A 68055-nucleotide genomic window follows, 5' to 3' on the forward strand; every position below is an offset into this window, starting at 1 on the left:
ACTATCTGACGAAGATGGCTGCACGTTCATGTGGTGATGACGTAGGGACGAGGGAGGGGACTGCTAACTGAAGTCACCAACAGGAAGTTAGTTAATGGCGCTTTTCCACTGCGTGATATCAGCTCAACTCGACTCGACTCAACATTTTTGGCGTTTCCACCGCAAAAACATGGTAGGGGAGAACGGGGTAATTTGTCACACGGGTAGGTTGTCACAATCGTTATATCTCAGAACCAGAAGGCGCTGTCTGTGAAATTTTGGTATGTAAATATCCAGAATTGGGATCAGAGGTCACCTACATAGTCTTCCTTGGAGTTAGACTGCTGAATTTGAGGAGATACGACTGTTTGTGTTTTTCATGTAAAATTGAAAATATTTAGCTCCTCAGTATTTTTCTTCTAGACTTTTACACAATGGGTTTATAACAAAACACTTGTTACCCATACAAAGTGTGAAGGGTAAAGTATAGTTTAGATTGTGGTTAGCAAGTTAATTAGTTTTCAGATGGTTGTTGGCCTTGATGCTAGCAAGAAATTCAAGTTGGGGTAGGTCGTCACATTTTTTGGGGGGTTGGTTGTCACGTTATCCAAAGGCTGCAGCCAGAAAAGGAACCCAATAACGAAAGAAATTGTCAAGCTGTATCCTCACTGACACCCCAGAGAAGGAAAGAATAGAGCAGGAAAAGGCAGCTAGCATGCAAAAGAAAAAAGGAGAGGCACCTATTTGGAGACGCATGGGGAAAGTGGAGTTCCACCGGAAGTGGATTTCATTGGTCAGAATTGTAACCTATTTGTTTTCTTCTTTTTGTTTTACTGCCGGAGTTCACCTAGCGGTGAATAATAATACACGGTTTCCACCGGTTATGATGCTAGTACACAGTAAAATACGTCAGTTTGTTAAGGGTCCCAAGTGGCCAGGACGGTGGTAAAAAGTACATGTTGAGGTAGAAGATGAATGAAGCAACGAAGCTTTGTGTACATCTTCTGAAATCCGTCTGTTTAATTCACAATCATCACGAGTAGGTCAATCACATACAAATATCAACTCTTATAAATGAAACACAAAAAGTGCCACCACATTAAAATAAATAACTCATTTTAAAAAGTGCAAACACATCAAAACACACAACTCATTTTAAAAAGTGCAAACACATCAAAATACATTTTTTTATAAGAGTTTATATTTTTATGTGATGTGTGGGCATTTTTTGTGTCTTTCAGTGACCCCCACATTATTATTTAGTGTGTGTGTGTGTGTGTGTGTGTGTGTGTGTGTGTGTGTGTGTGTGTGTGTGTGTGTGTGTTGGAGAGGAAGGTGGGCCGTGAGCATGTGCCTTTTGGAGTCGTCCTCTAGCAGAGTCCAATGGCATCTGTAGACCAAACATGCAACATGTTATTGCGTCATCATGTTTAATATAGGCTACAAAGGTTTACCACTTGAAGAAATGATCCAGGTTGGATTCAGAATGACACAGTACCAAACTAAACATACTGCATGAGCAATAAAGATACATGATGTACCTAGCACTGACCACTTAGCTGCTTGAAAGCCTCCTTTTTCGTTTGGTCCTGAAGACAGGTGGTGTGTTGCCTCTGAGGGTTGCTTTTCCCTCCTCAGTAAAATGGGCAAACTTCCTCCCATACCTGCATTTAAAACACCAGAACATTACATTTATTACCAAGCCCTTCCCCAAATTCCTCTTGGTAATACATAAATAAATACATACATATTATGTTTTTAGAACAGCAGCATACCCTTCCAGCTCAAGGTTTTCAACCAGGACAACACACCACCACCGTCTCAGCAAAGACATGTCATGCTAAAGTAAGATTGCAGTTACTCAAAATGCAATAATTTCCTTATAATATATTATTTGATTTTATATTCATTAAAAATGACATGAGTTAATACTTACGATGCTGAAGTCAAAAGTAGCCTCTGTGGCAAAATACCAGGCATACTGTAATAAGAGACACATGTAAGACATATAACATGAGAGCTTTCTCATTACAGAGAAAGTTGTCACACAATGAATGTGAAATGGTGATGCCAAAAGAAAGTTATATGACACTTCCTATGCACACTTGAATTTCAGTAACTTTTAATGTGCGAACTCTTAGACAGACATGAAAACGGTGAGGGTTCAACACCCATTTTATGATATACCTTAAAATCAGTTTTAATAGGAGAAATTATAGAATTTTCTTCATATGAGAAGAAAATAAGTAACAAAAGCAATGTGCAAAGCATACTGTCAATACAGAAAAGTAATACAATAATCCATGTTCTCTTTTACAGTGCTAGTGTGCCTTATGGCATAGTGTTGTTGAGAATGTAGGTTTAGCAACTCACCATGACCATGAAAACCCCACAGTCAACACCAAAATGTTGTTGAGGTAGGTCCTGTTACAAGGAAAGACATGCATATGGATAATTTTAGTCAATATGTTGTTCCTATATGCTCTTATTCTTAACTATGATTACCTCAATGTCGAACAAAAAAAGATTGCTCATGTTAAAAAAATAAATACAACAACATCAAGTCAGAGTTCATTTCAGGGAAAAACTTTAGGCTGCAAACATACCTTTGAAGCGTGGAAGAAATAGTTTCTGAAAAAGAAAGTAGCATTTTCGTGAATGCTGCATTAATGCTATACATAGTTATTTTATCTGAAACAATAGCTCAAACATTAGGCTAACGTTTGTGTAACTAATGTTAAGGTTGCTTGTGACCATAGTACTGCCTATCTGTCTAACAAACAATTAGGCCTATTTCTATTACAGTCCTATCTGTCTAACAAACAATTAGGCCTATTTCTATTACAGTCCTATCTGTCTAACAAACAATTAGGCCTATTTCTATTACAGTCCTATCAGTCTAACAAACAATTAGGCCTATTTCTAGTATAGTCCTATCTGTCTAACAAACAATTAGGCCTATTTCTAGTATTTCTAGCCATTCTCAATACTTTTATTTTAACAGTTGACAATTAGGCATATCTGTGTAACAAATATATAATTATCCTGACTTCCAAAAGCTGCTTGTCTTTTCCAGCCATTCTGATATGTCATTTATAGCTGTCAATCATTGAATGAAGCTGTTAAACGTACCTGCACTTACAGCTGTCAAATTTTGAAATCGTCTTCTAAACCAATGAAATCGAGAGTTCATGGTTTTCGACCAATGAAATGACGTTCGGGGAGGGACAACGCTTTTGACCAATGAACGAATGAACTGAGTTTGGGGCGTACAATTCTGACCAATGGAATTAGTTTGGGGCGTGGCCCCATCTTGCTTCCGGTGTAGTGGAGGTCCGTTTTCTCCATGCGTCTCCAAATAGGTACTCTTGGAAAAAAGGGCAACAAAATCAAAACAAACCCAGTGCATCCCAAACTAGACCAGCTGCCAAGGCTACATTAAGTTATGTAGGCCTATTTGTCAACTTGACAATGCAATTAAACTTTCAAATTTTGTTTTACTTTCTTGCCTTCTTTTTAACATTATTCCCATTATGATAACATTGTGACAAACAACCCCATAGTGTTTGACAACCGACCCCTTGATGGGGTTGGTTGTCACAATGTGTAAGGGTGTCTTTGATGATTCATTTCTTCTTTATTACAATAAGATAGAAAAAGTTAGGGGTACACATTTCAAGCCAACACCTTAAGCTTCAATTTAATGTAGGAATGATTATTGAAAGATGTTTAGGCGATGAGCAATTCTCACTGGAGTAAAAAGTGTGCCTACTTACCCCGTTCTCCCCTACCTGGTACCTAGTAGCGGCTGCTTTTTTAGTATCGCCTCGCTCTAGGTTAGAAGCGAGCTGAGCCGATGCTAAGAGGTGACGTCGGCAGACTGCTGGCCACTGATTGGCTAGAGACTACCGGCTTCATTCTGTTATAGGTCCATGTATATAGGCCTAAGTAATCCAAAACACTTTTTCTCAAAATCGGCAAGTATCTACTCACCATCCGCTACCTGTCCGTAATGTGTGTGTGTGTGTTCGCTGAAAAGAATTCCGGTGTTTATTCATAGTCGAAGCTCCAAAAATCTAAATACAGTGGCTCGGTGGGTGTTGTCCAAAACCATACAATGATATTACCAAAACTTTCATACTGCAAAGGCCCAAAATACCTTTGTTATGAGCAATGCTCTCTGGCCAAATGTTGTTCTTGATACTGTGTTATTACTCATCTATAAACCAGAAATGATTCAACCAAACACCAACCATGAACAAAGCCTTTACAAAAAAATCATAATTTTAATGCTTTCATGACTTTTTTAAATTTATGACCTCAGTGACGGCTGACCATTTCCTGAGTCTTTCCGCGCGCTTGGAGGCACAGCCTGTTCTTGTTTGTGTCAGAGGGTGAGGACGATGGTAAGCAGAGCATGACGGTTATACATCTCTGTCAGACCACTGACTCATTCGACCAGTCTACCCTTTTCAGCCAAAATACAGATTATTTTAGGGATAATAGATGGCATTGATAGATACGAGGCGTCGATATAGTGAGACAGCGTTACACCCACACAACAACCAAACCCACAGCAACAACATAAACCCAAACAGAGACATCCTGATCATAAATCCCTTGTCTAAATGCACCGTTGCGAGTGTGTGTCTCTTTTTTTCCTAGGCCCATGCTTGCAACATAAACGGTTCCGTTTCTGTGGAGGTGTTGAGTGGACCATAGATTTAGGCGAGCGGAGGGGCGGCTGTGATTCAGTGTCAGGACAGGCCACTGTGCCGGTGCAGCCTGTAACACGTTTATGACACTCAAGAGGAGGAGAAAAAAAACATATGGTACACATGTTAGGTAGGTTTTTCAGAGCACGGCTAAACCAGCGGTGATCTGTCTTTTTCCACGCTTTGATGGTTGAGTGGCTGTTAACCACGTCCCACCTTTGGGATAAATGACATTATCAGCTACTTATCTGATACTTTTTTGGGGTACAATCTGCTTTCCATCACTTTATGACAGGAACGCAGAGTTTATGTTTCCAGGCTCGGTTCACTCCCCAATCTTTTTCTACTGACATCTGATGACGGCAGCAACATAGTTTGGGCTTTTTTTAATTGCTCGATGTTTAATTACTGCGCACAAGAGACGGTCATGAAACATCAGCTGTCACTAGTCATTTTGCTGGAAGCGGAGCACCTCGTGAATTCCTGAAAAATCACGTCGTTGGCCTAAGCATCATGTGCGCTAAACAAACAAACATTGTCCTCCTTTCATTTCACAAACAATTAACTGCTTCTTATGATTCGTCCCTCTCTCACGTCTGTGACAACACCACGTTGCCAAATATCCTCCTCGACTCTTGCTCATCTTTGTGCCCATCTCTTCTCCAATTTAAAGTCCCCTCGAAGCGAAAGCTCCAAAGACAATGAAATACTGTGCAGATCTGATTGGAAACAGCTTTCATAATGGGAAACCAGCAGTCTCTCTCTTCGAATTATGTCATATCAGCGTCAAAATAGACTGTTAGAAAGATCACAGTAATTTGATTATAATGGATCGACAGCCCGGTGAGTTACTGTCAGTGCACCAGTGGGAAAAGAGTGTTTTTGATTTCTCCTGAGGAGGATCCTTCACCTCCCCGTCAGTCCTTTTAGTACAAGGGCAGCTCCTTTCATCTGCTCCTCCAAGCAAAGGCTCCTAATGCGTTGCAGATTCTTTCTCCTCTCTGACAATATTTTACCATCATCTTTTTTAGTGGCTCTCTGGATTGTGTTTCAATTAATCTAGCGTACTAGCAAACTCGCTTCGCTTTAGTTTTTGAGGGAGAGTCAGCCTCACGTTTGATCATTGATGACTCATACCCATGCATGTTTGAAACTTGTTGTCGTTAATTGATAAAGAAACTGCAGAATTTCAGATGTCTATAGGTTAAGGACTGATCCCACACACAAACAGACCCACACACACACACACACACACACACGCAGTCACACACACACACACACACACAATTTGAATCCCCCAAAATTGCATTTTACCACCCCAAAAGTGTATTTTTCAGTAATCATGGAGACACAACATTCACCAGTGAACCGTGTTTTTTTTGCTCTTTGGTTATTTGTAGGGATTATTAAAGTGCTGGAAGGAACCAGGTTTGCTGTTTGTCTCTTTTCTCAGTATATGTCTTTATTTAGCTGTACAGAGCGGTGGTGATCCTGTCAGCTAATTCTGCATCAAAGCAAATAGTTGCATTTTCCCAAATGGTAAAACTGTACCTTTAATCAAAGGACAGTGTTTTTTTTCTTTTCCGCAATGTTTCAGTGCTCACACTCTTCATTCATCTCCTTGCTGTGTTTCTATAAAGTCCTCAATGGTTTTCTTATGTTCAAACTCAAACAAGCATCTTGCTGCAGGGCACGGCACTCTGATCCTTGATTAACTCCACCGGTAGGACCAAATCAAGAACAGGAAGCCCCAATATGTAAAGATAACACAAAAAGCAAACATTATATTAACTAACCACTGTAGTGGTTGTTGCAAAATCCCTCTAGTAGATCCTCTGGCCCTCACTGCTCGATCTGTCTTTCATAGAAGACCAGTGCCGGCTGCCAAGAATAGCACTCGGGCTGATGTGTCTGGCTCTAGTTAGTGGAGGATAGGTTTGTGTCAAAGCACAGCTTCTCTGCAGGCAGAGCCATGTCGTTGTTGTGGTTAACAAAGATCACTGGACTGTTGTACGGTTCACAATCGCTCGCTGACAGAGACGTCTACGCTGCAAAATGACACACCTCTGATCCACTGATCCTCTGCCAGCGTGAGTCATGCTCCTCTCATGGCACAGGCCTGAGAGATTTGTCCTTGAGCAGGTGTCCAAAGCCGTTGTTTTTCTTTCTCATCATTCTTCTTTACCCGGTATTCTTTTTACATTAGTGTTTGTTTATCCGATCTTGTTCCACCCCGGCCCACTCACTCACTCACTCTCTCTCACACACACACACCCACACACAGCCGCTCTCTGCTGCTGCTGCTTTCTCTCGCTCGTTTCATACAAAAGACATAGTGTTAGCCTCTGGCATTTATCAAGGATGAAATGTGTTCAGAAGACAGAAAGTGCCTTTGAATTTGAGCCTTTTCAACATGCTTTATGAGAAAATATTGAATTAAGTTTAAACTCTCATTCGTGGTACATATATTCTTAAGAAAAGAGGATTATATTTCTTTGCTGCCACTTTTTTTTCTTCTGCTGTATTCTGATCCTCTTTCAATTGAGTAAAAACTTCTTATGAATTTCATCCAAGGGCAGTGTCCCTGAATAAATATCCAGTGACTTTCCTCTCTTGAAGGTCTGCCAGCTTTTGAATGGCTGCTTTTAATTGACTCATTGCCCACATGGTTGGTGTATTCAACGGGCATTGCCACGGGCAGACTTTCGTCCCATCAAAAGCTGCTGTTGGTCGAGCATCTCAGATCTGAGGGCCACTAATTGAATAGATAGGGTTTTGATTGATGTTTAGAGGAAGTCCCTTTCCGATTTAAATATTCATGGGTCTGTAGCCTGCAGGGGTGAGACAGGAATCCAGAGCAAACCTGTGCACAACAATAGCAGCTCAGAGTTCCTCCTGTCTGCTTCTCATTACAGTAAATACACACTCTCTCCGAGCTACCATCCCTCCTGCATTCCTGCTATCTGCGCTCCACTGGGCTCCACCTAACAGAGGGGATTTTGGCCTCTAAAAGAAAAGCTTGAATGCATGGAATGAAAAGACAATTTTCCTTTCTGTTTTAGTAAATACACATTAGCAGAAAACTTGAGTGACATAGTGGCAAGGCATGGAAAAGCCTAACTGGATTTACATTTCTCTGCATTTAAATGGCTGGCCCCTATGCTTTCAACTGTCTTGCAGATCTAAAGTGACTGTAATGCTACTTTGTTTGAAACACCCAACTCATATTACAGGTGTTGCCTTTGGCGCCGTGTATCCACTCCTAATGCACTCATGGTCTTTCAATCCCACCAAATCCCACTCGAAAGGTGTCAATCACGAAAGGCCTGTCGCTGCTACATCGCAGGACTGTCGTGGGCTCCCTAGTCTGCCTTGCCAAAAAAATAAAAATCCGAACCGTGAAACGTGTGCAATAAAGCAGCATTATACGTGATTTAGTCTGTGGCTTTTTTCCCCGTTCTTGGGCAAGTGCTCAGTATGATAATACAGAAGGGAGTGTCTTTTTACATCAAGTGGCTTCATGCAATAATTTTACCAAGCATTTGCATGTGCTGACATCCAAAACATTAGCAGCCGCTTGAAAGCTAAATGTGAAGCGAGACTGATAAAGTGGCCTCCTAGTGAGAAGAGATGGGTCATTATGATAAAGATCAGACAGTAATGTGCAGCAGGTGTGCTAGAAAATGAAGCGTTGGTTCATTAGCGAACTCCGTATCTTTACAATTACAAACGTAAATGTAGCTCTCAAAAGCAGATGTTGAGGACATGAATCCTTCAGGGCGAGGGCTGCTAGCAAGCCAGGAGTGCTAACTTGTTCATCGAATCACCCCTAGATCGGAATTTAGTAGGATACCTCATTAGTGTCATAATATAACACAACAATGTCAGGTAAAGAATCCTGGATGCCTTGAGTAATTGCTCATGTGACCCGTATCCCTGTTTGCCTGTCAGCTTACAGCAGTGTTAAATCCACCGCAGCCTCACAAGAGACTGAAGAGAAGAAAGAAAAAAAGAAGCCTGTTCGAAATAAATTCACCCACTTATAAGCCAACAAACACAGACACAATCTGGGTTGGAGTGAGTGCAGCCCTCCTTGGGAAAACAAAGGGCCATGTTTTTTTTTTGTTTTGTTTTGCAAAAGTGTTTTCTGCACGGAATATCTCCTTTCTTTCCACAAAGACATTTTCAATCGAGGATTTAATTAAGCGAGTGCGAGAGTTTGTTTGAGGAGTGCCGGGAAGCAGCACAATAATAAAAGCTCTGTTATAGTGCCAGAGAGTTGAAACAGCGCGCTGCTAAATACACAGCTCGCATTTCTGTCGTCTAATTTTCTTTCTTTTCTTTTAATTTTAAATTTTTTTTTGGCCATCATGTGTAATTTGTCTACACATTTTAATTCATGAGGTCTGTAGGTATATGAAGCCAGCACATTCCTCCCTTGTATTGATGCTGAGGGATAATGTATGGCCATGGGAAATAAAAGAGCCTGAAGTAGAATCAGAAATGTAGTTTTTATTAGTTGTGCGGATTATTCATTTGAATAAAGGAGGTTTTATTTGAAAATTACCCTGTGACACCCTGACAAATGTGTTACATAACATTTTCTTTTCTGTTTCAAGTAGTTGTTCACAGGACGAGCAAGCTCAGTGAAATATGAAAGTTGATTCCCAGCAGTGCCTTTGATGTGAGAGACAATGTTGAATGAAGCATAATATCCCCGGGGGTCCCTTTTAGTATTTGGGAATATCAACAATTGCCAAGCCCGATCTTGTGTGACTGATTCCGTGCGACGTATAGGTCCGGGAAAAGAGCCAGCAGTGTTTCTACGATATAATTCAAATGAGAGGTATTCACCAGATGAGTTGCTGTTTGACGAGTAGTGATGATTTCATTATTTTGGTCTTGTTGACTCCAGACAGCACACATCTCATGGCAGACGCTGTAAAGACCATACTGTACTAATTCAGAACAATGTTATATCAAATATCATTATCTGATGGATTTACTGTATGTTTTTCACCCCGGACTGTTGTGTTCTTCTTCAAATTTAAGAATGGAAACGAGAGAATCATTCTCGTGTACAAAGCACAAGTTGCTATACTCCCTGATGTTAGTCTCTAAAACTAGGTAGAATTTTAAGTGAACCACAAGGTCTCATAAAAAGCCATTTAGGAGCTTTTGATCATATCATATGATGTTCATCAGCAGATGGAGTTTGCCTTGTCATCGATGGCAGCTGTTCAGATTTACATTTTTATTTCTTCCCCATTACAATATAATCTGAATCAGAGGTGCGTGTATGGGTAAATAAACAAAATAATGCAACATAACATGCATGACATTTCTCTTGTGCTGGGTAGGAAGGATTATGATAATTAGATTATATCACTAAATGCTGATGATCTGAAGGGAAGCAGATGAAGTACGACACAGTTGTGTTGTGATGACTCATCAAAGCTTATCTTTGCCTTTTTAATGACAAACTTGCTTCTCGGCATGTACTCCGAGATCCTATCCAAGAAAGGGAAAAATGACAGCCTTTCTTGTATGAGTGAGCACATATTTTTTTAATGCTTTTCCAAAGCCCACACTTCAAGCACTTATGATACCCCTGCTAAATGTCCTGATTTATTACATCTTCAAATTTCACAATCTGGGGACAAATTGGTCTCCTCAAAAATGCACGAACATGGCTGAGAAGGCCCACATTAGATGGAAATGCATTCCCGATGTTGCAACATGAGAGAATGCGGGCATGGTCGTGTCACTGCGGATTAAAAGGGATGCCATGTTTAATGACCTGCAACACTGTTACTAATTTGGGGGACACTTGATATGGTGCACTTCATTAGAGGGAGACACAAACACAGAAACCCACATAGCGCCGTTTCTCTCTCAGCCCCGTCGCTGAGCTCAAGGTGACAGAGACACATGGCCCACAGGGTGGATGGGTACAAGCATCCCTTCTAACAAGAGGAACAAAAGCATTGTGAAGCGGAACAGGCCGTCATGCCAAAACACTCATAAAGAGGCATGAACTGGCAAGTCCTCGATCTCCACATCTTGAGAAATAATCACTCCCTTCTGGATGTGTTTATGAGGGCAGAGGGGCCTGTGCTATGACGCCTGTACCATATTCTGAGGAGGAAGCATACAACGCGGCTCATCTGAGCCTTGGACTCTTGCAAAAGGGCAGCCCTGAGGTGACATTGTGCTTTAGTCGACTCTAACCAACATACATGTTTTCTGTTGTGAATCTATCAGGCAGATTGAGCTGTTTGAAATCCAGCAAGACACTGAAAAGATTACATGTCTTTGTGTGACCACACACATAAAGAACCAAAGAAATATTCTGCATTGTTTAACTTTACAGCTGCAGGTTTGTCATCGAAGGTGTTCTCTACATATGCTTCAGATCAAATAATCAAAGCCAGGCATACGTTAACTTTAGCAAGAAAATTATTTATCCTATAACAAGCTTATACAAGGTTTGCAGTTTTTACGACAAAAAAAAAGAAAGTCATTTATATTTGTCCCTTGGCGATGGGTTATTGTAAAGTATTGTAAAGGAGAGAGAGAGAGGAGCTTCTCTGTGACTACAACACCATCCAGTGAAAAAGCTCTTTCTCATTCAAATGAACGGATCCAAGGTCGGGGCCAAGGAGTCTGGACACCACCACGCAGCCTGCAGTCACCTCTCAAAGCAGCACTTAGAAATATATTTTCAATAGAGGGGCAGGGTATACGGCACATGTGCAAAATGAGTGAATATGTGTTAAAAGTCATATCTTTCTTGGTTTTTGGAAAAGAGTACCGCACCGTACCGTACCGTCATGACATTTGATGTCACTTCATCATGTCAATTAATTTTGTTTTTTGTTTATCTTTGGTGCTTTGCATTTCCTTTTAGTGATTTAATCAAGAAACAAGACATGTTAACAGTCACTTAATACGCAGGTTCTGGGCCAGGGAACCTTGGGCCTGTACGCAGTGGGCTCATTCAACAATCCATCTGTGAAACTATTAAAGGGGGGAAGGGAGGCTCTGGCACTGCCCCTGTGAGAGACAACAGAACAGCACCGTTGGATGTTAGGGAAGAAAAACCACAATCTATTGACTTTACGTTGGAATGACGTGGAGGCAGATTTTAAAGGCATGACATACTGTCAGACGAGAAACACGCTGAAAAGTACTTCAGCGGGTTATGAGGTATATGTCATGTGAGCAGTCGACTGTTTACAAGTCACCACAGGATTAAGATACGACGGATTTATGCCCCAGCGGAGGTTCAAATAATTCCATGTCAAATTCAGGGATATGTATATTTTGTCCACCCATTTTTAGAGCAGCCCCCCTTTCAAGCTGACGGATATGGTGAGAGCACATGACATGCAGGGGATTTGCTATTCCCTTTCATGATTGCTGCGGCATTGTTTCGGTCTAAGATTTTTGCGAGCCTCCGAGGACGTCTGGGGGAAGCCAGGCATGTGTTTTGTTTGTGGGGAGCCCATTCATAATAGATCCATATTTCAAAACAAAAGCAACCCATCAAAGTGTTTATCTTAATCATTACATCTTAGGCCGTACAGCGTTTATGAATTATGTTACATAAAATGAGCTACAAAACATAAAAGAACAAAGGAAACGTTAGGAATCAATGATACTTGATACAGTGGTGGACTATGAATTAACATCCATTTAGGAGATAGTTGGTTCATAAGCCTGCCGGGTTTTTCTGAAGCCGCACTGTTTGAAAACAATTTTTACGCCACTTGAACATGATATGATTACCTTTTGAATTATTTTTCCTCCGGACTGATTTGCATTTGGAGGAGGAGAATACATCCGAGAATATGCTCAGAAGAGTTGCATCAACCTTGTTCTCGGGATAGATGCAGAGAGCTTTATGTGTCTCTGTGAGCTTGTTAAAAAGCAAAGGAGAATGTCAAGGAAAGGAACATGTGGATATACCATTCCCGGTGGAAGAGCACACACACACTGTAAGAGAGAACTGTGTGCATTTTTTTATTTTTTTTATTAAAGATGAAAAGTTCTCTCACAAACCGTGCCAGGGTCCTGAAAACTTCTTGGAACGCAATTTTGGGAGAGATACAAAAGTATGTTTGTTATTGCTGGTTCCGAGTCCATGCTATTGTTCTTGGGGTCAGTGATGTTCTTTTGCTACCTTTGAATTGGATCCCAACCAAAGTGAAGATTGCGATTTACCTCCTACAAATGACCTCAGTGTGGCATATCAAAACGATGTTACAAATGGATTTTTCCACTTCGGGCCAAAGGCAATGCAAGAGGAGTAAGAACAGCCCAAGCCCGGATGCTAAAGCGTCACCGAGGCAGGAGGCCACAGCATGTAATGTAATACAATCCAGATTATGACCTATTTGTGTTTAGACTCACCTTTCGTTTGCATGTCATGTCTACAGCAGTTCCTGTGCTGACATTTACAAGGCCTTTGATGAATGTCAATAGCTTTTGCAGTCTTCATCTTCTCACATGAAGGTAGCCGGGTATAGGGCCTATACATGTCCACCTTCGGCCCTACTGCAGAGCATCCTGACGGGTCCATGTTGGAAAAACCTGGTGACATGACATCCGGACCTTGAGCTCCAGCCACCATGTAGCACCACCCCAGGCCTACTTCCTCTAATTAGTTTCTTCATTTATCAGTCGGACCCCTTCGCTGCATGACGTTGCTGTACAGGCATCCTGACCCTATAGGAGCTCTCCTTTGATATGGAAAACAAAAACAATTCATCACCCTCTCTGCTTCCCGTCACTGCTGGCAGCGCCACTCCAGACAAAGTGACATTGACGGTAATGGCTTGCCATGTGAAGGTGCCCTTTCCAGTTACTTCTGATGTGACTTTAATCTGAATCTAAAGGGTGTGATCGCAAACAGGCCCAAGAAGCATCTCTGGAACTCATTTTATCTGAGGGTCTGGACATCTCTGTGAGGTGTGGACAGGGGAAACAGGAGACAACATTGCAGTGGCTTTAGCGCTGGGAGTAAGCTCTATTTCTCTAGCCAACTGTCCTCTCGACATCCCTCCTCGAGCTTGGATGAGAGCTTTTAACCTTAAGGGCAAGTCAGCGCCAAACATATGCAAGTAATTTATGTAGAATAAATAATAGGATGATCTTATGACGGTCTGTGCAGCTGCTCTGGGCTTTGTTGTTTGGTTTAGAAGAGGCCAAGCTCTCTCTTGAGGCAAACAGTGCCAGGCTTATGGTTGTCACAGTGGATACCTGGAGCCCGTTGCACCAGCTCTTTTTGTAAGTTCAAAAGAAGCTAAGTTATTAGTAAGTTTATTTATGCATCACTAAATAAAAACGAGATGAACCTCACCGACTAGTTTTTACATAGAGATTAGATGTTAGTAAATATTTAGTTACTTGGCTAAATCGCTAAAACGCTAGCTTTTTAATGCGTCTCGTGTTCAGTGGTAAATGGAATATGGTCGTCATAACTGACCTTACACTTACAAAGGATATATCATTCGCCCACAAATCTATAATGTTTAGAGGTAAAGCTACAGCTTGTGATGCAACAATGACCTCTTGTTTACATAGTTGATTGCTTGTGATTGGGTAAGGCTACAGATGTTTTCCTAGCGAGCAATTTACATTATTATATTATTGTGAAGACAAGGCAACCGGATTTATTGAATGCCAATGACTCACTGAGTTTTGCTCAGTGACTCACATAAAGTAAGGATGTTGTGTAAGGATGCATGAACTTGAAATGTTAAACATGAAATACAGAAACAATACGATCCAGAGGTTCTTTATTGCAATGGGTAAAATCAGAGAGTTAAAATACCCACAGAGTCAGACATGAGTTGCAATTCACACCCCGTCACATGTGAGGGGTGGGGAACTATTTGGGAGATTTTTAACAGCGTGCGAGTAACGGATCATAAAATTAAAAAGGCATCGTTCTTTTTCTCCCTTTTTGATGTATGATGATGATGCACGACGTTGGAGAGCTCAGATAGTGAACGCAAACAGCTTTATAGATGTTGTTTTTCACTCTACGCCAAACAGAAAAATTCCCTGGAAAGACAAACCTTAACACCAGATCGATCATTCTCGTCACGTGTCAGATCAACTTGCCAGTGCAGGTAAAGATTATGGAACTGCTCATTTCCTCTTCATGAGCCGAAGAGCAGATGGATTGCACATTAAAAGACTTCAGACCGGCCAATGGCCATTTATAAGAGATTTTTTTAGGAAAGAGGCGACATCCTGTCGGGAAGGAGGAAGATTTAAAATGGCAGGATGTCCCCAAAGATTCAGTAACAAAACGGCAGTTGGAGAGAGGACTTATGGAGTGAAATATAACCATCTTGAGTTCGTATGATTTGTTCTCTACATATGGATTCATACAATTTCTGATGCATGAAGGGTATATGTGCATGATATATCTTACTGCCGCTCAAAGTTCAGAGGCTAATTAAATAGCATGGCCAAGGAGGATCAACAAATTACACATTGGGGAACTCAATTAGGTGCAAAAGGGTGGATGCGTGTGTTTATGGACAAATGTTCAGCCCACATGCTGAATATTGGTTTAGATTCGTACCAGGACCTTATTCTGGCTCGGCTATCGGAAGGAAAACATTGCCTGATGGTTTACAGTGATTAATAATAACCTTGGTCACACAGTACATTTACTTTAGATGGATGAGAGCAGAACATTTTATCAGACATCTGTTCGACCCGACTAATCTCAGACAGTTGGAAATGATCTCGCTCGCAGAACCAAATAAAGCTGTGAACTGTTGCTAACACTGCACAGTGACTCGCCGTGGACTGTCATCCAAGAATACCACATAAAACCAAATCATTCTTATAAAGCCCTGCTGTCCCCGCGGCTTTGTGCTGGGGGCTTCGGAGCTTATAAAGGGGATAGCAAACCCCTTTAAGAGCCTTTGTGGCCTCGGGGTTAAGGTAACAGTTAATTGTTTCGCTTGTGTCCTGAAGATATTCGCAGTGAGCTCATGAATCAAGCATGTGACTTATGCATCAAGCCACAGCCCGCTTTATTCTCCTCATGCAGCACGCAGCCTGTGATTTATGGCCGGACAGTGGCCTGCAGAGGTGTTGGATTCAATGAAATACAAGGGAGAACTGCACATCTGGAAAGCCTATTAGCTTTCGGATCACAGCTTGGGCCGGTTTGATAGCGATGGCTGATGCAAGCCTGGAACTGACACGCCGGTGCACGCTGAGGGGACGCTGCGTCTTTCCCGTCGAACAGACATGTGTGAACTGAGGTTGCTCATATTTTAAGTAGATCAATATTAATGGTCCTACTTAAAGCGCCAGGTGAGCTAACAAGACCCTTAAATGAGCCTCTTCCATGTGTCCCTAATGTCTCCCAGATGTAGAGTACTTCAAGTCCTGTTGGCGTCCTTGGTTTGGAAGCAAGAGAAAACTCCTAATCTGAAAAATGAAAAGGCCTTGATAGGATAAAACATCCATTCCGAAGCCGCGTGACACTGCCAGTGTTGCACAAGTCATTCCAGTCGAGGGTAATTGGGAAAGAAAGCGTATCGGCAGGGAGTGTCTGAACAAGGTGCCCCTACCTCCACTCATCTCAGTGCATGTAATAAGAGCATGGGGAGGTGTGTTGAAATACAACCCTGCAGTCACTATTCATCCTCACCCCCTCATTGCAACAATGACTAGAACGCAGTCTGCTTTTCATTTAAGGGAATTACCTTTGGGAGGCCAGCAGACGTCTCCTGAGTTTCTCTGTGTGTGTTCTTCTCATCCCCGCAGAGCTGTCTCATTAACACAGAACGCAGCGGGCTTGGTTTAGAATCACCCCGTCGCTGTCCTGCCCAAGCCTGCAGCCAGATGCATGGAAGCCGAAAATAATGACTCACACACACATTGCTAAGTCCCTGTGCGCAGTCCCCAGTTCACGCACGCACCACTCCCCAGGTTGTTGCAGCTTAGACCTCCAGCCTCTCCTCCTAACGAGTTGACTGTAACGTTGAGGCCACTTAAGACTGAGAGCGAGAGAACAAGCGAGCCGGGAGGGGAAGGGTGGGGTGTTATGTGAAGTAAAAGAAGTAGCACTAGAGCTTAGTCTAGATTTATGACTTTCACGAGAGGTCTCGTGACAGACTGAGCAGTGAAGTTTTCGACATGGTACATGAGTTCTTATGGCTGTTCAGGATGAAGCATGACATGTTGTCTTAATTCAATGTGGAGTGGAGCAGCTATTACTCTTTCCCTCTATAAAGCGTGTTTTAACAGCCATTGAAAAGGCCTAATTATTCAATCATCAGTAGGGTGGCTACTTCCTTTAAACAGAGCTTATGGGTTCAGGCGTCATCTCGATGGGGTGTGGCTCAAATCATTTACATTTCATTAAAGCACGCTGTGAGACATGATTGATTTCTCTGTAAAAGCAGGAGTTTCCATGATGCAAGCTCATGGGTGGGTGGGGGGGAGGGGGGTTAGGGTGTGAGGGGGGTAGACGTGTCACCCATCAGGAGCTGTCAGGAGCTGTCAGAGGACAGGATCCAGACCCTTGGCCAGGAGAGGCCAGGCCAGCCAGCTGTCACCTCTCTGACACTGGCTGAGACCATCCATCTGGTTGAGAGAGGCCCACCATGGGTGGAGAGGAACTCGCCAGATCCCAGACTAACATGCACATGAAGGCAGGAATGCAAACACACTAGCAGCAGACATGTTTCATGTGCGCACAGACACATGAACAACCATGCATGCACACACAATGACATACGTGCACTTCTCTACTCATGTACGCACGTATGAACTCGTGCAATGCCGAATGCCAGGGCTATCTTGGGTAATCACCAGCACAATCTGTGGTGCTGTCCACATGAATCATTCCCCCACAGCTCGATCCGGGAAGCAGAAGTGACACGCTGCCATCAAGCCGAACAGACACAAATAAACAATTATAACGTTTGGCTGTTACGCTTGCTTTCACATACAGTAACTCTGTCCCACAGAGTGAGATTTAACAGCAGGAACTTTTTTTCAACCATATACCTATGCATCATTATTGAGTACATAAAAAGTCCTCTGCTGGCTTAACATTTGAATAAGCAGCAAACCTCCTCTACTCCAAATTCAGACATGTTTGAGTAGTGGGTACATCTCTGACTCTTAGATTCCACTGGAATTTCTACTGCTGCGATACTCATGTAAAGTAAAACAACAGCATCACCGCACATTGGCCGAGCGAGGATCCACCCTGGCGATGTTTAAGTAAGAGGGGTCAGTGGAGTTGCCAGACATATGGAGAGCATTTGGACATATTCAGACTCCACATCGACCACAACAGAGCCATGCAGAGTGTTGTACATCTTGTTTTGGTAACATCTCATTTTCACAAAAATCTTAAATAGCCACAGTTGTGCCTCGAAATTCTGGATTCTATGTTCCAAATAGAAACACATTTAACTTGATTAATCATTTATTGATAGCTTGATATTTTCAATATGATATAAAGACTGAAATTCATTATGATTCAATGTATTGTCATTTGGAACCTTTGCATAATAGTGATTTAAAGTGGAATTTCTGTCTTCTGGGTCAGATCTTAATTCTTCAATAGGGATTTATTCAGTTAGTGAGGACCCTGATAAGCCTATTAACCTAGGCACAGTTTAAATGTGGGTGACCTCCATGTCATACCTTTGACTTGCCTTTCCTGACTGTGAAATGACATACTAAAGAAGCACCCAATATGGTTAAATGCTTTGAATTTCAAAGACTAAACAGCCATAAATACACCACCAGACTGGCAACAATTACCTACGAGCCGTTAGTCCTGCTAACACATTATTTCCTTCAACTATTAACAAAGGTTGCTATGTAGCCTATAAGAGTCCAGAAAAGGTATTGATATTCACAAAACACTGTTGAAAGTGCATCTTTGTGCACCCAAATGCAGAATTTTATTCTGGTGAAGTCATCCTTATTCCTTATCACACTCAAGAGATGAGAGGCAACAGCAAGCAATGAGAAATGTTGTTTAGTGAAAGCACAGGGAGGCAGAGACAGACGGAGGAGGAGAGCGGGAGGCCGAGATCAATGATACTGTGATCTGATGACATAGTTGAGCGAGCTGTTCCCCTCTGGTGGTCTCACCATCCACCAACTCGAGAGCTGAAGAGAGCGTATTTTGTTTGGATTGGCTTTAATCTCCCCCATCAGACAATACGAGGTAGGCGGCATGCTGCAAGTGTTTTCCATTTTGCCACAAGAGAATTGTGTCAGGTTCTGCAAGTGCACAAGCGCCGATACGTCAGCGTGGCACTTTGACAGGCAGCTTGTTCAAATAAAGAACTGACAAAGTCCTTAGCCGAGCGCCGCGGCTGTTGAGAAAAGAATTTACAGAAACACACATGCACATGACAACAGAAAACAAAAACAAAGTGATTCTCTGTGCCGATTTCTCAGAAACTGTCCATCCGTGGTGCTGAAAGGATATATTTCCAATTGTTGAAAAAAAGGGCTCGGCACACTTTTTTCCACTCCATAGTTAATTACAAATGGTTACAGAATGGTTTAAAAATGTGAGCAAATGGAAAACATAAGCTTTTGTGACAGATATGCCTAGGCAAAAGTCGAGAGTGTTCAACAACGTGTGGAGCTAATCTTTGACAGATAGGGCCATGTGGTGCTGGTTGTTTTAGACCAAAGAGTGTGAACCCAGATGATGATTGGTGCCCATTACAAGAGAATACTGTAGCCTATGCAAATCCAAAAATCCAAAACATGTTTTCCATCTACTGTAGGCCTATTTGCCTGAAAAGAGCAATTTTTAAATGATGTTCTTGGCAAATAGCAGAACACAGAAGAAAGAAGAGTATATATATGCTATAGGATGTAGCCCAATAACTAAAGAGTTGCTTTGAGCTAAATGCTAATGTAGCATTCTTGCAGTGTTAACTGGCTACCTGTTGTGTTGCAGTGTAATGTTTTCCATGTTCACATTCTTAGTTTAGCATGTCGGCATGGAAACATTTGCTAGTTAGCACAACGGAACCCACAGCTGAGACTAATAGGAATGCGATTAGATTTTTAAGTATATTAAGTTAAAGCACAGCTGAATGTCTAAACCGAATTTCATGGCAATCCATCCAGTCAGTTGTTGTAAGAAACATGTCACCATAAATTCCAACCTGTTGGTGGCGCTAGAACGAGGTGAAGGGATCTGAAGTCATGTGGATTCTTGGAGACTACGGATGTCTGTATAAAATTCCATGGCAGTCTTGCAAGTAGTTGTTGAAAGTGAGTAAGTGGTGGAGCAAACAACCCACATCCCTAATAGGAAACATACACTTACACTACAAATGTTTTCTAATGCTTGAAAAAAAGTGCCTTTTTTTCAAAACCCCAGTATTGTTTGTCTCCGTTTCATGCCTAGCCGTGTGTTCATACTGTTTAGATAAAATGAACAAATTAGGCCAGGTTCTGTGTCCCTACCACAAAGATGAAAGCCGTCTCCGAAAGCAAATGCCCAGGAGAAACCAGAATGAAAACATGTAAATATTCCAAGATTTTTCCTGGCCATGCAGAAGAAAATATTTACTTGACTTGACAATTGACGTTGTAGAGAGGGAAGTTATTGCCAAGACGTTGTGTGACAGAGAAAGTGTGCATGCACAAATATCTGACCCAACCCCTAGCTCCAGCCTGGCCCGCAAGGAGATCTCTGAGAGTCTCTGTAATTAGCTTTAAGCTGTCCTGATGTCAAGGAGTCCAACATGATTATCATGCAAACATGGCTACCAATGTGAACACCTTTCAGTCAGCCTGGAGGTCTAATAACCAGTGCTTATATTGTGGTCACCAATTACGAACACGGCAACACTGGAGCGTTTGACAGCCCCTGTGACGTTCAAACACAAACACACAGTAGATTAACATCCTTAAATCAAGGTCCTTATTAGTGGAGTTAAGGCAACACGATACTCGTATAAATCTCTACGATGATCTGATCAGGTTTTTCCCTCGCAGGGGCACTCCTCTGGCAGGCAAACCACAGAGAAGCTGAGGTACATTTGTCGTTACTTGGATTATTTGTGACATCTGAGATCATTTTTTGGGTTCAGAGACGAAAGTGATCTTTTAATCTTCTACTCTACACCTATTTTATCTGTCCCCTTTGCTGCATTTAGGGGCATACAAGTAGTATATTAATGAGTGTTTCCACTGTGTTGGTTCCTGCCATGGGTGTAATAATATTTCTGCCTTTGGCACACTTCAATTTTTACATGATGACCAAATGCGCGCAGAAATATAAGAGCACAGAGGCTTGAGTTGGACCCAAACATACAGTCATAAACATCATCACCCAAGAGGGAAACTTTATTTATTATAGTATGATATTAACAATGACAAACAATGCTCTATACTACCACTACTCATAAAAAGCAGCTCCACAGACAAATCAGTCCGTAATAGAGGTCTTTTATAGAGATAGGAAAGGGATAATACTTCAATATAATGTCTCAACCACACTTAACAATTGGTCCACATCATTATGGCGGGTGCCCGGTTTTGCACTGTCACAGTAAAGTATGGCCCCGGAGAGAGCCAAGAACTTTTATTGAGCTGATATTAATTGATTTGTCCTGACCTACCCAGACCTGGCCTCCCTGGGCTCAGCTTCCCCCAGTGGAGCAGCGCCAATGTTTGTCCTAACTCTGCATAAAAAAATAAATGAGAAGCTATGGGGCTAGTCTCCAAAGCTAGGGGATATTGTTCAATTTCACGTCAACCCTCCAGGAGGCAATTTAAACAACCAAGCATGCTAATCAACCTGGTATAAAAGGCAGTTCTGGCGGCTGGCCCATTCCCCCCCCCCCCTCTCCTATTTCAGCATGGCCAAAAAGGACCTTAACAATCTGAAGAGAAAAGAGTAATTGGGCCTGTATCTGAGGAAACATTACACTGCAGTGCAATGTAACTATGACGTGGAAAAGGTGTTAGTCAGCTAAAGGTGGAGTCAGCAGTGATTCCGCTACCCTTGATGTCAAAATCAGTGAATATCTCCTCACTATCCAATACCTGTCTCCCTACTGTGTGCATTGAAAGAAAAAGCTGGTGTTAATATAAATAACGGGTATGTTGGTAGCTAATGTGTGCCCCCTTTGTTTCCACCAGTTTGACTGTGTATTAACGGCATTTCAGCACGCACACACAGTACGGACAGGTAAGCGGATCGTGAGGAGATAGTCACTGATTTTTATAAAAAAAAGGGATTTTGACAACATGAGTTCTCCAGAATCTCTGACACCACGTTTGAAAAGTCATGCACATCACTGGCCCTTTTTTTTTTGGGAGGATGCTTGTGTGATTATATGTTGGCATGGAGAAACCATTGTTCCATCACTGGGACAGTCGGAGCCAGGATGAGAGCTTCCCTGCTGCCATCAACAATGTCTCAGTGGAACCACATTGTGACCCCTGGTTTGAGCGGGTATAGAGCCCCGATCCCCACAAATAATTCAATACTCTAATATCCCCCTTGGTATTTGTTGCGACCACAGAAATCCGATAGTGTTCATTTTCTGCTTGTGCCCTGAACCCGCAGGTCAGGTGGTAGCAGATCACAGACTTCTCTGTGACTCAAGAGGTCAAACTAATCATGCATGACTTTCTCACATGGCCCAACCAGTGCCTTTAGAAACCTATACCAGCTTATCAGCAGTGACAGTGGGTGAACCTGCTTTTCATGCATTGACATCACTGAGCACTCTAAGTTGCTTTAGCTACTGGTTTAGCTGCGGCATCTTCCCTAAAAACAGCCATCATAGCTCAGAAGCGTCCGTGTAAGTAGACACATTGCACCGACAATCTCTCCGGACGCCTTTTTTGAACCGGCACATTCCCACACACTCCTCCATTGCATTGAAACTGTAGCCTATATACATCGCTTCATCAACACCCTGCCTTGAACTCAAAGTAATAACACACATAGTATTGTATGTTCTAGACCTTAGCTGAATGCAATCAATTCCTGTAAAGGTGAGGTTAGCTGAGGATGTCCTTTAACCATCTCAGTGTGAAGATTCTAAAAAGAGAAACAAAAAAAAACTTTCCTAAAACTGTGTTCAATGACTAGCACGAATAAGTGTTGGACACTGCCCCCTATTGACACAGAAATGTTCTTACAACTACTCACTACTATCCCTGAGGCAGTGACAGTATTTTGTGTGATTATGCAGAAAGAAGCAGATCCTGCACCATAAAAGACAGTGGAGTCTGAGCTTTCTTTCATAAAAGAAAATCACACTCACAATAGCGTTACCTTTTCTTATTAGTGCAATATAAAATGACAAAACAATCCATCATTAGCAATAACTACATGTAAAGAAAGGGAGACGAAATACAAGTAAAAACATAGCTGTATCACAAATAAAATCACAAAATAATGAATGAATAATTACATATACCCTGAGGTTTGAAGAATTAAGCGACAGTTCCATCCCTAGTTTTTAGTCTTGAATAAGCTTATTTGTTTTAAGTTAGTGTCTCTATTTCAGTAATGTTTAAGTTCATAACATGATATGCATAAATCAGTGCTTTAAAAGTATAACGTTTACATTCATAATTACTTCATTAATAAAACGTTAAAAAACAGTAAAAAAAAACTAGTAAAAAAATCAAACATATAATGCAGCTACTTGCAAAGCACACAATCTTCATACAATTAAAATAGTCTAAGTAGTCCAAAGGTAGGAGGACCAGAAAAAAGTCAGAGAGATGGGTACTGTAAGTGACACATATAACTTTGCTCTCCTGCTAAACCTTTAGTGCTTACCTTCCCTCCAACTGTGATGAGGCTTTTGTTTCAGAGCAGGTGCATGCCATATATTGTGAATATCTCACTCATTATGAAATGCGTGCTTAACGGCTAACTTTGTTGTATTTAAAAGGTCCTGCAGAAATTTTGATTCCTTCTGATACTAGTTAGCATACTGATATCATTGGATGATTAAAGACATTTAAAATAAAAACATGCCACAGACACAGAGGAATCCCTCTTATTGTTTTGAGTTCATTATGAAGTCTTTTTGTGTTGTTTTCCGTTCTTTACCGCTCTTATCGCATGTCCTTTTATCCAGAAATAACTTTTCCTGCAGTCCCAGGTTGAATATTTGTCTACCTCTCAACCTTAATGCACTGAAGGTCCTCCACACTCTGCTTTTTTCGTTTTTGTCTTGCTAAGTTGTATATAAAACTACCTTCCTTTTTATACAAAAACCTATTTCCCTTTTCTTTTGCCCCTAATTAGTCAACATTAGGACCTAATCTTCAACAGCTTCACCCTAACCTTCATCTCATCTCAGTCCTCTTCTTCTAGATCTGCATGTGCAGTAAGAGAAGCTTCTTCAATGGTAGGAGCAGACTGGGATTCCTCATGCTTAGCTGGCTCCTTGTCTGATCCTGAAACAGAAAGTCAAATAGGTTAAAAACAAGACAGAGTACAAAAATTGAGTTAAAATCATCCAGAGGCAGTCTTCTTCAGTTATCTACCCATTTTTAAGATTTAGAATTCACAAAATGAATTGTGTTATCTATCTCAAGTGTATCAGTGATCCACTGCTGATCATGACAATAAATATAACAATTCCTGATCATGATAATATTAGGAAGAGAAACTACACACAAATTTAAGCATCAAAATAACATGTATTTTTCCAGTGTATCGTGAGTTCACGTTTCTCATCTGGCTAGTGTCACTTAAAACATCCAGGCAGATTATTTTACAGAGACGATTATAAAAAACACAGCCATTAACTGTGGTTGCTTTTGTGGTTTAAACATGAACAAAACAGTTGTATTGGGTTGTACTATAGTCTGCTTGGTTTGAGTTTTACTGATCAGATAATCCATAATATGACACAACAAAAAATATATTAGTGGAAGATGTGTTAGTTCCAACCGTTATCAACCCTACACTATTTGACTCAGAAGAGGTCCCACGAAAACTAATCTTGCCTGTGCCTGGAAAACATTAACCGTCTGAACAGTCAAAATGAAACTGAAACAAATGTTATACCATGAATCAGTTATAATACTCTCACCTGTATGTGTGTCTGCTGTGCTGCTGTTCAGCTCCCCCTCCGACTCATCTGACTCATGCCTGGTCTCAACCACTTCTTCTGGACCTGGCTCTGTATGTTCAGTGTCTGGGGACGCTGGAGAACAAGCATCCGTTTGCCTGTTGTCTGGTTTTGTTGGTGAAGGGCTCTTAGGCTGCTCGGTGCCTAAAGATGGATAATGCTGCGTATCTATTTCTTCACCAATATCCACACTTTCTGAATTATTTTCATCTTTAGAAACGGGTTGTTCCATTTCATTTGCTTCCTTGTTGGACCCTGAATCAGACAGTAAAATAGATTATAAAATAAATATATATTTAAAAAAACTGCATCCTCCTGCCTACAACATTCACAGCCGTGCTGCTAGATTTCCAGCACAACAGCACTCCCTCTCGTTTGATATTGCTTAAATATGTCTTTACACTTAAAATATTATTGCTGACAAATACTGTACATTGGTCACTTAAAAATTACCCAATTACAATTGCATTACAGTGCTGTTATAAACAATTCAATTAAATGTCCGTTTGTAAATGCTCAATAGTGGGACCTCAAGTATAATTTTCTTGTATTTGTGTGTTTGTTCCCCCTGTGAACTGTGGTTGCTTATTAACCTTTAAGGCAATGCCAGCGAATAAATCAGAAAAGCAATTAAACATGAATAAATCAGTTGAATTGTGTTAATTGTCTAATTGATTGAAGTTTCATTGTTTAGATTGTCCATAATATGAGACAAAACAAAGTACCTGGTTTGGTTTTGGAGGATCTGTTAGTTCCTACATTATTTGACTCAGGAAGGGCATCAAAATGACTAACCTTATCCCTCACGTTGCCAGTAAAAAATGAACAGTCAAAATAAAACTGCAACAAGCATTATGTATCACGTATCAGTTATAATGCTGACCTTTAAACATGGCTGCTGTGTTGCTGTTTGGCTGCCCCTCAGACTCTTGATCTGACTCTGCATGTAAAGATTCTTCCGGTGACAATGAATCTTGCTCATGTATGGATGTTTTTGAACCTTCCAGTTCAGTGTCGGTGGACGGCTGCTTCTCCTCACTAGAGTCGTCTGTGTCATTCATTTCCTGATGATTGATGGATGAATCAGATTCTCTGTCAGGGTCCTCTGTAGTTTCTCCAGTGACCTGTTCTGAGTCAGACTCTTCCATGTGTTCACCAGCAGCTTCCATAGGCGCAATATCTGGAGAGTTTCTGGTCAAAGGGGAACGTGGCTGAACAATAGGAGAAATTTCGGCACTGGCAGGAGCAGACTGGTTCTCCTCATCCTCATTTGTTTCCTTGTTGATCCCTGAAACAGGCAGTAAAATAGATTTGAAAAAAATCATTAAAAAACCTCGGTACAGAAATGTTTAAACAAACTGCATCCTCCTGCCTACGACAATCACAGCCATGCTGATATACAGTACAACAGCACTCCCTCTTGTTTGATTTTACCTAAATATGTATTTAAAGGAAAACGTATAATTGCTGACAAATACTGGACATTGGTCACTTGAAAATGACCCTATAGCTGCTGGACAATTGCATTAAAGTGCGTTATAAACAATTGTTTGTATACTGTTAGATGCTTAATAGTGGGACCTAAAGTAAAATTTTCTTTTGTTTTCGACCAGGGTGTTTTTCCTCTGAACTGTGGTTGCTTATTAACCTTTAAGGCAATACCAGCAAATAAATCAGTAAGGCAATTAAACATGAATAAATCAGGTGAATTGTGTTAATTGTCTAATTGATTTCAGTTTCATTGTTCAGATTATCCATAATGTGAGAAAAAACTGTTCCTGATTTTTTTTCTGGGGGATCTGTTATTTCCAACCCTTATCAACCCTACATTGTTTGTACACAGTCAGAACTGTCAAACAATAAAACTGCATCAAGCGTTATGCACCATGTATCAGTTATAATGCTGACCTTTATACATGGCTGCTGTGTTGCTGTTTGGCTGCCCCTCAGACTCTTCTTCTTGATCTGACTCAGCATGTACAGATTCTTCTGGTGACAACTTTGAATCTTGCTCATGAAAGGATGTTTCTGAATCTTCCAGTCGGGTGGACGGATGCTTCTCCTCACTAGAGTCGTCTGAGTCAGACTCTTCCATGTGTTCACCAGCAGCTTCCATAGGCGCAATATCTGGAGAGCTTCTGGTCAAAGGGGAACGTGGCTGAACAATAGGAGAAGTTTTGGCACTGGCAGGAGCAGACTGGTTCTCCTCATCCTCATTTGTTTCCTTGCTGAACCCTGAAACAGGCAGTAAAATAGATTAGAAAAAAATAATTTAAAAAACTCGGTACAAAAATGTGTAAAATACTGCATCCTCCTGTATGACAATAACAGCCATGCTGATATACAGTACAACAGCACTCCCTCTTGTTTGATATTGCTTTAATATGTCTTTACAGGAGAACGTATAATTGCTGACAAATACTGGACATTGGTCACTTGAAAATGACCCTATAGCTGCTGGACAATTGCATTACAGTGCGTTATAAACAATTGTTTGTATACTGTTAGATGCTTAATAGTGGGACCTAAAGTAAAAGTTTCTTTTGTATTCGACCAGGGTGTTTTCCCCCCTGTGCTCTGTGGTTGCTTATTAACCTTTAAGACATACCCACAAATAAATCAGTAAGGCAATTAAACATGAATAAATCAGTTGAATTGTGTTTTATTGTCTAATTGATTTCAGTTTCATTGATCAGATTATCCATAATATGAGACAAAACAAAGTACCTGATTTTTTTGCGGAGGATTTGTAAGTTCCAACATTTATGAACCCTCCATTGTTTGACTCAGAAGAGGTCTCATAAAAACTAATCTTATCCGGGACTGTGCTTAAACATGAACAGTCAGACCTGTCAAATTAAAACTGCAACAAGCATTATACCATGCATCAGTAACAATAATACTCTCACCTGTATGTGTGTCTGCTGTGTTGCTCTCCAGCTCATCTGACTCATGCCTGGTCTCAGCCGCTTCTTCTGGACCTGGCTCTGTATGTTCAGTGTCTGGGGACGCTGGAGAAGCATCCGTTTGCCTGTTGTCTGGTGTTGTTGTCAGAGGGCTTTCAGGCTGATAGGTGGCTGAAGACAGATTTAGTTTTGCATCTATTTCATCAACGTCACTCACACTTTCTGATTTATTTTCATCTTCAGAAGCGGGTTCGCCCATGTCTTGCTTGTCGTCTTCATTTGCGCGTGTTTCTTCCGATGATAATTTTAACGCTTGCTCATGTATGGATGTCTCTGAACCTTCCAGTTCAGTGTCGGTGGACGGCTGCTTCTTCTCACTAGAGTCGTCTGTGTCATTAATTTCCTGATGATTGATGGATGAATCAGATTCTCTGTCAGGTTCCTCTGTAGTTCCTCCAGTGACCAGTTCTGAGTCAGACACTTCCATGTGTTCACCAGCAGCTTCCATAGGCGCAATATCTGGAGAGCTTCTGGTCAAAGGGGAACGTGGCTGAGCAATAGAAGTGTCAGGACTGGCAGGAGCAGACTGTTTCTCCTTATCCTCATGAACTGAACTATTTTCGTTTGGCTCAAACTTCTTTATACGTTTTTGGACATGCCCTGAAAAGAGTAAACAACCAGCAGAATTATTTGTAGAAACCGTTACAAAATGTACAAGTTATAACAAGTAACATTTGTGTTAATGTCACCTGGTTTTGGCATTGTATCCTCTTCCACACCATGTGCTGTACAAAAAAGAAAAAAGAAACAAGATTTAAACACACTTCCCGACAGTTTCAATCGCTTCAAATTTGTGACACAAGCTATTCCATAAAATAAAACAGTTGCATTAATTATTTCTGTGCTGTATACAAAAAATCCTCCCAAAATAAAATGCATGTATCTAAACCTTTATTACTAAAATTATATTATTACTATCATAAAGGTATTACTATTGTATTAGATTATACTGTGAAGTTTGAAATTTCATATGAATTTATTTAAAAACAAATGGGATTTAATTTCCCCGACTTCTGGTCAGCACTTCTGCTTCCAGGTGCTACGAGGAACTTTTAGTTTTTGTTAATTCTTGCACCCCCTTTGGATGAAAGCGATAGTGTTTTTACTATGCCAGCTATAGTTCCAGGGTGAGGGACCCATGACAAAGGTATTAAGAACAACTATGTAAAAATTGCATTTCTTTGCACTGATGGTTTAGATTGCTGTTACATGTCATTTATGATCATCAGAGTAAAAATTTGACCTTTTCAGAAATATTTAAAAGTTCCTCGTAGCTAATTTAAGAGCAGAAAATTCAAAAGTGTTTTAAAAAGTCAGAGAGAAAATCACATAATACACAATGTTTTCTTCCCCAACTTTGCATTGAGCCCATGCTTTGCTACTGCTGCAGCACACAAACACACCTTCATCTTCATCAGAATCTGAGTCTGAGTCTTCTCTGTGATGGTTGATAGGACTCCTAATCATGTTCACTTGGGCCAAAGACTGATTAGAGGGAAGTGTTGGTGCTCTGTCAAGAAAAGGCTTTGTTTCACCACCGTGATCTGAAACAGATTGATAGAAAAATATGATTACGATAACTCACCGGACGATATGATAACTGCTCAACGATTTAAAGAGCACCAAACTAACCGACTAGTGCTGAAATGATTAGTCAGTTAATACATTTAGGGCCAGTTTCACAGACATGGATTAAGCCAAGTCCTGGACTAAATTGAAATTTGAATGGAGATTGTTCATTGAAAGTACAATTTAGTCGAGGACTAGGCTTAATCCATGTCCGTGAAACTGGCCCTTAGTCAATTAGAAGACATTTAAGACTTGTGATCATTGATTAGCATGCTAAGTAATTTAAAATCAATAGTACGGTAAGTTGCTGCCTTACATCAGACTGACCAATTAAAACATACAGTATCATACCTCTTCCTGTTCTGCCTGCTGACTGCTTTTCTGGATCACCTTCTTTTGCAAAACAAGCTGGAACCAAGAGGGAGAGGACAGAAAAAGATGTAAGAAACAGTATGGTTTAGTTTCATATATTGCCAAGAATGCAGTCAATAATAACAGCTGCTAGTTTTTGGTCATATTTCATTTCACATAAATAAGAATAAAAAAACATGCCACGTATAGAGCTTATTCTTACATTAAGCTTTTACTGTTACACATAGCTTTTGACATGGACACTGCACACAGTTATCAACTTGTACTTGTCATTAGCTGAAAAAGAAAATTCTTTTCAGGATCAATTCATTTAGTTAAGATGTATTTCTTTTTTTTACTGTACCTTTATGCCTGCATTTGCAGAACACCACACCCAACACAATTAGAATAATTGAAAAGATGGTAACGAGGCTCGCAATCAGTGCTGCAGATGAACTCTCGTCTGCACAGAAACACAAAAGACACACTTACAGGAACTCCCTTTTGCACTACATTCATTACAAACACAACATTCATGTAGTTTTATTTAACGGTGGACATTTCAGTCTAGATGTTGCCATCTCCCTTCATACTACAACCAAAGGATATGGTCATTTTCTAAACCCATTTAAAACAAATTTTTTTTAAAGAGATATTTTAAACATTTATTACATCATTATAATTATTGATCATGAGAAGGGGGCACATATATCTGTGTTTTGTTTAATTTGTTCTAAATCTCAGCTGCGTTTAGCATTTTTAAAGTGTCTTTTTCAAATTGTTTGTTATTGTCAATACAGCAGTGCAGTTCTTGTTTCTTTATTTAACCCAAGTGGTTACGTTATGAGAACTTTCTACAAAAATCCAATTTCTGAAAGCAAAATTTGCTTGAAATGACAAATTCCATGACACAAAAAAAAGCAGTAATTATACACAGTGCAGCTGAGGCCAAAGTGAAATCTTACCAGGGTAGCAATCCTTTGCCGTGAATGAAACGGTTTCGTAAGTCAGAGGGTTGCTCGCTCTACAGCTGTACACTTTATCATCCTGTTTCTCTCCAAGAGGTATTGTTAACTGTGGGCCACTGGGGCCAGTTGGCACGTTTCCATCTGATTCCCAAGTAAACTTCACAAGGTATTGAAGTTGTTTGGATTCTGCAGAGCACACCAGTGTTGCGTTCTGGTCCGAGCTGCTGCCATCGGTTATCTCACAGGATATGGCAGGAGAGGCAACTTTGTCTATATGAAGACAAAGATGTAAATAAATACATAGATACTAAACCAATGAATAAAGACTTATCTTATGTAACAAGATTCACAGATAACATCAATGCATAGGGTATAACGCGCTTAATAGAAAGAAAGAGGTATTGTATAAATTATTGTTCAAAGCCAGATTAAAACACTAAAAGCAATACTTCACCCATACGGAACCGGCTTTCTATCATTATAAAATCGCTATTATAATATAATGAATGAGGTTTTTCTTCCCTCAGTTTTCCCTTGGCCCAACTTTCCTGTTAATCCTAACCCTACATTTTACCATATGTGATGTCACACAGGGGAAAATGTTCAATAAACCTTCATATTTCCACTGGTGAAGTAAATCTTTAAGAGAAAAATATTGACATGGTTAAAGCAAAAAAACAAACACAAACTCTGACTCACTTTTGGATATGATATTAATATAAATTTTCCTGATTTTTTTCACCTCCCATAACTCCTAGATAGATAGGCATTGGCTGTTTGAAATGAACGACCAATATTTTCTAAAGAGCAAAGTCTCAATTGATACCAAGGCCGTCATCGAAAGCAAAAGCAAATATTAAGATTATAAAATGTATTTTATGGGTGACGCAATTTCTTTGATTTCTTATAATAAAAATAAACTGAAAATCTTTAAAATTATACAGAAGAAGAAAAAAAGACAATAAACTGTAGACCTTAGTAAAATGAAGAACTTGAAACACAAACCTTGGCAAATAATTAGTACCAATAAAAACTCCTCCCACTGCTGCACCCCTTTCAGATTGTATTGTTTTATACAGCTTGTTGTGTCGCAAGCTTTTCTTAAACTGATCAACCGATAAAATTAAATCCATACAAAGTGATTTATTTTTGATAATCAAGCGTATATTCACCACCCCTTAGGTCAATATTACTGCATTGTCTGTATCTGTCTTTCACATCTGAAAAATGCATTTTCCTAGTTCTTTGTTTCTTAATGGTATGAGGTCAGACCAGAAATTGTCTTCTCAATCGCGAATATGCTTCATCTTGGATGCCTCTGCTTTGCCATGGTGTTTAGTTGTATGCCTTCTTGAACAGCATGCAATTTGATGTTAGGAAAGCTCAGTTTTGTCTTATGAGAACGTAGAACCTTACTCTGTTAGTTTCAGAGTCTCCAATCTCTTTTGCGAAACACTAGCCTACAACTTTGGAGTTGCATTTCTTGTATGCACTATGTCTCCCATTGTAGGCACTGACAAGCTTTAAAGTTTTTTGTTAATATAATTCTATATTCTTTGTTAAGTTATATTACACTTACAGATATAAAATACACATAAAGATTGTATTTAATGTACATAAAACGTCAGTGAAATACTTACCTATGACCACCAATTGAAAGTGTTTACGATGTAACACGTTCTTCATGAATGCATCCATTTCATAGTCCCCGCTGTCTTCAAATTGGAGGTCAGTGATAGTGAGTTCTGCAGAGTGCCAGTCAAGGGTGATCCTGTTTTGATACCGGCCGAACTCGCGGTTCTCGTTGCCGTCAAAGTCTACCACTTTGTTGCCATTGTGTTTCCACAGAATGTTATCAGGTTGTACAGTGAGGCCTGGCTTCAGGTTGACCTCCTGCCCCTTGAGTGCATACTTTGGAGACTCTGAATCGTCTGGAGACTGTCCAGCAACTAGACACATAGGAATACAGAGGTGTTAAAACATGAGACTAGTGAATATATATTTGCAAAACATTGAAACAAGTAAACAATAAAAAGGTGTACATGTTATGTGTTGTCATTGTGTTATTCATGCGTGTCAGTATTTGATATCACACAACAACCACATTTGAATACAGAATTGATTTAGACACTAATTTTCTTATGCTGAATAGGCCCTACGTCTTAAATTTAAATACATCGATCTTACTAGGCTCAAGCAAAGTTGTTAGTTCCAGTGCATTTTAATACGAAAGCCGTCTCGAAATGTAAATTCATCAAATAAATGTAATGGATTAGACCTATCCGCAAGTACTCTTCTGGCTGGCTTCTGCAGTGGGAATTGGTCTTCATTGAGATATTCCAAATAGTCCATGCTCTCTCACAAACACCACTAAACTGAAGTTAAATTTACCTCTCTGAAGGATTAATTTAAGATCAAATTTAGACCAAGAGTAGCTCTAGTCGTCCGTCTTGCAATTGGCTTTGTTTAATCCAGAATAGCTTTAATCTAGGACAATTTTAAAATAACTCTGTGCAAGTAACTTTGAATTAATCCAGCTCAAACAGGCATTTTACTCTCCGACTAGGTTTAAGCCTTGTCAGTGAAACTTTCCCATAGTGGGACAGTTGCAGGGCTGTTGTATTATTAGATTGTATAGGTGTAACTACATGTGTAAAGTCAATCTAAATATGTTTTTTATACAGTAAAAACAAAGACTGAAATATTATCAGATATATTAGACCTACCTTAGCTTTATCAGATAGTGGTCCTACAATATGATTTTTTGTTTAAAGAAAGAGTTCATTAACCAATATAGTAATAGTTAAGTCAATACCAACTAATTTACAGCCTACCATATCAATTATGAACTACTGAACTCAACGTTAGAGTTCAATAGTTCATGTTGTCGTTTAAATGTCGTGTTTGAATGTCCACACAAAAGAGCCAAGTCTAGAAAATCAGCACAGCCAACAAACCAACAGAAAAACTTACCTAACCAGGAGGTAAAGGTGAGATAGGCCAGGAAATACCGAAGAGCCATTTGACAAAATATACCTACGCAGCCGCCCTCTCACATCAACTTTCACTTTGAAGCAGACTGTGTCCCTGGGAAAAAACTGTTATCTGTCCTGCTTCCCGATAAAAATAAGTTTTAAAAAGTTCCGTGTTGAAAGGCTTAATACAAAACTATTGCGAGTACTTGCACAAGCGGTGTGTGCCCCTCTGGTAACACTGCGAAACCTCGCCAAGTATTTTGGCAAAAAAAGGATTGAAATGGCAGGTGTAGCACCTGATATTCCGGTGATCCTGTCCTTCAAAATAAATCCGAAACCTGGCACTTGGAATATTCTTTGGAGTTTATATAGGCCTAGACCTAGTTGTATAAAACGTATTTAATTAATTGTTGCACAAACAACCATTCGAGTTAATTTGCTTATGGCCAGAGCTACTTCCAACGTCTCATGCTGCTGAGCAAATCTTTCAAACATTCTGTAGTCTGCTTTTCAAGTCCCAATGAAAAATTAAATGTGAGATTAAAATTGTGTGTTTCCAAACATCCATCTTAAGGTGTTGAGGGTAATTAATAAAGTATTCGTTTTAACTCAACTCGTTGTTTTTCCTTCCCCATAAGGTGTTTGACCTGCCTACACGTTTTTTATGTATTTTAGTTTGAAAATGTAGGCTACCGGAAGCTCGGCTGTTTTTTTTCGACCATTGACCTGACTGACAGTAGTCTGATGCCTGATTTTTTCTTCTTCTTGTGGTTTTGCAGGCAGCGGGCTACATAATAAATGTGAGATGTGTCAAGAGTTCAACGAATACAGTTTATACAGTAGGCCTAACAGTTGCACCACACCAATAACAAAAACAAAACAAAGCAAACCAGTTGCCTAAGTCGGGCTAGCCTACTTCAGTGAGTTGTTTGATTCAAAGGATTTTCTTTTTAAAACATCTGCCTATCTGCAGTGTGAATATAGGACAAACAAATATGTGTTATTGATTACATTTAATACATATCTTCATATATTTAGTACTGGATATTTGAATAAATCAAAGCTCTGAATTATGTTGACCAGTTGATGGCAGTGTTCACAGGAATATAAACACACAGGCCTACTGTAGAATCACAAAGAAGACATTGCATAGTCACCACTCTCCCTCTCTCTTGTTCTCCCTCCCTCCCACTGTCTCTCTTTCTCTGTGTGTGTGTGTGTGTGTGTGTGTGTGTGTGTGTGTGTGTGTGTGTGTGTGTGTGTGTGTGTGTGTAAATAAAAAATCCAGGTGTTATAGGGCTTTGGTCCTTCAGCAACGTTTCACAGCTTACTTTTTACAATATATATTTTGATCAATTTTTTACCTAGAAATCATAGTATTCATCAATGTTGTTATGTTTCATGACTTCCTATTCTTCCCGTAAAAAAATCAAGTTTCAACAAAATATGTTGCTTTGATTTAACATTGTACTGCGAGAACACTGTGATTAACTCCCAGTATTTTAAAGTGACATACAATTCACACAATTCTCTTCTCAACCATTCTCTGCAATAAAAAAGTCCCTTTCACAGAAGCCTGTGTCACTGGCCCTCTGAGCCAGGTGCTATTCTCTGTATGTGTGTGTAGGACTTCATGAGTGTCACACTGCCGTGGTGCGACACTCCCATAGGTAAAACACACTCCTCTGTCAACACCCCTCGGCTAACATCCCAGCACATCACTGTGGAGATGACTTGGTTCTTGTTGTCCCGCCCGCCAGTGATGAAGAGTTTGTTGTTACAGGCAGCGATGGCGCAGCTCGCCCTCTCCCCCAGACGGGTCACAAGGGCCCAAGAGTCAGTCAGAGGGGAGTAGCAGTACATGGCATTCATGGCGCCACCTAGGTGCAGACAGAGAATTGAACATTTAACAACAAGATTAATGGGTAAATACACTTATATGTATACAAAATATATTATACATATACCACATAGATATGAACACACACTTGAAAATCAGTTATCAACTGTAACAAATTCATAGGTGTGATATATTTCAACACTATTTCCACTTATACACACATACATTCTACATACGCCACACACATACAGCAGATAATGAAGTGTTAAGGTCCTCTTCTTAAGTGCAAAACCTATGCCCTTCCACATATAATATGTTATTACAATTAAAAGTCTTCCTCCATTGAAAATGTAATTTCAGTAAAAGAGCACATGAATTATTAGCAAAACAAACATAAAATATGTTTTAAGTAATCATACTACTGAAAAGTGTCCCCTATGAGTACTTTAACATATTAAGTTACTGGATCATTACTGCTGATGGATTCATGTGTAAGTAGCACATTTTTATTACTATCCATTTTTTTTATACAGGATCTAATATTTTATATGTAAAATATGTATCTGTAAAGTAACTAGTAACTTCAAGTATCATACAAATGTATTGGAGTAGAAAAGTACAATATTTTATTTAATTGTAATTAAGAAGAAAGAAAGCTGAAATTAAAATACTCATACAAAGTACTAATACCTCCAGTTTGTCCTCACATGCAGGACATAAGTATGTGGACTTAGTTACGACTAACCAATGCCAACTTACCAACTATATAGATGCAGTTCTTGAATGTGACAGCATTGGTGCATTTGGTTTCCACCGGAATGGGCGCCCGCAGCTCCCAGCAGTTGGCCCCCGGCTCCCAGCACTGAACCTTATCCGTTGCCAGTTTTCCATTCGGCCCTCCACCAATCACATAGATCCATCTGTCAAAGCTTGCAGCGGCAAAGGAGCTCACTCCTACTGCAAGAGGTGTCACCTGCCAGTACAGCAAAGCAGGCATCTCATTAAGGATATGTAATAAAATTAGAGGTGGGCATAGATTAATTTTTTTAATCTAGATTAATCTAGATTAATTTTGGAATTAATCTAGATTAATCTAGATTAAAATGGCTCATTTGAATTCATTCATAATATGTGTGTGCTCCCTAAATAATGACTCAAAGTAAGTCTTTGAGAACGTGTTTCTCAAGCCAGGTGGCGCATCAGACCAGGGGCTCATCTCCTGTTTCCAACATGCATCACAAACTGCTTGAGGAAGCTGTTCTACTATGATAATTGGTGATGAAAATAAATAATGTTCAACAAGATGTTACATAGTAACGCGTTACCGGCATCGGACCTCTTTTTTCAGTAACGAGTAATCTAACGCGTTACTATCTCCAAACCAGTAATCAGATTGAAGTTACTCATCAAAGTCACTGTGCGTTACTTTTTCTGTCATTTTCCTTAGTGAAACATTTTACATAACTGCACAAGTGACTGCGATTGCGATTTTATGTAAATAAATGTGCGCGCATGTGTCTCTAAACTCTCCAACTGCTCCAACCGCTCCTCTCGTCTTTTTGGTAGCGCCCCTCGTCTCTGCCATGCAGCGTGTGTGTGTGCCTGTGTCTGTGTCTGTGTGTGTGTGTGCAGCAGCATTACGGCCGAGTCGAACTGTGGCGCAAAACAAAGTTTTCCCCCCGATGAAATATAGCGTCTGCTATGGGGATATTTAGGATTCGGGTACGGTGACGTTGAAGAGATAGAAGTGTTTAAAACTTGGAAACTTATAGTCACGTGGCGACCGGTGGCCACACACACCCACCCTGCGTTCCAATACCCGATTGTGTGGGCAAGTGATGGAGAGAGAGAGAGCGGCGGGTGTGTGAGAGAAGATTCGCCCCTCGTCTCTGACATGCAGCGTGTGTGTGAGTGTGTGAGTGTGTGTGTGTGTGTGTGTGTGTGTGTGTGTGTGTGTGCGTGTGTGTGTGTGTGTGTGTGTGTGTGTGTGTGTGTGTGTGTGTGCGTGTGCAGCAGCATTACGGCCGAGTCTAAGCTGAACTGTACAAATGACTGGCTCTCTGAGCCGAACAGGAGGTGGAATAAGAGATTAACGGCGATATTTTTTTTATCGCCGATAAGAGTCTTGCGTTAACGCAGCACGTTAACGCCGATAACGGCCCACCACTAAATAAAATTAATTCAAACAGGCATAGATGTAAGTGTGTGCGGCATATTCATCTACCTGTATCCATCCATCCATCCATCCATCCATCCATCCATCCATCCATCCATCTATCTATCTATCTATCTATCTATCTATCTATCTATCTATCTATCTATCTATCTATCTATCTATCTATCTATCTATCTATCTATCTATCTATCTATCTATCTATCTATCTATCTATCTATCTATCTATCTATCTATCTATCTATCTATCTATCTATCAAGATACAAGCATACATACAAGCAATATAAATACAATATAATCAATGTGTCAAGTCGTGGGATGTAAAACTAAAACAAAGTGAAATATGATCAGCAGAAGTGGAGCTGCACTGTCAGGTGATAATTCTCTGTGTGTATGTCCCTATGAGTGACACCTTTCACATACGTACATGTAGCCTTTGTTCTAACATAAATGTGAATTTGAGTCATTCTATGGAAGGTTTTGTGTTTACAGTTTTTCTCAGTCGCTTTGGTGCTTTTCTCACATCACTATTAACATTTGCACAGCAGTTAGTGCATTTCTCAAAACAATTAGTGCAAACTGCAAAATCTAGTGGATAACCTGCAAAAGTATGTCACTTGCTCAAAATGGATAGTCTATTCCTCAAAAGGAAGTATTCATGTCAATGAAACTGCCAGTGTCATCAAAATGAGAAGGCTTGACACCATCGTTTATGAACAAGATAGTCAAATGGCTTTGTCATGTTTTCATTATGACAGTTTATTCTCTCAGTGTTTTCCAATGCAAAAAAAAGGTCAGAACTCGGTGACACTACCTGAAAATGCTCAAGACAGCACTATACACTACTTGTACAGCCATTTGAAAACTACAGTAAAGTTACACATTGCTGTAGTTAGGGGAGTAAGTGAGTACAAGACACTGAATACGTATGTTTCACATTTTTACTGTATATGCTCTTTGCAATTCTACAGCATTGTGCAAAAGAAAAATACACTTCAGTAATTTATTTAGAACAAACATAAAAAACACCCTTTTGGTAGAGCTGTGCACAAATGTGAACAATATAACAGGACATATTGTAACTGATCATATATAGGTAAATCATTCTGGCACATCCAGACGTTCCTGTCTGTCTGGCCACATATTTTCATCTATATCACAACGGATATTATCCCTTGCAATGCAGCGAGGAAAGTATCTATGATAAATAAAAGGTATAAAATTTGCTTGACAGAATTTGATAACTAATTCAACAATTTTGTATGTAATGACTCAAGCAATGAAATTAAGACTATTAGTTTTATTGGGAACGACTATTCAGCATCCATAAGTATAGTTCATTTTGACTGACACGACATAAGCAAATGACGATGTTATAAAACAGCAGAGAATTGTATGAAAGCAACTGATACATGTCCAAAAGCATTTGCAATTTGTTCAGAGGAAGGAGAAATTGCTACTATGATGTGCTCAAATGACTAAATGTTGCGGAGGTTGAACTAATAGTTATGATAATTTTCATTCTGATCTGAGAAAAGCACCAAAGCAACTGAGAAAAACTGTAAATTATACAAAAACATTGCTGTAATGTAGATCTATTGTATGTTTACCTGCGTCCAGCGATTGTGAAAGGGATCATAGGCCTCTACGCTAGCGAGTCGCTGAACTCCATCAAATCCACCCAGGGCGTACACCTTCCCTCCATGAACCGCCATCTTGTGTCTCCAGCGCCCTGTGGTCAGGGGCTCGATCTGGATCCACTTGTCCAGGGCGCCATTGTATTTCCAAACATCATGCTGCGTCTCTTTACCCCCTGTAATAACAGTAGCATTAAAGAAAACTGTCACCTGCTTTACAGACTAGCTTTTTAGTAATGACTGCATCTGCGCTCATACATTGAGGCCTTATATCTATCTATCATTCTGATTAAAGAGGTGAAATCCCATGACCCAATCTGAACTTTCACTCTGTAGGCACGTGTTGCTGAACAGTTACAGTAACTAACCACGTGTCAGTTCCTGAGTTGGAAAAAACCTAAAACCACAACTGTTTCTTATGGTGTCACGTCTTCCTGTGGTTTTGTTCAGTTGAACATGGATTCACTGATAAAAAAACAACATCCCCTTTAAAAGGAGAAGGTGAGAACCATTTACAATACCCTGTTTACATGATTAAAATGCAACAAAAAATGTATACTTGTTAAGAAGGACAAAGGAGGACATATTAAAACCATAACCAGGCAGATTCCTAGACACAATGAACAAGTTCAGTTTTAATTAAGCATTTGTTTAAGAACAGAAAATGGTAGCTACTCTCACCGGATATGTACACTTCGTTGCGGAAGGTGATACAGGCAAACTCCACCCATTTTCTGTTTTGGGATTCATCCTCCATCTCTGTGATGGGCAGCTTGGCGACCTCCAGCCTGCTGCGTCTAAGGGGGTCCAAACAGGTGACGGTGGAGACGAAGCGATCATCTCTTGCGCAGCCCCCGATGATCAGGAATACCTCTGAGAGAAAGTGCCGTAAACGGGGTTTGGTTCGTTCAGAGACCACCTGTAAACATAATGTGCATGTACAAAGCTCATTAAACAGTCAAACAAAGAAGTGAAGCCGTCGTTTTCTCACAAAATGACATCACTGGCCACTCTTATGAATAAGGATGTGCAACCCAAAAATTAAGTAACATTTTAAAGGTCAAAGATAGATTTAGCCACTGGTGGACAAAGTAATGCTCCCAAAATAGCGTACTAGCATTTTGAGAAAAAACAATATATTATAGGTCACATATTATGCTTATTTTTTAGGGTAAAACATTTTAATTTGAGTTTCAATCAGATACCGTTTTTATGGTTCAGTGTCCAAAAAGCCTTTATAATTCTCACAGTGCCAATGCCGATTCTCCTCTGTTCACCCTCTGTCTGAAACACTGCGTTTAAAGGTGTATTCACACTGGGAAAGTCCGCTAGTTCACTTGCTTTGGTCCAGACCAAATAGAGATTAGATTTTTTTTGTTTGGTGTGGTCCACTTTCATATTGCCCCTTTTGTAAGTGAAGCATTACGAAGCAAAACCACACGTGATCTGAGGTCATTCATTCATTGGACAGACATTCTGGGGTGGAGAGAAGCAGGAAAAACGAAGTAAAAACTGCGAAATATATAACTGATACGATATGGGGTCAAAAATAATAAATAAATAAATAGGCCTACATCTAGCCTATAAATAAAATTAAAAAACATAAAATTATTGTTGTTTCATATGGTTATAATATGTAGGCCTGTGTCAATGTGTGGCTTGTAGCCTACGATGTGAAACATAATATTTACTGTATTTTTGCTGCTGGACGCCTGGCTCGCGAAGAATAGGCTCAAGCTGACACACAGCTGATTTAGCCGTGTGTCAGCTGGGTGTGAGTTCGGCGCGGCTCAGCTCCAAACTGACACGGGGATAGTATTGGCGGTCCCGTAACATGGGAAGCAAAATAAAAACACGCACTTCATACAAAGCGCAGCGTGAACCTGTTGTCACTGTGCGGGAGATGCTCCCCTCTCCTTCATCTGATCGCTGAACACATCATGTTTACGCGTCCTGTCTATCAAATGTAATATATTCGCTCGGGGCTCCCGGTCAAACCACAACTAATCTTCCTAACAATGGCGACAACAACACTTTCCTATAATGTGAAGCTGACAGCGATTTATTAAAAATGAAAAGGCAGAGTGCTTCCTGCAATTGGGTCGGATCGAGCCAAATTCACACCACAAACGAACTGCAGCAGAGTGCGTTTTGAAGCGCATCGAGACCACCTCTTCAGCTGGGTCTCGGAGCGTTTGTTTGGTCCGCCCCCGAGTGCGATTGCTGTATTCACACCTGTCTGAAATATGCGCACCGAAGGCGGAAGTGCATCTGAGTTCGTTTCAACTGAACTAAACACGGCATGTGTGAATACACCCTAAGAGCCTGTCCCTATGAGCCCCACCTTCCAAAAGGCCTAATTTGCTCTGTTTGGTCACAATCTAACTGCCGATAGATTCAGGGGTATCTGTGGGTGTGCATATCAAAGGCGGAGTTAGTGCTAAGTTATGTAGGCAAGTTAGGCAATGGGAGTGTGTGCGTGGCTTCTCCCATTGTGACATCATAAGGGGGGAGAAATCTGTATGGGGGTTGAACACAGATGTCCATAAAGGTTGAGGTGGAGAAAAAAGAGGGGTTGTTTTTCCTGACATTTTTGGAGTCTCAAGTCCCATATAAAGTGTGAAATAACATGAAAAAGTACATTTAGCATAATAAGTGCCCTTTTAATATCAGTCAATGACAGCAAAAATGTTTCCCTGCATATACTGACCTCCCCGCCGGAGAGGTGATACGTGCGGACCTCCTGCAACAGAGGAAAAGCCTCGGGGCAGCGGCGAATCAGTTCGTCCGACTCTACTTTCTCCACAAAGTATGCGGGCTCCAACAGCGGCAGTCGCACGTGTGGGAGCAGCCTGGAGAGCAGAGGGCAGCGCTCGTCCTGCCGGGCTCTCACCCAGCGCATCAAGGCCTCGAAAACAGACTCCTCCCAGTTGACATCCAGGTCGTCACTCTGCAAGACCGTCTCCAGGGACTCTGCCGGCAGCTCCAGAAAGTCATGGTGTTGGACCACCTGGGAGAACTGAGTGGTGATGTATTCCTGAGCCGTGGTCCTGAGGGCCGGCAGGGCGTGGCTCTCAGCAAGGTTCAGGATCCCAACACAACTCTCCAGGTGCAGGGACTTGCTCAGAAAGCCAGCACACGCATCCACCACACGCAAGAACTGCAAGAGACACCAGGCCAATGAAAGGCATTACACAAGTCGAGGCAAGTTTATTTGTATAGCACATTTCAGACACAAAAGCCATTCAAAGTCCTTTAAAGGGGCGTACATTACATCAAGATTAGACATTAGACTACAGACATTGCTACCACATTCAGGCTGATCATTAAGAAAGCACCACTGATGCGTACAATATTGTGACTGCTGGCTGGCTACATGACACCTCTATGACTTATAAGATGAACTAGAATTTCAAAAGCATGTAAAGTAAAAATGTACAAGAAGCCTTGAAAATGAGAAACTGTCAGTCCTGTCATGATTCATACAAAATAGAAAATGATTGCCCTAACCCTTAACAATGATAACATTATATTGTTTTGTTTCATGTCACTCGATGTTTTACCATTTTTATCCTGTGTTATTCAAATTCCTTCTTGTTATCTTATTATTTCAACATTCTCTTCTATTTATCTATCAACACTTTGCAACTCTGTTAATCAAAGTTTAATCTTCAAACTGTACCTTAAATCTTAATCTGATTGTAATTCTAACTTCAATTCCAAATCAAGTCCTAACCCCTTAAAAAGAATGTGGAAGAAGTGAGTACCAAACAGAATGCTCAAATTGTTTTGTCGCCTTGACATCAAAATCAAAAACTTAAAATTGTTTGTCGCAAAAATAGAAGCACAAACACAAACACCTGCCTCCTCCGTTTTGGGGTGCAGCTGTGTTGTTAATTTAAGCCTTATGGAAAACTGATCCTGAGTGTAAACAACTGGGCAACTTTCACTTCCCTTTTAGAGCAACTCATCTATTACCCAGTAAGACGTTTGCTTCATATGAATGGGGGAAAACCGTCTGAAGTGAAACAATTACAACAATCGAAAACATTTTATGTAGTTCTACGCTAAGGCAGGGTCATAGTAATAACCTGTCTTCCTTAATTTACACAAATGAATGTTCTTGTACAGTTTATATGCGTGTTGCTGCTAATTCTGTACCAAAAGGCCTGTGGGCTAAGCCTTTGATGCACCATGTGTGAAAAATGACTGATTGATTGTGTGATTGCCATGATTATGAACAATATTGTAAGAACAGCAAGGTATAAATGCTGGGTTAGAATCACAGAATTAGAAAGTGTTAAAAATCGGATTCCACACCCAATTGGATCAAGTTGAAAATGTATTGAGCCCCAAAAAAAACATTTTGTCTTAACTTGATCATTTATGTTTTGAGTATAATCGTATACATCTTTTGGTATAGGATTAGAATTTCAAAGTCAATGACTTTTACGTTAAATATGATAATCAGTTCCTTTTTTAAAATACAGTCCAGCTTATTGAATTAAGAAGGTTCAAGAAGGTCTTTACTGAAAATGTATTTTTAATGTTTAAATCAAATGTGAATGCTGCTGATAATGAGCTGAAGATTTACAAGGACCTCTGTGTGCACCAGACAACGGATGTGCACAGTAAACTAATCAAGTATTTCCATCAACCTTTATTGCTGGTAATTGACACTTTACCTGAAATTGACTGGCGGCCTCTAGTATCCCCTGGACATTAGAGTGTGTAAGGAGGGCTCTGCTAGTGTAAGTATACTCCAGGAGAGAGCCCATCGTCACGCTGTCCAGACCCTTTATATCCACATGCTCCTCATGACTCTCCTTCAGACCGCTGCAAAACATTGCCCTAAACAGATGATTTTACTAACAATCATCAGCAATGAATTGTTAAAACAGTAAAAGTAAGTGATATCACCAAGGACTTTGACGACACTAGATGTATTTTACCTGAAGTATTGACTTGCTGAGGCTAGAATGGCTCTGTGGCAAGGAAAGTCATGTCCCTGGACGCGCAGTACCACGTCTGTCAGCTCCCTGTTCACTCGTAGGGTCTCCATCCCTCTCTGCAGCTCCACGGGGAGACCTCCATCTTCCCAACATAACTGACTGGAGCCTGTCGGGTTCTCTCTGTCTGCCTTGGGGCTGCAGTCACCTCCGAGAAGCAGCGAGGGACAGTCCGTGGTCTTCTCCAGTGAGTCACTCATCTTTCACAGCAGACTACTCTCTTTTCAGAGGCTCACAACTCTTCTCAGAAGCACAGCGTTGTTGAGCTACTTTAGGTGCACCTGCACCAGAAATAAAAGACCCCTGTGGTTTAACGCTCGCAACAGTTGTGTCGCTCTGAGCTGTGGATTTGTTTTTTCCTGTCCTCATCATACTTCCTATTCCTGTTCTGAGAGGAACATGCGTATGTAGCAATGCATGTGTCTAGACACTTCCTCTTCTGATGCTGGGTGAAGTTACCAAATGTCTTTCTTTTTTGTTCAGCACCGCAGAGCTGCCAGATCATCACCTACACCAGACAGCACCACAAACAGACACTGTACAGTATGATTACTGCTTGTTGTTGGCAGACACATTTCATATCAATGTAGAAATCTAACTGACATTTGATTAGTGTAATGGAACTCAAGATCAAGATCAAGATTGTTTATCTGTCATATGCACAGCAATTACAGGAGCAGTTGTTGGCCCTTCATTAATGCAACATGGAGAAAAAGAAAAGAAAAATAAGAACATTTAAAGAGGAACACTATATGAAAAGACGATCTGATAGTAGATATTAGAAAATGGCTTCTGACCAGAAAAAGGCCTGTTAGATTACAAAACTGGGAGGTTGATGTAGCAGGTTCTCCCCCGTTGTAAGGCCTTAATCCCCTAATGCAGTGTTTCCAAGCCTTTTTGGCCTTTACAGTGAATACAGTGACCAATTTGCAAAGGTTGCACATGTCTTTGGGTTGTGAGCATGTGTTTATTTATATTTGTATTATTAACATCACTATTTTAGTAGGCATCATCACAGTGCTGTTATTTTTATGTTATATTATTATTTTCCATTACATTATAGTACTGTATATTGGCTGTAGCCTATTTATCATTCATACTTACAGTTATATATGCTTTTAGGCCTATTATAAATAGGCCTAGTTCTCACATCATGGCTGCCAGAGGCTACTGCATTTCACTAGTAAGCTTCAAGTTGGTTATTGCAAAATTCACTTAATCAAGATGATAAACGAATTGTGCAATAGCCTACTAACTAATCTGTCGTGAGGCCTTACAAGAAGCCTATTTATTTTTGATATGTGAAGACCAACTCAGCTGCAGCTCACAGTATGCTTTCATCTTCTCCACTGAGTGGCACTGTTGCCTCACTTGTCTACAACACCATTCAATCTCGATCTAAATGAAGTCAAACTTATTTCCTGCTTCAGTTTCTGCCGAATAACCCACGCTGTTTCCTAGCAACGCAGTTGCCCTGTCTCCTGTAGGCTACTCGTTACTGCTTGGTCGCATAATGGTAGTATAGCCTATTGTTCATGTAGCCTAATCAAATAATAGGATTCTGTCCTATAGCCGGAAGGCTAACTATTTTATTCTGAAATGATCAAAACAAAAACAAAGATGCAGATAGAGTGCATTAGCCTAACTACCTAGGCCTACCTGCATCAGCATCAGACAGCATCGCATTAAGTAATTTCCCATTATTTCAGGTTTGCTTTTGGTAGCCTAAATTGAGAACCTCTACTCACAGTTTGTTGATGGGGTATTATTGTCCACATTTGTTTGACATTTCATGGTGTCAAGCCATGTGATGTTCTAACGTGCACAGTGTGATATTTTCCGACCACGGTAAGCCTAACCCAATCACGAGTAGGCCAATAGATTTAGGACGGAACATAGGCACATCTATTTCTGGTCTACCTTTTCTAGCATAGGCCTACAGCTCTGGAAAAATTTAAGAGACCACTCCAATATTACTTACAAATGTAAGGTAACATTGGCCTACACAGGCTTGAACTATGCATTGTAGTTTGGTTAACTAAAACTTTAAAATTGACAGTGTAGACTACATGTGATATGCCATTATAACTTAAGCATAATAATAATAATAATAATAATAATAATAATAATAATAATAATAATAATAATAATAATAATAATAATAATAATAATAATAATAATAATACGAAAAAAGTCGCACACCAGCAACAAATGCCACTGAGTTTATTGCAGAATACCAATTTGTTTTTCACATGTAATATCAAAATATAATAATTCAAATAGCCTAAAAGTTAATTAATAACAAGTAAAAGTTAAAACATTAAAAACAATAACCAAATAGTTGCACAGATGAGCTGACAATCTAGCTTCCTGGAGGGTGAATAGCCATGAGACCTTAACCTGTCCTAAATACAATAAAAAGTCCCACCTGGACTTTTCACTAGGGCTAAATTGCAAAGGCAAGGCAAGTTTATTTATATAGCACAATTCAGACACAAGGCCATTCAAATTGCTTTACAGGTTTATAATTTATTTAATTTATAATTTGTATTATCTATTAGACATTAGAAATTGCATTTTAGAAATAGTCAAAACGATGTAAGTGCAGAATGCAGGAAACGTGATACTTCCTCTTTGTGTAGGCCTACCTTCAGGAAGCATATAGCCACAATAATACTGCTGTCTGGCAGATGTATAGAGTGAGACTGACTACAGACTCGTCACAGTAGATATAGCGCTCACACTGTGTTAATTGTGAAGCAGCTTCAGGATGAGGTTTTCCCTGCTCTCCTGTGGGAGGGCCAGTTTGCTCTTCTACCTGGGACTATTTCTGCACCGTGGTAGGTAGCACATTGGATTCCTAGAGTTGGATTTGGATTCTGATTAATGTTCATGCTGGGTGAAAATGTGGTAAAAAAAAATGTTTTGAGAAAAAAGCAACTTTTTTCAAAAATACTTGTAGTTGACTGGAACATATTTAGGGTTTTGTGATTAAGGTGAGACACTGCAGGTAAATAGGGGTACAAATCTTAAATGGAATAATTACATTTTGTATTACAACTTTTCATAAACGTTTAAATAAATGTAAAAATCTTTAGTATTTGTTTCAACATACTAGAGTCCACATTTCTTTACACAGATTTCAAATACATCATTTTACAAATCCAAAAATACTTTCCATAAATTATAATCAACGTTAAAGTATGTACAGACAAAGTATAGTAAAATATACAACTACGTAAATGTACATTTTGGACCTTTAATTTTTACTTGTATGAAAGAAGACATGGTATGGAATCAAAATAGCCAACTATCTCAAAATTGAGCAGTGCTTGAAAAAAAAACTACATTTTTTACCTGCCTTGTCTAGCCTTAAACTCAACGAATCATTCATTTAGGATTCACTTGTGTTATTCTCTTTTCTTTTGAAATAACAATGTATTAATGCAAGAACAAATGACTGGTAAATAATTTTTATAAGCTATACCTAATACCTTCTCTTGAACATCCTGTAACAGACCTTTAACACTATTTGCAGGCACTTGTCCTCAGCCATATTTACAATGCATACATTCTTCACACTATATAGCCTACTGTAAAAAAGTACACTGTAAAATATTCATTGCAATGTTCAAGCAAGCTGAAGGCTACATAGTTTTGCTTTACCTATCCATGGCCTTCAGAGAAGTAGGTTAGACCCTGGGGTGTTACACCCTTATACAATAAAATAAAGACTCTAATATGCCGTTCTCAGCCGACTTTAACATCTGTGTTATGTCTGTTCTTCACTCAGGAGAGGCACAAGTGCTCACTGAGGCACAGGCTGGGCCTCTGTATCGCGTGGTGGGCGCTCCGCTCTCCATCTCCTGCAATGTGAGTGGCTACAGCGACGCCAGCACGAAAAGAGACTTTGAATTCCGTATGATAAAGCCTGCAAATCCATCGCGCGAAATCCAAATTATGAGCACCGCTGACCCAGGCTTTGGCTATAGCATGCATTCAATGCGTGTGAGGAAAAAAGAAATTTTTCTGACACATGTGTCTCAAAACTCAGTCATCTTTGAGATACTAAGCCTAGAGAAAGACGATGGAGGGGAATATGAGTGTTCTGTGGTAAACCCTGTAACAAGCTCTTATAATGGAATCTACTCTGCAAAGACAACAGTGAAAGGTAATCGGTCATTATTCAATCTTTACTATTCTATTTTGAAAAATATAAAACGTTCAATGTAACCGCAAAGCTGTTGAAATGTATGACTTCCATGCCTTTATGTGCTTCTGATGTGGTACCCTAGTGATTGACAACTCCCTAAGTGTTTCATCGCCTGCCTCCGACTCACTGAGCTTTGAGGGCGATGCTCTCACTTTGATATGCCAAGCCTCCAGCAACACCGTCCAGCACACCCATCTGTCTCTTGCCTGGTACCTCCATAGAGAAGGCGTTGACGCTGCTCAGCCTATCATTTCTATGGACAGAGATTTCACACTGATCCCAGGCCAGGGGTTTGAAGGGCGTTACCAAGCTGGACTGGTAAGGTTAGATAAAATGGGAGAGGCCACTTACAGGCTAAAGATGGCTCAGCTGGAGCTGTCAGACCAAGGCAAAATCTACTGCCAAGCCCGGGAATGGATCCAAGATCATGACCGCTCCTGGTACACCATCGCACAGAAGGATGGAGAGAAAACTACCCTGAACGTCAAAGCTAGAGGTTAGAAGCAGCTATCATTCACGTCTTAAAGGTGGAGTCAGCGATTCTGTAGATTGCTTGTTGTCAAATTCACTTTTTGTCAAAATGTATAAAGTGAATATTTCCTCATGATCTGCCACATACCCTTACTGTGTGTGCACTGGAAAAAAAACTCAGTATTAATACACAGTCTAGGCTCTGTAAATGGCCATGTTGCTGGCTATGGTGATATTTTTTTTTTTTACATACCCTTTGTTAACATACCTGTTTACAGAGCTTAGGCTCTGTATTAACACCAGATTTTCTTTCAGCATACACACAGTACGGACAGGTAAAGGGGTTGTGAGGAGATATTCACTGATTCTGACTAAATTGATTTTGACAACAAGTGTTGTGTCGACACATTCATCTTTGCGGCTTCTTGACAGGATGTGTATTTCTGTGTGTGTGTGTGTGTGTGTGTGTGTGTGTGTGTGTGTGTGTGTGTGTGTGTGTGTGTGTGTGTGTGTGCTTTTCTCTCTGCCTTGAGTAGAGGTGGTGGCAGACAAGGCATCTCTGGCGGTGAGAATCTCGGCACAGCAGACGACTCTGCAGGAGGGACAGCGGCTAATGCTATCCTGCAACGTAGACGCACAGAATCTTGAGGAGAGGTTCTTCTCTGTAGCCTGGTTCAGGGGGAATCTTGAGCTGGCTAGCATTGGGCCTACAGGCATCGTGTCAGTGGGGCCAGGGTACACAGGGAGAGAGGAAGAAGGAGAGCTCAGAGTCACTCGGATCACAGACAGAGATTACCGCCTCATATTGCAGCATGTCAGAACTGAGGACCAAGGAGAGTATATCTGTAGAGCATGGCCTCAGAACAGAGGCCAGGACGGTGCCTTTACTCAGGGAGCAGCCCAGGACTCCAGCCAGCTGATCAGCATCTCAGCCACAGGTTGGTCAGTAGGAGAACCAACACAGCCTTTTTTTTTCATATATAAATGAAAAATTACAATGTACATGTTTTAAAAATGCATTTTCTGCATGTTTTTAAGAACAAAACGTATCATAAATCAGACAATCAAAAACATGTGACCAAATCCTTCTGTGATAACCTTCAGATTAGTGCTGAATGATTATGGAAAGTTGAGTTGCTGTAAGTGCTTTACAAGTTGAGATGTTGTGTAAAAAAACTAATGTTCAGATAATGGCCATTCGAAGTTGGTTTAGGAGAAATATACAGACGCAAACAGACAAGGTTTAGTAAGTGAAACATCTTAATGTTCATTTGAAAAAACAAAATAGCCAAGCATCTCACAATTGACCAGTGCTTGCATAACTATGCATAACTTGCCTTAATGTTCTTACCTGTATGATAAACCCTGGATATAATAAAACTTTATTTTGATTATTATTTCTCATCACAGAAAGTGGGCTCTCAGTGGAAATGCAGAACGCTGTAAGTGTAAATGAAGGGGACAGGCTGGAGCTCACCTGTAAAGTGAACGGGGTCAAAGATCAAATCTCCATCACCTGGCAACGCGAATCAACATCGTCATCAGTGGCCACGTTCACCAATGTGGTCAGTCTCAGTCAGGAGGGTGTCATGGAGAAAGCGGGGGAGTTGGCGCGTCGCAGAGTGAAGGCCACACGGACAGCAACAGACACCTTCACCTTAGAGCTTGATGAGGTCACACCTTCTGATTCAGGTGTCTACCGGTGTGATGTGTCTGAATGGAAAAGCAACAGCAAGACCAACAGCCAGGCACACAGTGCAACTGTGACAGTGGTTCCTGTAGGTAAGACATGTGTCCGTCCGTCTGTGTAGCACACATCTATACTAATGATGATCTCTGTATGTTGACACAACATTCCTCTTCCTCATTCCTCTTGTCACAAATATGATTGTATTACTCTCTCAAAAATGTAACTTACACCGTACATAGACACACGTAGGTACATTTTTGTTATATAGTGGTAAACAAGTTAAGAATGTGGATGTCGGTCGGGCTGACAATTGCTTTGGCCTTCCGTCCATTCATCCATCCATCCATCCACCCATCCATCCATCTATCTATCTATCTATCTATCTATCTATCTATCTATCTATCTATCTATCTATCTATCTATCTATCTATCTATCTATCTATCTATCTATCTATCTATCTATCTATCTATCTATCTATCTATCTATCTATCTATCTATCTATCTATCTATCTATCTATCTATCTATCTATCTATCTATCTATCTATCTATCTATCTATCTATCTATCTATCTATCTATCTATCTATCTATCTATCTATCTATCTATCTATCTATCTATCTATCTATCTATCTATCTATCCAACAAACAGTTCAACCTGCAGTATGATAAGATGACCAACTGCTGGCCAAATTGCTATGCCATCTAATATGGATGTGTATGGTTCCCAGTAAATTATTCCTAATGTTTTGACAGCTTTTTGATCTTTCCTGTAGTACAACCAGCAGGCCAAAATTGCATGCAAGATTTTTTTAATTGAACTGCTCTCATGTCTTGTGCTGACTCAGGTCAAGTTTGTTCAAGACATTTGAAACCAAACTGGCAGATTTTCCCAAGCACACTTCAAAGAAGAGGACTGTTTTTTTAATCAGCACAAACTTTGCACTTTGTGCACAACTTGGAGTTAATCTTTTAGGAAATCAAGAATCTTCCGGATGTTTTTTGTTCTCTCCACTACTGTTGTGTTATAAAGTGTAATGAATATTGCAGGGTTCACTTCCAGGGCTTTTGTTAGCATACATTTGTGGAAATGACACAGAAGTATAAACTGTGGAGTGCCTCACCGCATATATTTGCATATTACTTTCTCTAGTGTTAAGACTGAATAACGTTGTAAGTTGTACTCTTTATGTGAAGACAAGTATGCTTATATTATAATCATAGAAATCCCTTGACCTTCGATGAATGAATCCAATTTTCTTTCTATATTTTGATAATTACGACATAGTAACCTTTTCTTGTTTTATAGAAGGAAATTATGTGAAATTTTGTGCAAGACGATAAGTGTGAAAATAAGACAAGAGAGAGAGAAGATGCTTTGGAAATACCATGTACTTACATCTCCTTTTAACTTTGAACCTCAACTTCTCCTTCTTTACTCGCCCCTGCTGACTATTTTGTATTTGTGTTACAGATTCATTTGTGAAAGTGAAACTGATATTACGGGACAATCGAGTGGATGGAGACGGTAATTTGGAGTTGATGTGCCGGGTCAAAGGGCCACGTCTACCAATGACAGTGTCTTGGAGCCTGCTGCATGATGACTCAACCCTGGATAACATCCTGACAATGTATTCTAATGGTGCCATCAGTTGGTCTGGAGACCAGCACCGCTACCAGTTGAAAGTAGTAGCCCAAGCTGATCAAGTTTTTCACTATCTTCTTATCAACGGTGTGAGTCCCAGGGAGGCAGGAAAATACCAGTGCAGCGTGTCTGTGTTCCTGGAGAATGTAAACAAGAAGCTGCCTCCCTCAAATCAGGTGGCTGTTAGGTTGCAGAACCCAGGTACTGTTGAGATTGTGTGTGGATCTTTGGTGCAACTTTGGGTAAAAGCTTCAATGTGCATTTTATTACTCACTCTTGTGACTTAACTTTGTCTCCTTCTCCTAGTGAGCAAACTCAGCCTGATCTCCGTCCCGACCTTGAGAAATAATATCAACAGCGACATTGACATTAGATGCTCAGTCATCTCAGAACCCTCTGAGTTCTCTCGCTATGCTGTCACCTGGCGGATTGATAATGAGACCATTGTCAGCTCGGACCAGAATGCCCTGGTAACATTTGGACCCCAGGTAGAGCTCAGTCACAGACAACGCATCAGCATGAAGCGCACTAAGGGCCCTTCTTTTGATCTGAGTGTGCGGCAAGCTCGGACCTCAGACAAAGGCTCCTACACGTGTGACGTGGTGGAGTTTCTACCAGATCCTAGCGGTGGTTGGTATCAGCTCTCACCAAAGTCAAAAACTACAATTGTTGAAGTTCTTGAGCCTGGTAAGTCCGTTTAACACTCAATATATACAGTATATCATCAACAACACTTACGCGCCCCACACACATCCTACCTCTACTGCGCGTCTACCTCGCGTCTGCGTCTGACTTTTAGTCACAGACTGTGAAATCAACGTAGAGCGAGCACACATCCAACCTCAGACGCACTGCTGAGGCGCGTCGGAGGCACGTCTGCAGCGACGCTCCCCTTCACCTCAGGAGGCTCGCCTATTTTTTTCTGAGAGCAGCGCGTCTCTCTCGCGTCTCTGTGCTTTAACTGATAGAGAAATACTCTGTTGACAGTCATACCAGCAGCATTCACTCTAATAACACGTTTACCCGGTGTGTTTATTTCAAAATAAAACATCCCTCAGTCGTATACGCGAATAATCCCTTTATTTCACGATTTAATTGTGCAATCAAAATCCGAGGGATTTAAAACCTAATTTTCAATTAGTTCTGGCATTTCATTTTTGGATAAATGACACATATAGAGATCCAATATAGTGAAGAAATAAAAAAGATCATGATGAGCGCAACAGTTTTCCGTTGCTCTATCTGTGTCTACGGCCTTCTTCTTCCCCGACCACACCCCCCTCTCTCTCTCCCGTATAAATCAGTAAAGTGATTTTTGAAATACTGGCTGAGAGTCATATTGACTTCAAACTGGCAGCTTTCGCTGTAGTTTCACCATTTCCTGGTGTGTCCCCTTCAAAATAAAACTTCCAACAAGCGAACATATGGCAAAAAAATTAAACAAAAATGGCAATGGGGCGCACGGATTACTGTCCAGACTCAATATAAATCATATGCATCATAGATGACATGAAAGACATTTTTAATGGGAATTATCTATGAAAACTCTATGTAGAAAGATAGGGCTTTTAGAAGCAGCGCTGCAGCAGCAGCTGCTGAGACGTTGCATGTGTGTCCGAGAAAAGTCCGAGAGAGGCAGCAGTAAGGTAACGCGACGCGCTCCAGAGGTAGACGCAGGATGTGTGTGGGGCGCGTAAAGGTCACATGTTGTGCTAATTTTTCAGGTTCATAATTGTAATGGGGTTTTGGAATACAGGTTTTCAGAAAGGGGGAGGTGGAGAAAAAGATAGAGTTTTTTTTCTCATACTTAGGGAATCTCTAGTCAATCTCTAGTATTAATGTTGAAAAAACATGAAAAAGTGCATTTTGTACAATAGATGACCTTTAAGTCCAATTGAGAACAACTGAACTTTTATTGAGGAAATCCTTAGCTGAGAGATAAAGGCCAGGCTGACTCCCTTGCTATGGAAGAGATCCCTTCTCACGATTAAGCTTCCTTGATATATCTAAAAAGATTGGTCGACAGCTGACCAGTGTGGTGAATATTCAATAGTCAACAATATAAAGAAATATAAAGAAGAAGATAGATAGAAGTTTTAAGGGCATTTAACAAAAACAATTTGACAAAAGTTATTGATTGACCATTGTCTCTTTACTTTTCCCGTTCTCATTTTCACAGCCAACGACCTTCGTTTAAAAAAGAAAGAGCAGCCGCTGATTGTCATGGAGGGAGACCAGGTGGAGCTAAAGTGTAACATCATCTCTAGTGCATCCAGTGCATTTTTCTACAAAGTCATTTGGCTTTACACTGGACATGGTTCTCCTACCACAAACTCGAAGATCCTGGAGCTTGATCACTTGGGCCTGCTGAGTTACCCAAATAACCAGGGGCTCAGGAGCCTGCAGGGGCGTCTCCGGCTCTCCAGACCTACACAAAACACCTTCAACCTTGGGATCCATAGGGTTCATGAGGGGGATAGTGGGGCCTACCAGTGCCAGGTGGAGCAATACCAACTGGACCAGGAAGGTCAATGGAAGCAAACGGCCTCAGACAGCGCTGATCCCATCACGCTGACAGTGAATGTTGCAGGTATGATCACATGTTTTAGAGCACTCTGTAGGCGGCTTTATGATTGTGTTGTTGTGTGTTGGCATGGTTGTTAAAAGGAGTAGTTTGGAATTTTGAGAAATGCTCCTCTTCACTTTCTTACCAAGAGTTTGACTAGACGATTGATACTGCTGTCATGTCTACGTTAAACTTGTGAAGCTCCTGTGAGCAGCCAGTTAGCTTACGTTTTTATTTATACAGGTAAATCCCATTGAGACCGGAGACTCTTTTCACAAACACATTCATACACCGATAGCAGGCTAACTATCGACATTCACACGAGGCAGGGTGGGTAAAGTGTCTTGCCTCAGGACACAACAACCATGATTCAAGTGGTAGGGCAGGAATCGAACCACCAACCCTTTGATCATTTGCCGGCCCGCTCTTCCACCTGAGCCACAGTCGCCCACATAACTTATAGCCCAAAGACTGGAAATTGGGTTACAGCGAAGCTTACCAGCAAATTGTGGTAGTCTTAAATGTAAAGGTATAAACACAAACACGAGTCTGTTGTGTATCAACCTTCTCATCTACATGTGGTACGAAAGCAAGAAAGCCTTGTGAAATTTAAATTTAAAAAAAGTTCCACTCTGCCCTTAAAACCAATAATAGTGCATTCATATTACCACTATCACGTGATAGGGTGTATGTTTGTCTGCATGCATGTTTTCTGTCTTGTGCTACACAACTACTGTGGCTATTTAAACTGTTCTCAGAAAAAGAACCACTTCTCTAATGGTGCTGTCATATGTTTTGCTCTTTTACACATGTCATCATCTCTACTTTGTTTTGTACATGCATCCCACTTTTTTAAGTTTTTTGAGTTGTAGGCCTATTTACGCCTGTTTACTGTTTCTTTCTGTCCTTTCCCTGACTCCTTCCCTGTCTGTCTGTTTACCTAGGAATTTCATTTAAAGTCCCATTGATTGTTTTGCATTGTTAAACTATAGAGGAATGGGTCCTTTTGTGTGCTTTTTTTTTACAGAAAATAAATTGTCCATTGTAAAAGAAGAAGTGGAGTTGAATACAAGCACGTCGCTGGATTTCACTGTGCCCTGTCATATCACCCAACAATCCAGCAAATATTCTGAGTTCCAGGTCACGTGGTTTTGTCAGAGGGAGAAGGAAACAGAACCTCGCTCCATATTCACAGCTTACCGAAACTCCACCCTACGCGACAGCTTTGGGAAAGGTGGTCAATTAAGATTTGGCCATCCTTTGCCCAACCAGTACAGCATTACAGTCTTGAAGCCCCGTCCTGAAGATAGTGGCGTGTATTTCTGTATGGTTGAAGAGTGGCTCCCATCACTGTCTCATGGGTGGAGAAAGGTTGCAGAGGAAAAGTCAGGAAATTTGACTGTTACTGTCTACGCAGATGGTAAGTACATCTTATACCGTGGATGGTAGTTTCTCTCATCAAATATCAGTGGTTGAAAAAGTGTGTAAAATCATGTGCATAAGACTAAGTAATGCTTTTCATTGGCTTTTTTATTTGCAGGAAATGTTGATGCCATCTCTGAGACAGAATGCATGTCAGGGACCTGGATAGGGATTCTTGTAGCCTTTGTCATCTGCTCACTGTTGGTCATATGCCTACTTGTGCTGAAGATATGCCGGAGCCAGGCGTCAGGTGGAAAGTTTGCTCCGTCTCTTTGGGCAGAGCAACTTCCTCTAGCTACCAAACCAGGCACAGCAGACTGAACCGCGTAGACCAGAAGAGGAAAGAAGAGATACTCATATTTTCCATGTGCCATATAATATAAGCGATGATATTTTATTATAGAAGAAGTTGCACTGAACACATTTATACATATCCTTCTTGTATGACTCTGTTGAACATCTTCCATAAAAAATAAATCATTGAAATTCATTAAAACTTTCAATTGAACAAGCACTTTTCATTTTGCAGCTAAAATCACACGCTTCTTTCAATGCCTGCGATGGACAGTTGAGCTTGGCAATGGATCAGCTCTGTGGCTTTAGTGTAGACCTGCAAAGCAACATTCACCCACCGACAGATTACTTTTTTATGTTGCAACATACCAGGCTGCTTGATACTATGGTGGGGAGAAGTCAAAGCATAGCATGTCTCAGAAAGCAGCGTTGCACGAAACGTGGTAAGATGTGAAACTTCTCTCTAGCAGCGACACAGCGATGAATCAACCCAGGATGTGCTCTGAGGTTGTGCAAGAGCAGCCGATGACTGTGGTTTACAAATGTGCTGAGTTGTGTGTGTGTGTGTGTGTGTGTGTGTGTGTGTGTGTGTGTGTGTGTGTGTGTGTGTGTGTGTGTGGTGAGCATTTCTTCAGGGGGCCGTCACAGTATAAGGTTACCTACGTGCAGCAGAAGTAGAAATATGCCAATGCTAAACTGTTTTACTGTCATTCAGTGTTTTCAATGTGCGATTCTGGATGCCCAGCTTTACCCATAAGTATATTAGTATGCTTCAAGGAGGCTGTACTTACTGGATGTGTGTTTGTGTAGGTATATATCTACAGTTCATATAATTTAACACATTGGATTTGAAATAAAAATATGACTGTGAGATAAAATATCTGACTTTGTGTTTGCTTCAGGGTTTTCACTTCCTTAATTGTTGAACAATGCACAAATTGTCACCTTTTTTAACCAATGACTCACAATGTAGGACAATGCAAGACAAGTCAAGCCAATTTAATTTATATAGTGCCAAATCACAGCAGAAGTTATCTTATAACACTTTTCAAATAGAGTAGGTCTAGACTGTAGTCTCGAGCCAGCACTTTGAGACGGTTGAAAGGTAAAACTCTCCTTTAAATGTATAAAAAAAAAACCTTGGATAGAACCTGGCTATAGGTGGGCGGCCATCTGCCTTATCAGGGTGGGATGAGAGAGACAGAGGGACAAGGGAGTGAGAGACGGAGAGGCACAGCAACAATAATAAAACCAATAGAAATAATATAAATATGAATAATTACTGCTATAAAAGTAACAGTGGGTGTCAAGCAGGAGCAGGTGGTAGCAGCAGGCCGTCTGCATGCACACCTCCACAGCTATATATTTGTGAGACCAGAAGGAACAAAAACTGTGGGGAAGATGCAGAGTTGTAACAAGCATTCATTGGACATGAATGCATACAGATGGAGAGGGAAAGGAGGAGGAGAGAGGAGCTCAGCTTGACAGGGCCAGGGTAGTCCTTGGCAGTCTAAACATACAGCAGCATAACTAGGGGCTGGTCCAAAGCAAGTGCAAGCCGGCCCTAACTGTAAGCTTCATCAAAAAGGAAGGCCTTAAGCCTATTCTCAAACGTAGCGAGGGTGTCTGCCTCCCGGACCAAAACTGGGAAAAGGTTCCACATGAGAGGAGAGTGATAGTTAAAGGCTCTGCCTCCAATTCTTATTTTGGAGACTTTAAGAACCACAATGCAGCAGCTCAAAACTCCCCACATGCACAGCAAGTGCATTTTGAGTACAGAGGGATTTTCTTTATCGACCAAGTCAATAAACTTAGATCAGCTGAGCATATGTATGTCACTGCCTGATCACCAGACTTAAGGAAACTGTGACCCATCTGAGCAAATAGTCTACAGCATAAGACTGCTACATCACCAAATGTTATAATTCGTAAGACATTTCTCTCTAATTTATTTAATTTAAGACATTTTTTATTTATTTTGGTTCCCCCGAAATTAGGTGACTGAATGAAAAATGCAGCAATTCCTAAATAATGTGTCTGATGTGTTCACATGTTAGAACCTACAAAGTAAAGACAACACTATACCTTGCCAGAACAACAAAAAATTCCTCACTGTCCAATACTCACAGACTGCAGAGTACTCATACTGTGAATCTCTGCCATAGTGCAGTTAGCTGCTTTTGAATCGATGCCTCTACTCAACAAAATTGGATGCTGGCTGGAGAGTAATCAAATCAACCTTAAAGAGGAAAAAAAGTAGTGCTTGTCTCTCTCTCTCTTTCTTTCTCTCTCTCTCTCTGTTTCTCTATCCCCTTCTCTCTCAATTTCTCCCAGAGCTAGCCCTATCAATGTTTAACACCCCATCTGTGTAGGAGACAAGAATAGAATCCATTTCTTGCTTTGACTTGAGGAAACGGGCCTCCGCCAGATTACTACAGAGAAAGGCTCTTGTCCACTGAGTGTACGCTTATGTACAACTTGAGGTAAAACTAACAGTGCTTTCCTGAAAGTGTGTGAATGTGAGAGACTTAAAGTACACCGCAGAACTTAAAGGCAGACTACAGTCCTCACAGTCCGAGAGAGATGCTTTGGTCTTGAATTATACCAGCTCTTCACAGGCTGGTGGAGTGGCTTCCCTCTCAAAGCCTCCCTCTTAACTTTACTGTAATTCCACTCCCTTGTGTTTCCATGGCAATGCCTGTCAGAGCAAACAAAGAAACATTGAATTTGGGAGGCAAATCAATGCTTGTGTCTGTGCAGCAAAGACTGGACGTAAAGCACAGCGGACAAACTAACATGGACCGCAGCAGCCAGGGTAGAATTCCCTCTTCATGCAATTTGCCTCAATCAAGTTGAAACCTCAGTCTATTTTACTGTACTATCATCACTTCTTGTTTTTGACATTGGATGCAGTGCCTCAAGAGCAAAGTGGGATTTACACGATTGCATCTATAATCCCTCTCTTTCCAAAAAGTCCAAAACTCACAGGTGACGTTTTTGGTTCCCAGTTTGTCAGCATGTAGCTGGATGCTTTGAGCCTGTTATCTCTGCTGCTATGATCTCAGTCCAGATCTGATTTAGCATCGGGCTTGATGCTCTGCCCTTCATGTGCAATGCATGGACTAGAGTTATGAAAACCATGTAGCCATTGTGCTCCATAACATCTCGAACTGCACTCCCTAGAATTTGAGTTTGTCTGGTTCATTGACAAAGCTTTATGTCAAAGTGCAATTGGCAAATGTCATACATTTCACTGTGCCTCGATGAAGTTGACATTTTAGTTGTTAAGTAAACATTTCTAGACAATCATATCAAATGAATTGCCCTGAAATTGGATACCATTTAAATGCCTTTAAATGTGAATGTATTAGGTATACAGTATATATATTCGTAGTTGCCAGGGGGTGAATCCACCAACTTTTGTGACACTCTGACTCTCTCCCTAGCACCACTGTGAGGTTGACAATCTTGGAGGTACAGTATGCCTCAATTAGCATGTGGTTTAACAATGAACTACAGGCATTGGTTCCTTAGCTTTAGGGCCATCATCAGTTGGTGAAAAAAAAACATTTATACATGCTAAAACATCAGCATATTGCTCTTGTCTTTGTAAGCATGTTCACAGTTCACTATGTCTGTTATGAGTCAAGAGTCAATATGCATTTAGTGAGAAAGGTCCATAGTGGTTTGTGCGCATCCATGCCTTTCTTAATGTTATCTGAAGCAAAAAGACTCCCCGTGGCTCTGTAATTGGCGTTTGTCCGCATTTAACTGCAACACACATAACGGATCAAAGGTAGCCTTAAAACCTCTCGAACAGGAGGATAATGTGCCTTGGCAGAGGTAGGGGGGGACACAAGGGGGAGTGGAGGCTCAAACTACCATCTGCAGGAATTACGTAACAGCTCTCCTGAAATCTCAAAGTCTTCGTTGAATCACTTCTTGCCTGCCCTCACCTCAGCTCACCCAATCTCTTTGCATGTAGGCCCTCAACTCATCACTCTGCTCCCTCCTTTGATATCCCCCTTTATCACAAGGAGAGGACATAGACCTGACAGAAGGGCCCTGTGTTCCTCACCCAAATCAAAAGGTACATGGTTTACCTCTCTCTCTCTCTCTCTCTCTCTCTCTCTCTTTCTCTCTCTTTCTCTCTCTCTCTCAGTCTGTCAGTCTGTCTGTCTTTCAGCACTAGAGGGAGCTATTGTTACCCAAAATAACAGGGCCCTACAGTCGTAGTCAACAGGCTAACATGGAAAGGTGTGAGTCGGTGTGCTCCAAAATCTAGTCAGCGCTACAAAGACGTACAGACAGGAGAGATGGGAGTGGGAGGAGATGCGACACACCTCAGACTACACACACTGTCACCATAGGATAGCAGCATTGGAGAAAAACACAAAGAAACACAAAGAGAGAATTACCTCATTTATCCAACCCCACCCCCAACATACAGATAACTGTATACAACTCACAAAACTGCTAAGAGCTGTCTCCATGTTCTTTGTCAAAGCCCTGATTGGCATCCCCAGAGATGGCAAATGGGCTGGTAGATGGAGCTGGAGAGTTCAAAATAAAACTAGAACTGCAAGCAGTTGTGAACGGGGGCCAAGCCTCCCACGCGACTCGGGATCGGGCGTCGTCGTCCGCGGCGCCGGCCCCTCGCTTCACGGAATCCGGGGATGTAAAGTTTTTGAATGTGCGATGTTCGGTGTGGGAGTTATAGGCCCAAACGCGTTTTCTTTGCTTTTTGTGGTTTTGGTGCCCCCTATGGATGACATTCGCAAAACTGTGTTTGATAGAAAGATGCAGCTCAATGTACCGAACAAGTGGATGTTACATTTTTCAATGTGCGATGTTTGGTTGGGGAGTTATGAGCAAAATGAAATTGTGAACCTCTCCATTGTAAAGAGACTTTTTTGAATTTTCCCATTTTCCCGCCGAAAGACTTAGGAAATGGCGAAAAAAGGCCAAAAAATTGAAAAACTCTTTTTTTTAATAAGTCCGGCATACATAGGAATTTCTTGCCCATATTTTTTTTATAGACTCAGGTATGCCCCATGATAGTCTCCCTTGAGTTTCAAGAAAATCCCTCTTTTTTTTTTTTTTTACGGATTTTCGCAAATCTTTAAAGCGCTACCGTTTGGTCTTCCGATGGTCGTAGAAAAATTATTTGACCAACTTTTGCTCGTGGGAGTTGGTAGAGCATAATGTTTTTGGTTTCGTATAAATCGGGCGAAAACTGTAGGAGGAGTATGTTTTGGTGACTGACACAGTTTTTGCGATATAGCGAAAAATGTATATATACGCAAATGGGCGTGGCCTATCTCAAAAGATGCATCTAACTTGTGTGCATCTGTGGATATAAAGTTTTTGACTGTCGGACTTTCGGTGCGGAAGTTATAGCCCAAAACGCCTTTTCCTTTGTTGTAGCGCCACCTAGTGGCCGGGATGTCTGAATTTTTTCCTCTGCGTACGTACCATGGACCTGGATAAGCCATGCAAGTGGCATGTCCCAACCCTTTACGGTTTGGGCTGCAGCACCACTTTTACGCATGGAAGAATAAGAATAAAGAATAAAGAATAAAGAATAATCCTTACAAAAACAATAGGGTTCCCTGCCCCGCAGGGCTTGGGAACCGCGTTGCTCTGCAAAACGCGGTCCCAGCCCTTCTCGGGCTTGGCCCCCTAAATACAGCTTAAATGGTGCAATATGAAGTAATACAGTAGCCTGTTCTGCTCCCCGTCAAGGGAGCTCTCAAGAAGAAACTCGGAGCTCCCATATTTTTTTACCGCTATGCTCTCACACACTGGACTGTATATAAGTACACCCCCAATCAGCTTTATTTGTGGGTATGATAATGTAACATGCAGATGTGTGTTCATGTGTGTGTCATGTGTCTGTGCTTGTTTGTCTACACGTGTGTGTGTGTGTGTGTGTGTGTGTGTGTGTGTGTGTGTGTGTGTGTGTGTGTGTGTGTGTGCAGGGCCGCCGCTCCCTATACGCAGAGTACGCAGACTGCGTAGGGCACCAAGTTCCTGGGGGGGGGGCACCCCAAAAAAAAAAAAAATTATAATTATAATTTTTTTTTTTTTTTTTTTTTTTTAATTGAAAAGGAAAAAGAGATGGTCCGGGGGCCCCCCAAAATATATATATATTTTTTTAAAGTTCATGATAATCATTACATTACAAAAAATATATAAATTAGTTATGAACAGGCCCATCGTTGTTTTTTCTTAATTGTGTAACCTATCCAGGGGTGGATTACTGCACAGGCACACCGGGCACAGGCCCAGGGGCCCAAGGGCTCAGGGGGGCCCTTAGCCAGAGATACTGATAGTAACTTTTCATGTTGCATAGTCAAAGAGCTCAGTCACTGATGTCAATAACAGGGTCCAAAAAGGAATAGCCTAAATATAAGTACTCATTAAAATGTAACAAGATAGAAATCATCATGGGCCCCTCAACTAGTAGGGGAGAAATACAAAAGCAAGTTAAAAACAACAGCATTAGTAGCTCTGTCTAAGGGGGTTGAAGGCCCCCTCACACATACACAAATAAACTTTATATGTGTGAATTCTAAATTGTTCATATCCACCCTTTATCTGTTGAAATGGGCCTCTCAATCATAGAACATGGGTCTGCAGACCAATCTACTGTTTTTACAGTTGCAGAGTAAAGAGTGCTACCTGTTTAAGAAAAATCTGAAAAATAATGTTCCTTCTGCATCTCAGGATTTGATATCTCTCTAGTCTCTAAAATGTCCTCACAAAGTGCACCAGATTGATGCATTTTACTTTAAAAAGGTAAAAAAAATTCCACCCACCCCCCAACAAGGTACAGGGTCCCTCCAACAATACCCCAAGATCCTGTGGGAAACACTGACTTCCTTAATATGTTTTTGCCATTAATTGTATGTATCCGTGTAGAAAATTCAGTGTACCTGACTGGATAGGGACAAGTGGGGGGCCCTTTAAGTTTTTTCACAAGTTAAGCTGTTCTTTCTGTTAGTAAATGCTGGCAAATGTGCCAAAAAGCAGTCGCAGAGATCTTGCAATGGCAAAAAATTTTCGCTCGCGCCCTGCGGACGCGAGCTTCTGGGTGTTGTTTTTTTTTTTGGGGGGTGGGGGGGGGGGGGGCATCACTGACAATTTCTGCTTAGGGCACCCAAAAGCGTAGCAGCGGCCCTGTGTGTGTGTGTGTGTGTGTGTGTGTGTGTGTGTGTGTGTGTGTGTGTGCGTGCGTGTGTGTCTATGCCTATGCTGTGTATCTCACCAGACTGAGATTGACAAAAGGTTGGAGAGGATGATGACACATTCAGATTATATAAAAGCATCTCGGAGCATGGGTTGATTCATGTATGAAAATTAAATCGATCTTGCTTTCTTATTTATGTATTTATTTAGCTTCCTTAAACAATAGTCTGACGATAGGCAAATGACTAATACAGTGAATCTTAACTGGCTGTTGATTGAGCCTATTTTTGCTTTTTCACTCCTTTTCTCCTATTCTACATTTGACAAGACAAACAAGAAATTGATTTTTTTTTGGGGATCAAATTCAACATACTTTCCAGGGCTGATAAAATGATAAACAAACACACCCGTGATGCTTCTTCATGGCACTGCAGGGGCTTTCACTATGGGAGTGTAGCCTCCCTGTGGTTTGTGCCTTGCAGCTATACTCCTGGTTGTTCTCACAACTGTCATCATTCATAATAGAATCATTTGGAAAAATTCTCTTTAATAAATCATCGGGCATGTGTATCAAAGGGAAAAGCAGTAACAGCAACATGTTCCCAATGTGAATAACTGATGACACATACAACTAATGCAGTGGGAGGCGTGCAGCTATTCAGGCTGCAGATGACATGCTGGCAAGGGAAATCTAAATCAGGCATCACCAAGGAGACGGTAGGAGCATGAAGTCTTAGGATGTCGGCGAGCGCAGAGCAGGACTTATTAATTTAGCCCAGCTGTGAATCTTGCCTGGGGTCGTTTATATGAACTTTCCACCGGGGGAGAAGATGGGAAAACAAACAGTTAAGCTGGTTCAACGTTGTCTGCGTACAGTTTGCAGTATCTGATTTTTGAATCCGACAGAGCAGCTGTAGAGAAGACGGCCTCTCAGCCAAGGGATGAGAGCAGAGGAAAAAGTCAGCTGCTTCCAAAACATTCGTTTATCAGTACCTCCGAGCAGGGCAACAAATACGGCTCTACGGCTATCAAAGGACTCTATCAGTTTAGGCCGCGTAAGCTGCTAATCAGCCAATACATCAGCCCCTGGCCCTGAAGGCTTTTACACACACACACACACACACACACACACACACACACACACACACACACACACACACACACACACACACACACGCACACACACACGCACACACACACACACACACGCATGCACACACACACTCATGCACGCACGCACGCACACACACGCACACACACACACACACGCATGCACACACACACACTCATGCACGCACGCACGCACACACACACACACGCACGCACACACACACACACACACACACACACACACACACACACACACACACACACACACAGTGCCCATCAGGGTCACACATTCAGTATGTTTTCCTGCAGTGCAGAGAGGGGAGAAATGTCATGGTCCAATTGACTTTAACCACACTGCACCTTGTTGTTATATAGTATACATGTTGAGAGGAAATAAATTGGTCCCACAGTTTTACTTGCTCCTTGGAAAATCAAGCATAGGACCATGTGATGTCTGTCTTTGCATCTCCTTCCACACTTTATTTGCAGCCCGTCTTTCTGATGTTGCATTCATCAAAGTATAATTTCTGGAATTTATTATTTACAGTTATTTTAATTTTATACTATTTATGTATCCATAACTGCTTTTTCTTTAGCCGTGCATGATAACTACCTTCCATTCCTTCTTCCTGTTTGCCATAATGTAGCCTTAAAATTGTCATGGTAACACTATGCACAATAAGAGCAATTTGAAATGGAAATGGACTAAAACAGAGACAATCTGATCGTATTTCCTGTTTTATTTTGTTTTGTTTACTTCTGAACATTTGACTATGCATTGCCACCAGGACACCACCATCCCTGCTTGAGGGGGATAATTGTGTGCTTGCAGCCGCAAACGTGTTAATTCTCTGCACTGGCATGTGTGCAGTCTGACAACTGTGCTGTCTGAGCAATGTAGTCACGCCATAATGCCAGTTATGACTGCTGCCTCGCCTGTGATAAGATAGAATATGCATGGCAGCTGATGTCTTCATTAGTGGCGCTTTAAATGCTGTCGCCGCCCCTCCTCTTCCTCACTCACCAGCAATGACGCTCCGCCGAGCCCATCAGCTCCCATCAGCCTTTCTCTGAGTGTAAGGCGCTCCCCCAACTGCTGTCGCACTAACTCATGTTGCTAATTAGCTGACAAACACTGTACGGGACGACCAAGGGCCTGGCATATTTTTCAACTCTTGTATTTGTTTACATCTGCAAAAACACACACACACACACACATACACACACACACACACACACACACACACACTCACACACACACATTTATGCACTTCCCTTTGATAAATATTACAGGCACGTAGGCACATTCACATAAATGCAAACATTTTCTTTTTTCAAATGACCATCTGGCTACCTTTGTAACCCACTCCATGAGTATTAACATTAAAAGTACAAAAAAGCAACAAAAAAACTGTTTAACTTTTCATAATTGGAGATGAACCAGTCATGACTGACATTACTGTAATGTCTATTGTATCTCATTTGTGAACCGTATTAGGGAATTTTCTCTGACTTGTATCAGGTCCATAACGGCCTGGGTCTATTGCTGTCAGTGCTTTTCTCTCTCTCTCTCTCTCTCTCTCTCTCTCTCTCTCTCTCTCTCTCTCTCTCTCTCTCTCTCTCTCTCTCTCTCTCTCTCTCTCTCTCTCTCTCTTTAGCTGGTCCAGCTTCTCTGTTTCAGAGCAGCTTGTTGATGTGACACTGAGGCAGACAGGCCTGTCACACATCATCAGAGTCTTACGGCATGACACACTAGGCCTTGAGGGCATGGAGAGGGTCTGGTCCACGTCTACATGTAGGTGTAGGCTATGTCATGCAGACTCACAGTCATATTGAAGGTAGTGAGAGGCCCCATGACACTTTAATGCAACGTTTTCCTCTTGTCATTGCCTGCAGTTCTCTGCATAATTGCAAACAGTAAAGATGCAGCCATCACTAAAGCTGCTCTGTGTATTTCATTCATGTTGTTCAACCTTGATGGAAGTAAATTACCTGGCACAAGCACAATGTAGCCACTTATTCATTAGTTGTCGCAGCATTTGAAATGCATAGTTGTGATGCAGTGCTGATGGAGTGTGTGATATAGTGTACAACCTTATTGTGAATGCCAAGTAAATCTTTCCTATCTTCATCTTGATTTCTAGTCGCACGGAAAATACACTCTGATTAAACAGGGAAGTAAATTGCCGGTGCACTGAAAGTTTGAATCACGTTGCACCTCTAGCCACTTTCCAATCAATCGTTTTGCAGCTGACTGTAAACATCACTGATTGGGGCTGTGTGGACAGCTGGGCGTGGCATGATAGACAGGATCACCCATAGAGAGCATTTTAGCAGCAGTTTTTTTACCTTTTACCTTACATTTTGTTTGTTCCATTGTCCTTCACTGAAATAAGTGTAATCTTTTAAATTTTCTTTCCATCCGACTTATTAGCAGAATATGCCAACAGTGCAGGTTTTGTAGAATTTATAAAACACTAGAAATGCTGCTTTAACACGCACACACATTTTCCTCACATTTAATAATCTGTTTACAACCGAGATATCCAAACCTGGTGCTGACACAGCTAACCAGAAAAGCAAACCCTCAGGCAGGAAACAAGCGTATAGCAAGGTGGCATGTTTGTCACGCTTAGCCTCGTTTTTCTGTGCTTAGTTTTCTTGCTTGTGTGTTTTAAGGTCCAGGTAGTCACTTAACTTCCGTTTTAATGAACAACTAAAAGGCTGCAGCTGTGGCTAAGCAGGTACAGCAGTTATCCACCGATCCCAGGGTTGGCAGTTTGATCCCCGCCTCCTGCCATACATCGAACTGTCCTCCTTGGGCACAAGACACTGAACCCCGCATTGCTCCCAATGAATAGCTTGCTCCCTGTGTGGAACACTGTCATAAAATATAGAGCAGCTCAACTTAAACAAGTTATCTTAACCCTTTGCAGTAAGTTGGCCTTAAATAAAACTACAAATAGCTGCAGTCACGGGTAAATGAGAGGTAAACAATGTAAAGCACTTTGGAAAAAAGCCATATACAAGTGCAGTCCATTCCATTAACCAATATGCAGTTGATTTGGCACTGTATGTGAGTTAAGCAAGGAAAGCTAGACAATGATAGAGTGTTCATCATAATCATT

General features: G+C 40.9%; 3 protein-coding genes across 4 annotated transcripts; 1 reads left to right on the forward strand and 2 right to left on the reverse strand.

The window, feature by feature from the left end:
* Positions 1-23010: 23010 nt before the first annotated feature.
* On the reverse strand, positions 23011-33883 carry LOC307258926 (uncharacterized protein). 2 transcript variants are annotated; one of them, XM_080038609.1, is made up of 12 exons: positions 33666-33883; positions 32333-32641; positions 30690-30962; positions 30089-30187; positions 29725-29781; positions 29208-29348; positions 28494-28529; positions 27748-28404; positions 26747-27073; positions 25722-26126; positions 24800-25093; positions 23011-24158 (listed from the first exon to the last, which is right to left on the reverse strand). In XM_080038609.1, exons 1-12 carry the CDS (start codon positions 33712-33714, stop codon positions 24058-24060), a joined length of 2748 nt encoding a protein of 915 aa, XP_079894735.1. In that variant the 5' UTR covers positions 33715-33883; the 3' UTR covers positions 23011-24057. The 2 variants fall into 2 exon arrangements, with proteins under 2 accessions (XP_079894735.1, XP_079894736.1); XM_080038610.1 differs by lacking the exon at positions 25722-26126.
* A 1086-nt stretch (positions 33884-34969) lies between these two features.
* klhl6 (kelch-like family member 6) lies at positions 34970-44527 on the reverse strand (the record flags this gene model as incomplete). Its single annotated transcript, XM_080038692.1, has 7 exons — positions 34970-35547; positions 36267-36480; positions 39292-39494; positions 40000-40237; positions 42029-42478; positions 44004-44169; positions 44271-44527. The coding sequence occupies 7 exons, from the start codon at positions 44525-44527 to the stop codon at positions 35249-35251; spliced, it is 1827 nt and encodes a 608-aa protein (XP_079894818.1). The 3' UTR covers positions 34970-35248.
* Positions 44528-47052: 2525 nt separating this feature from the next.
* Positions 47053-57310, forward strand: LOC307258571 (immunoglobulin superfamily member 3-like). The gene is made up of 10 exons (XM_080038163.1): positions 47053-47167; positions 48121-48498; positions 48623-49036; positions 49548-49949; positions 50422-50793; positions 52174-52545; positions 52651-53031; positions 54524-54934; positions 55938-56330; positions 56451-57310. The coding sequence occupies exons 1-10, from the start codon at positions 47098-47100 to the stop codon at positions 56651-56653; spliced, it is 3396 nt and encodes a 1131-aa protein (XP_079894289.1). The 5' UTR covers positions 47053-47097; the 3' UTR covers positions 56654-57310.
* Positions 57311-68055: the final 10745 nt, after the last annotated feature.

Source organism: Ammodytes marinus, assembly GCF_949987685.1.
Source record: "Ammodytes marinus genome assembly, chromosome: 12".
In the NCBI taxonomy this organism is placed as follows: Eukaryota; Metazoa; Chordata; class Actinopteri; order Uranoscopiformes; family Ammodytidae; genus Ammodytes; species Ammodytes marinus.

Bases quoted from the DNA above. Each gene is read 5' to 3' on its own strand.
- LOC307258926 (XM_080038609.1), bottom strand. From the start codon at position 33,714: ATGGCTCTTCGGTATTTCCTGGCCTATCTCACCTTTACCTCCTGGTTA. The intron at 30,963-32,332 runs GTAAGTATTTCA...GTCTTCATATAG, and splicing joins CTTTCAATTGGTGGTCATAG to ACAAAGTTGCCTCTCCTGCC. The intron at 29,782-30,088 runs GTACAGTAAAAA...TCTTGGTTCCAG, and splicing joins CTGCAAATGCAGGCATAAAG to CTTGTTTTGCAAAAGAAGGT.
- LOC307258571 (XM_080038163.1), top strand. From the start codon at position 47,098: ATGAGGTTTTCCCTGCTCTCCTGTGGGAGGGCCAGTTTGCTCTTCTAC. The intron at 52,546-52,650 runs GTACTGTTGAGA...TCCTTCTCCTAG, and splicing joins TGTTAGGTTGCAGAACCCAG to TGAGCAAACTCAGCCTGATC. The intron at 56,331-56,450 runs GTAAGTACATCT...TTTTATTTGCAG, and splicing joins TGTTACTGTCTACGCAGATG to GAAATGTTGATGCCATCTCT.